Here is a 72,089-nt window from a genome sequence, read left to right as displayed (position 1 = left end):
CCGACCCCCCCCCCTCGTCCTCATCGCCTGGTCCGGCCATAACAAATATCAAGCGAGACGCCGTGGGGTGCACTGGGAGGGAGAGACGGTGCGAACAGGCCTCTCCCGCCTCCCCAGTGGAGGCTTCCCAGCTGCACCCTCAGCGCTCCAGGCGCCCGGAAAAGAGTTCTTCCACTGTGGCCATGCTGCAACGTCTCGCCTGGCAGGGTGGAGCCCGTCCGCTCATTTGACCCCGCGATCGCCAGTAGCTACCGAACTCTCAAAATGGCGGTCGACCTGCCAAGAGCGGGCCCAGCATAAAGAAATGGCCCGGTCACTGGTTGACTCCACCACCGTAGTCCTCCACGACCTTGAAGATTCTAGAGGAGCCGCGGGAGTCTCCGACCCCCGATGGATAATGACTGCCATGATCACCCGTGGAGTGACGAAACTGTATTCGCGGGACGTCGGCGCCAGCCTCACTTTGAATTACTAGAATCCTGCAGACCTCACTTCCGGTAAAAGCACAGTGTGACCCGGTAGGAAAAATTGTTGCACCCTCTCCCCTTTTTGACTGATAGTTCAAACCACCGATCCTTTCCTTTGCCCTTTTAACGGAACTTTGGACTGCCTCCCCCTCTTTTACATTTTCTAGAGAAAACAAAACATTAACCACTACATTAGCATAGCAGTTGACACCAGAACTGTTTTCAAATTGAAAACCAACAACATCTTCAACAGAATCCTTTTTGTTTCTGCTGTGACCCTGCTACAGCACAGGCATTGTCCCCAGCAGTAATTCTGCAATGCCGGTAAGAATAGCTGTGGTGCCTACTGGACTCACTCACCCCCGCGGCGCCCCACGCCGTTATGTGCTGGGCGGCAACTTGCTAGACATCACTTTAGTGCCATCTAGATTTCAGCGCGTTCTGCTGCCTTGGAACTATTCGCACAACAGACCGCTACTGACAAGAATATTTCATTATTGGTGCTGTCAATTTCAATAAATCTATTGTATAATTCAAAAGAAATTGCCACGGTCTCTTCGTTGTTTAAATGTTTTTACTGTTTTTGTTTTGTTGTATATATTTATATGTTATTAAAGTTTTATATTCCTACTACTTTGTTGGAGTGCTATATATTTTTAATGTGAGACATAATTGTAAAAACTTTGATGTACAAAGAGTCATTCCTGGAATCTTCCGCTTCAGGCTCGATCCCCTCCCCAATCACAATACAGGATAGTTTTCAGATAGTAGGAACACGTGTGGTGTGACGGATCTCATCGGGTGTGGGCCTTGATCTACTATAACTCCTTTGAAGAGGGGTGATTCTTTACAGCTGAGGCCATAAACTACATCTGCAGGGCTAGCTGATAGCCTGGACAATCGGACACAGAGGAAGAGGAGTGTCAGAGGGTGCGGTAGTGAATAGGGCGAAAGGGAGGTGTCGGGCGGGCACAGAGTGTGATTCTCAGGGAAGAGCAGCGCAGATGGGGGGAGGTTTATTGCCCATGCATAAGACAGAGAGCGGGGGTGACCAGTGCCTGGGGAAGATGCTTGCGAGGGTGAGGAGCCATGCTACGAATCGACAGCGTGCAGAGAGTGGGTCTGGTCAAGACATCTAAAATGGCTGCCGTGCACGACAAAAGTGTGGCATTTCAAAAAAGGCAAGATGGCGCAGACAATGTTTTTCAACACTTCCTCATTTCCTTTGAATCGAACGTTAACAGACGTTGGGGCATATTACCAAAGTTAAGCGATATTTATCGCTAACGATGCTTACCAACGAATTTTTTACCGCTAAGCATCGTCAGAAATTATCAAAGATAAACCTTGCTATTATCAAGGTTTATCACAAATGCGATAATAAACGGCCGCAATGCATGAATATCGCTAAAAACTCAGCGATATTCATACATTACCGAGCTAATGCTCTTAGCCATGCTATCCACCTCCCATTGGATAACATGGCTAAGAACTGCTCAGGGCAGGTGTTACTTTTTGGAGATATTCGCGCTTAGCGCGAATATCTCCAAAAGTTGGTAATAGGAGATAGATATCTTGCATGTTGTAATGCAAGTTATTGTGGTATATGGAACTCATACCATAATCTCTCAGGAAAGCAGAAACTGATCCTTTTGGGACCGCCTAAAAAGGCCTAGGGGGTGAGGAGTACTCTACTTTGCCCCCTTTTCACGTTCCGAACTATTTTATTTTACTCTCTTCTGTAATTACACAAAATAGCACCGATAAGATGCATCGGAGACACACAGTGAGAGAAAGGAGGCCGGAGATGAAGAAGAGATGTCAAATACACATTGGAGATAATATAGTGGCAGAAGGGAAGTAAATATGAGTAAACTTACCATGTAACATAAAAATGTTGCACTCTATACTATAAGTCTCATTTTATACTACAATCACTTCGCTACAACCTCATAAATTAAAAATAAAAATGAATAATGTCTCAAACAATTTTTGATTTCTAAATATAAATTTATTCTTCAGAATTTTCTAAATTTGAAAGAACTAGTAACATGTCCTCATCAGCAATGTCCTCATGAAAAGTCTGCAATAATGATTCTTGTAACTCTATCGTCTCCAAACACTCGATACATTCGCCATCAAGAGATTGATCAAAAAAATCATTCAAGTCATCTCCTCCTTCTGACAATATTTCATTATTGGTGCTGTCAATTTCAATCAATGTAGTGGAATCATTCAAGTCATCTCCTCGTGACAATATTTCATTATTGGTGCTCTCAATTTCAATCAATGTAGTGGAATCATTCAAGTCATCTCCTCCTTGTGACAATATTTCATTATTGGTGCTGTCCATTTCAATCAATCTAATGGAATCATACAAGTCATCTCCTCCTTGTGACAATATTTCATTATTGCTGCTCTCAATTTCAATCAACGTAGTGGAATCATTCAAGTCATCTCCTTGTGACAATATTTCATTCTTGGTGCTGTCCATTTCAATCAATCTAATGGAATCATACAAGTCATGTCCTCCTTGTGACAATGTTTCATTATTGGTGCTCTCAATTTCAATCAATGTAGTGGACAATTCAAAAGAAATTGCCACGGTCTCTTCATTGTGAGCCATTTTATTTTGAAATTGCTTGCTGTAAATTGCAGAAAAAAATAATCACTTTCATTTATCGTTTTTAGTAATACATAATATAAAACTAACTTTATCAAGTATTTAGTATAACAGAAGGACTGCAAATAAATAACAGAAAACATTTTTCAAATTATCTTCAAGTGTACAACATAGTTCCCCTTACAAATTAACAACTCACCTTTTCAAAAGTAGGAAAAGTGTTAGTACTGTGTAAATCAAACACCAGAAATTCACCACCAAAAATTCCTCACAAATGTACCTCAGACAGTAGTATCACAAAATGGCTGTGGTTTCCTCTCATTTGACATATATACATAACCAATTAACTTTCATCACACACAAATACAAAACCAAAGTACTTTAATTGGTTCTAAATTTCAACACTTTCAAATGTGTTTTCCCCATGCAATTTTCCATAGGACATTTACATACGTCTACAGCCTGAATGGCTGAACGGAATTACACCAAACTTGGCAAAATGGTACATCAAACCTAAGAGGTCAGGAAGGATCTACTATGCCCCCTTATGGTCATTTCCCCCTTCGCTTTGGCCTCCTCTTGTCTCTCAATCCTACCGAGAGACAAGATGGCGGCCGCTACGGACTGTTTGGAATGTTGACAGACGCCGGAGAACCAATCAGCTTCGCAAAGCTCCGTAACGCGAAAAGTACGCGAAGCGGAGCGCTGTTACAGATATATATCTTTTTTTGAACGTTAATTTCTCAAAATCCACTGGAGCACATATATTGAGACCTAGCAAAGGCACATCGGGCTACCAGTCCCTAATATTTTACCAAGTTTCGTGCAAATCCATTCAGCCGTTCGATTATTATTATTATTTTTTTTTTTTGCCCCGCGGGGCCCTTTTAAAACCTCCACATCAAACTTAGGGGGTCAGCGAGGATCTACTATTCCCCCTTATGGTCATTTGCCCCTTCGCTTTCGCCTCCTCTTGTCTCTCGATCCTACCGAGAGACAAGATGGCGGCCGCTACGGACTATTTGGAATGTTGACAGACGCCGGAGAACCAATCAGCTTCGCTTCACAAAGCTCCGTTGCGCGAAAAGTCCGCGTCCTGGGCCGCTGCCCAGTCCGCTGTTACAGATATATATCTTTTTTTAAACGTTAATTTCTCAAAATCCACTGCAGCACATATATTGAGACCTACAAAAGGCACATCGGGCTACCAGTCCCTACAATTTTGCCAAGTTTCGTGCAAATCCATTCAGCCGTTCGGGCTAAAAGTGAGGCCAACCGCCCTATGGAAATTAACATGGGAAAAATGCGTTTTGGGACCCCCCTTTTTTTCTCGGCCCCCCCTTGACGAACCCCCCCAAAATTTTCAGGGGCTGCTCAGAAACAAAATGTGCCATTTTCCTGAAAATTTCAGCCAATTCCGTCCACAAACGCCAAAGTTATTAGACATAGAATTTTCAAAAAACCCATAGAGAAAAAATCCTAACTATATATACCTACTGGCGACCGCCAGTAGGTAATATATATATATATATATATATATATATATATATATATATATATATATATATATATATATATATATATATATATATATATATATATATTCACTGAAAAAACCATAGGTTATAGACCATATATAGTTAGGGATTAGCATTTAAAAAACCTTATTTTACTCACACAAAACCATTGAAATTCCATATATAGTTAGTTGTACTAACTATATATCACGCACCCGCAATCCACTGCTGATGATGTCACATATTACATCATTCATGACATGGTCAGTGACATCACTGATGACATCACTGATGACATCTCAAATGACATCACTGATGACATCACTGATGACATCATCCAGTGACTGTGTGTTTCTGTAAAGTTTAAATATGTTTTACATATGGAAGAATGAGTAGATGTAGAAGTGTCTGGATGAAGGATTTAGTAGGTGCGTGACTGACTGTATGAGTGAGTGATTAAATGTGTCTCACTGAGTGCATGGGTTAGTGACTAAACTGTCTTAATTTGTGCATCATTATGTCTGTTGTTCTGTAAACTGCTGCATGTGTTGATCAGTAGCTATATGAGTAACTATATAGGTTATTGATTGGTTGCCCAAGCATTTGTATGGGAGACTGAGTGTGTGTGTGAGTGGCTGGGAAGTGTATGACTCTGTGCATAGATGTATGGGTTCAAAAGTGCATGTTGGAAACAGCTGTATGGGCGGTTGACTGTGTGCATGACTGTATTGGTGAGTGAATAGATATCTCAGTGCTACATGTCAAATTAAGTACATATGTAAAATACAGTACATGTGAGAGTTGACATATATAAATAACTGTGCATAAGAGCCAGTGAATGTGTGAGTGGCTGTATGGATCATTGTGAACTTGTATCCAGGATCGTATAAGTGAGTAAATATGTTTTAGTATTTGTTTGAATAAGTAAGTAAGGTGTGTTTAACTGTATAGTTAAGGAAACGGAGGTGTGATTGATTGTTTGCATGACTGTCTAGGTGTGTGTGTAACTTCATGGATGAGTGACAATCTGTGAGTCTGTGTTTACACTGAGTGTATCTAAGGTTATATTAGAGTCTGAAGAGGTTCATCGTATTATCACAACAGTGATGTCATCAGTAATGTCATTTGAGATGTCATCAGTGATGTCATCAGTGATGTCATTTGAGATGTCATCAGTGATGTCATCAGTGATGTCATTTGAGATGTCATCAGTGATGTCATCAGTGATGTCACTGACCATGTCATGAATGATGTAATATGTGACATCATCAGCAGTGGATTGCGGGTGCGTGATATATAGTTAGTACAACTAACTATATATGGAATTTCAATGGTTTTGTGTGAGTAAAATAAGGTTTTTTAAATGCTAATCCCTAACTATATATGGTCTATAACCTATGGTTTTTTCAGTGAATTTTTAAGGTTTTGTAAATGCTAATTCCTAACTATATATGGTCTATAACCTATGGTTTTTTCAGTGAATTTCATTGGTTTTTTAATAGCTAATATCAAAACCTTTACAATGTATTATTCTTTAAAAAGAAAAATATTTTTTACATGTTTTTTATACAATTTTTTTTGTATTTTTTTTGTTTCGCTCCCAGTACGCGTACCGGTTAGCTTCCCGTTAGCTCAATCCGGAGGCGCGACCCGGTACGCGAACTGGTAAACGTTCCTTTAGCGCACCTCTCGCGTTACAAAACAACATCGCGACGCTTCGCGTCAGCATGACGTTTCGCGTTCTCGCGTAATACGTCATATTACGTGCTACGTTCGCGTACCCGGAAGCGCAGCGGTACGCGAACCGGAAGCGATCCGCGGCGCGGCGCCGACCGCGTAATGTAAACATAGCAGGTCATGTGACTCGATAATAACACTTTTCATTGGTTCATTTCACTTTTGGTTTCCTAATGATGTAATACAAGGTCATGTGATCTAAAATGGACACTTTTCATTGGTTTAGAACTTTTGTTTTTCCCAAATGATGAAAACCCCTCCTTCTTTCATCACTCTGACTTTCATCTTGGTGAGAGAAAGACCCTTTATTGAGACTTTGTGATGGCTTCATTAGTAGCTTCAGCTGGTGCTAGCCCACCACCTCCACCAAATCCAAGAAAGAGAGGACCACCTGCAGAAGTAATTCTGCAAGAAGAGGAAGAACAGGAAGAGGAGGAAGAGGAGGAAGAGCATGAGTTTTTGCCAGAGGAGCCCAGGAGGTACAATCGACAGGAGAATTATATCTGGCAATTCTACAGAATTCCTGAGGGGCAAAAGAAAGTGAATGCTCGTTACGTGTTTTGCCGCATATGCGGTGACAGATTGTCAAGGGGCACTGATAAAAAATATAGTTATGGCAATCATACTATGCATCGGCATATGAGTAGGTGGCACCCAAATAATTATAGTGCTGCCCAGCTACGTGACCAACAACAAAATCCCCTCCAAATGGCAAGAAGATCGGTGGTTCCAGAGGTGTCGGGACCAGAGGCGAGGGAGGTGATTGCAAACATCCAAATGTTGTTTGGGCACGTAAAACAAGTGTGCGTGGAATGTGGCGCTTTCATCTGCTACAGAGAAAGTAGCATCACTTTGATTTTGCGAGCAATTCAAAATCATATTAATGTTTGCACAAGACGCACCAAAAAATAAATTCTTTTTTTTTTTTTGCTCCTGTTGAGCCCTTTATAATGGATCGTTTTTGTTTCCCCCCCCCCCCCAAAAAAACCAAAAAATTTTTAAAAACGTTCAGAAAATACAAAAAAAGTAAAAAAATGTTCAAAAAATACTAAAAAAAATATAAAACAACAAAAACATTAAAAAAAAAGTTCTTTTCAGAACTAACTCCCCATTATAAAAAAATTGGTAGAATATTTGGAACTCTGCCAACCTGTATTTCTCTTAGTTCGCTCCCGGAGCGCTACCCGGTACGCGTACCGGAAGCTAACCAAAAAAATATTTTTTAAAAAAGAACAGTAACTATAAGGGAAGGAAATACACAGTTATGTTAAAAGAAAGACAGCTCTAGGGAGTAAACTAAGGATACTGTTACCTACAATCCACTGTTGATGATGTCACATATTACATCATTCATGACATGGTCAGTAACATCAACAGCAGTGGATTGTAGGTAACAGTATCGTTAGTTTACTCCCTATAGCTGTCTTTCTTTTAACATAACTGTCTATTTCCTTCCCTTATAGTTACTGTTCTTTTTAAAAAAACATTTTTTTGATCAGTCATAAACAGTGACATTAATAGAAACAGAGAGAGTGAACAAGAGTGAAGAACTATGGTCCTCCTCAGCCACCCTCAGAAAACCAAGGGGGTCAAGATACATCTACCGTGCCCCCTTCTACCTATTCTGAACATTATTTGCCCTCCATCTTGTATCTTGATTCGAACGAAACACAAAATGGTGGACTGCCATAACGCTGCTGGTTTGCGAACCGGGCAACTTCCCAGGAAGCGGTCCCAAAAAAAAAAAAGTTGGGAAAGTAATTCACAGACACTAAGAGTAATAGAGATGGAGTGAGTGAACAAGACTGAGGAACTATGAGAACAGAGGGACTGAGAAAAAGAGTGGAAGGAGTTGAGTAAATAGGTAATAGAGAAAGGAATGAGGAAAGTAGCAAAGGCAGGAAACTGAGGATTAAAGAAGTGAAGCAGTGGATCTAATAGTAGGTGAATGTGATAGAAATGTAACGAAAAGAGTACAACTATTTACCTTGTAATTGCCGTTAAATTAATCACATTTTATTTCTATACTTTCAATCTGTGAAAGAGAGAACCAACATTTGAAAAAAATTAAAATATGTATTTAAAAATTACAAAAGACAAGGGAAAATATTGAAGGACAAATAGTTTTTCAACAACTTTGACACTGACAGAAGCTTCTGCTTCTCCAGGTCCTCTACACAATGCTAAAGATATACATTTTAAACTAACAGTATCTTGATGCAGATGAAGTGAGGCCTATCTTAAAACATGGTGCATCTTTTGCATTGCTCTTGTTTCAGAAAAGTGTCGCTTCAGTATGCCAATAACATGTCTCCTATCCAGAGATTTGTTTGAGGTGAGGCCTACTCAGAGTTCAAGATGAGATTTACACTTGTTGAAGTGTACAGAGGAGATAATATCTGTGAAAGTCTACTAATGAAGTGAGTCATGTCCACTGCACTCTTCAACAAAGTAGAAACCTCCTATGTTTCCCTGGACAGACCTAAACTTGATCTGCACAATGTGATTCGTAATGATAGGAAACTCAGGTGATGTAATTGAAATATGTGCAATTTATTTTGCTCATTTCACAATCACATCACTTGTGTTTCCTTTGCTTAGGTATCTCATTGTGCAGATGTAGTCCAGCATATGAAAGAATACGTAGAAGTGCAGCACTGCATACAATAAATTTAACACTTACAGAAAACTCACCTTCTCCATGCCTCCTACACAGTTCTACATATACATCATAAATGCAAACAGTACAGAATTAATTATACATGTTAAATGGTTTATTTTTGCTGTTCTCAGAATGTATCAAAATTCACTAAAAACAGTGACTTGAAGGTATTCATCATGTAACAGCGGGGAAAAAAAAACACAATCAAAATGATTGTGTTTAAAAAACCCATACAACATCAGAAAATAAAATTCAGAACTCCTTAAAGTTAACTTACTTTCCATGACGTCCAAGGATGTCCTATGAACAGCTTACACTCTTTTGTGCTGTTATTACTTTCAGCCCGCCACTTTCTGAAAGAAAACCTCCATCGTTTTTAAAAACACGTTACATGCAATAAATGACTTCTTGCTCTCTACCACTATTTTCCACAAGGCCAAATCTAGTCAGAGATATTTATAACTCTTGGATTTCTTGTAAGCCAATCCCATCATTTGGCATTTCCGCAACTTTCAGAATTAAAATGTTGAAGATCATTTTCACAATCCTGGAATAGTAATATCTTCCCCTTCTTGGTCAGTCATGTTCTACATTTCCTATGACACTGATACTGCTTAATATGAAGCAGACTTACACTACCTCTATGAGTACTACAATTATTTAATTCTCTACATCACTTTTAATCACAAAGCAATGTAAAACAGTAGACAGCATTGCAGACTTACATTCCCTCTACTCCATGTTTTGATTGGCTGCTTCAATTAGCTTATGAAAAGAAACAGTTTTTCTGAACTCATTTAAAGTGCACATACATCTCCATGATGTCCAATCCTTTGATTAGAAGTTATGTCTCTGAACTACACTTATCCTCAAGGCCAAATTGTGTAGGAGCCATTAGAACTTCTTGAAATTCCACAGATCATATCCCGAGATTATTTTCCTAAAATTTTGGTTTTAAAAACACCAGGTAAGAGTTTTTAAGGTCATACGGCAATTTTTTTTTGAAAATTAAAACAGAATCATTGCAGAATGACCAGCCATTTCTAGACTTTAAATAAGCTGTGTAATGTCCTGATGATATTGAAGGGCCGTCATGATATATAATTGCTGTAGTTACAAAAGTCCTTCCTGATATTGACAACTGCGAAGCTACAAAATTTTTTATTAAAGTTGTCAATTTTGTTCCATCAGGCCTACATCGTTGGAACATTAAAATGACGTACTGGCCATATGTTCGTATAAATAATGTGGACATCATTTCAGATTTACATTGGCTACACTCCATGCTGTGATTAGCAGCTTTTACTAGCTTATTAAAGGAGACTGATTTACTGTCTGGCAAAGTTAAATATATAAATCTTTCTGAGTCTACACTAGTAGTACTTGATACCATACAGTTCTCGCAGTCATGCTGCCATTGATAAGAAAGCCCAAACAGCTGATCTACATCTACACCTTCAGCATGTAATACATCAAGCATATACATTAAAAACTCCTGACAATCTTGCTGAATATTTTGAGAGAATTGTGTTTGCCCTGAACATCTGTCTAACAGATTTCGAATTTCAGACACACTTTCTATTTTTGTTCTATCTGTGCTACATTTCTCTAACACAGAATTCAACAAACTGCAAAATCTTTGATCAGAATTGACCACAATCTCTTCTTTTACATTTTTTAGAGAAAACAAAACATTAATTACTACATTAGCATAGCAGTTGACACCAGAACTGTTTTCAAACTGAAAACCAACAACATCTTCAACAGAATCCTCTTTGTTTCTGCTTGTAATTTTAGGTTCATTCACTTTTTGTCTTTTTGCTACAACCTCCCCAGTATTGTTCTCATTTCTTCGTTTCCGGCCTACCAGACGTTTCTCAAACAAAGGAAACTGAGGCAAATGTGGCGCATACTCTCTTCTTAACCTATTGTATTCCTTAACACAATCTAGATCTGCACAAATGTTTCTGACATCACACTCAATCAAGTACAATCCCGATAAAGTTCTAACTCGTGACAATGCCACATATGCCATACCCTCCTTGAACACAGAACTGCCAATATTCACCAATGCAGTGTCTACACTTAAACCTTGCGATTTATGAATTGTCACCGCATATGCCAAGCAAACAGGGAACTGCTTACGGCGAACATATAAGTCTTTTACAAGCAAAAATCTAGCAGAACAACGAGCAATTAGCTGTACTTCCTCAATGCCATCAAATTTAATTTTTAAAAATTCAATTCCATCTCTATTTCTGTATTTCACAAAATCAACAACATTACCCATTGATCCATTTACCAGACCTCTTTCAACATGTAAATTCCTTCTTAAAATTATACGGCAGTTCAAGCACACATTCAGAGTCTTTTCAAAACCTGCAGTTTTAGATATAGTCTTCTCTAATGAATCCAATTTTGATTTCAGATTCTCAGACAAAATAATTGTTGATCCCATATGCTCTACTCTATCAATAGCTTCCACTTTCACAATCTCTTGCTTTTCTAAATGCAACATTTTGTTGTTAAATTTGGCACATTCTGCAAGAGTTGGCATCAAACATATTCCAGATTTCTTATCAGTAATTTTCTGAAAAATATTCTCAGGCACAACATCTTGTTCTGGATATAAATTTGACAGTAATCGTGCATGTAAAGCTTCTTTCCCATGCTCGGTCACTTTTCCAATTCTAACATCTTGTAGAATAGTCTTGTAAACTTCATCCTTTGCCTGACGCATATTTTCATGCAGTTCAGCATAATTGAAGTTTAACCATATATTGACGTTGCCAATGCTGCCTAGGCACTTCCTGGTATCTTCATGCGTGAGCATTTTGAACACAGGTTGCCCTTTCACTGGTGTCAGCTGCAGAAGATCTCCGAAAACAATGATGTGTTTGCCACCAAATAACACATCATACTCTGTTTTGAGAACTTCTTGCATCCTCAAATGCACAAAGGCAAGCATGACATTGGAAACCATGCTTATTCGTCAATGATAAGAAGTTTCATTTTCCTCAAGATTCTTGAAACTTCAAAACAAGCATCTCCAGATAGCTTGTGATATTCTAATTTGTTGTCATGCTCCACTGGCAGCATCAGTAAACGATGTAAAGTAATCCCTTTAATATTATGTGCTGCCAGTCCAGTTGGAGCAGTGACAACACAAGACAGCGATGACTCTGTCCTTTCCTGCAAATAGCATGAAATTGCTTTAATGAGGAAACTTTTTCCAGTTCCCGCTTCTCCACTCACGTACAGTCGGACAGGCTTCAACGACGTACATGAGCACTCTTTCTTATCATGACTTAATCCATGATCAATTTGCATGGTAACTTCGTCATATATTTTCCTCTGCTCAACGTTGAGTTGCCTTTCCAACTCTTCTAAGTTAACCGCATCCTCTTGAGCATGTGCCATGGCTCTTTCCACCTCATTCATAGCAGTGGCAGCTTCATTTTCAATAAGAGGTCCTCCTAGTGGATCCTGACTCAATGAAGCAGAACTCTGACTGTCCTGAGAACTGTCTCTGGCAATCTCGGCTGCAATCGTTGCTTCCTGCTCAATTTCCGCATTCAACATTTCTACATATTTGGGAAAAGCAGGACATTCTATGGTCTCCTTGGCGGCATTGAAAGAGTCTTCATAACAGAGGAAATCTCCAAGCAGTTCCTCTTCTGCACGCCAAGGCTTGAAAAGTTGCAAAAGTGCTAAATAGAAAAACTCCTTTTTTTCAGGAGATTCGCCACTCAATTTTCGATGGTTTATCAAGTGGCATTTTCTTTGCTTGACCAGACATCCCTCACTTCCTATTACAGCATACACTCCTTTCTCAGTATCTTCTTTGATGTTCCTCTTGAACATGTAATTTTGCAGAACCTCATACAGACAAACATTCTCTAGGTGACTGCTTCGATTTGGATAATATGTATCCAACATGTTTGTCTTCAAAATGTCGGTACTGTTTGGCTCCTTTTCCGCCAAATACTCAATTTCCCGCACAGGTTTGAGAACTCGATTACGCGTTGCAGCAAGACCAAGACTCGCCCAAACGATACTCCTGGACTTGGCATAGAGACTTGCTGAAGACAACCGGTCAGAACATTCGTACGCTCCGATTTCTCGATGCGACAACATCTTCAGACTGAAACTGTACAACTTCTTGCTGAGGCTCTTTTCATGGGAAATGTCCTCCCACATATCCTTCAATTCTGTCTTCTCTTTTTTGGTGATGTAAGACGTCACATACCGAGCCACAGCCATACAGTTATCAGCCACAAACTGTATATCCATGTTAGCATTCCACATGGACAAAATCACCGGGTTGTAGTCGTTGATGTACTTGGACTCTTCGTTCCTCTTCAAATTGTAAGTGTTTTTAGGTGATTTCTTCATCACATTATGTCGCAGCGAAGACATCAAACTGTTTACTCTTCCTTTAGAAATCACCGGTCGTGGAAAGCCGAAACGACATTTGGTGTAGAACTTGTCTTTCTTTCGGAATTTACGACGGCAGTACTTTCCACATCGATGGCTTTGGAAACGCAGAACTTTTTCTCTTAGGCTTTTCTTCTCCTTTGCGTTTGGAACAGCACACGTAGAATACTGTTGGATGAAACTCATCACTGAGTCTTCTGGATCCGTTCCAAATTTAGGTGCATCCTTGATCCACAGCAACATATGTATATGAGGAGCACCTCTTGCTTGGTACTCCTTTCTCCAGAAGAAATCCAACACCTCTCCAAGAGGTGGATTCTTCTTATTCATGATGAAAGACATCATAGCTTCAAATCTATGATTGAAGTACCTACATACATTGACTGGATCCAAAGAGCACAGTTCTCCGGGTGTCTTGAATTCGATGTTTTCTACGTTAGCATTTGCCTCTCGTAGAAATTCAAGTAAGTCTTCCCAGCCATACTCGGCACAGCTCAGAGTGAGGAACCATGTGGGAGTACCTAAGTTCCTCAGCATACATTTTAAATCACCATGACGACGGTACCAGTACTCATTAGTACCACGCTGACACGCCATGAGATTAATCAGGTGAGAATCCAAAATACTATCTTGGACATTCACTTTATCCATAAAATCACTTGCCGAGATGTTTTGCATGTGTATACCACTTTTCAAGATGTGGTTCACTGCATATGACAGTCCAGACAGATCGCTTTCAAACAGGAGATGAAACAAATAAGGAATGCATTGTCGAAACCTAGCATCTCCTGCATACAATCGCAAAGTCCGGTATTCAGAAGCAGGAATTTGATGAGGTCGCTCATCATATCTTCCTCCCTGACCTGTTGGAAAAAGCTGTGGGAAACACCGAGCTTCCAAACTTTCCTCCCAAACACTAATGGGACTCCCTTTGGCTTGTTTCATTTGAAACAACTCAATAGCATTCCCCATGACTTCCTTTGAATGCAAAGGATGAACACTATAATGTTCATATATTTCCTCACTAGTAGAGGGTTCTACTTTCTCAATTTGACCAGCACACAAATCGCTATCCTCTTCCTCACTTACTTCCTCTTCTGCAACATATACATTCTTATAGTATTTATTATTTTTTTTCAAATACAATGTTGCCTTTTTAACTTTCCTAACATCTACTAAATCTTGCCATATTTTCTTATTCTTTGTCGGAACCCCATTAACTAAGATAACCAGAGGTTCCTCTTCCACTTTTTCTACTCCAATTGTGTTAATGTTTTTCTTCAAATCTAGAGGCAAATAAACAACTCTTCCCTTTAATCCTCTCTGTAAATCTGATGGAGGCAATTTCCCTGTCTTTGGCTCCATTCTTACAATAGCCTGAAAGGGATGGATACTTTGAATCAAAATAGATTCATAAGTATTTAAATCCTTCAATTCAGAAGGAATCTCAACCAATTCCAGATTATTATGAACTGCTCTAGCAGGCATCTGGTTTTGTTTTAATTTGTTACAACAATAAGTACACACACGTTGATCCAATCCCAAATCAAAACAATTTTCTACCATCAAGTATGTTGCAAAATCCTTCCATTCACTATTATTTTCCCTTTCACTTTTTGCATATAAATCCACTAACTTAGTCTGATTCTTATAATAAGTGCGTCGACAACACACACAAGTGAAATTAGGCCTCTCACTTGATTTCATGTCAAACGTCGCAATTTCCCTCTGGAAATTATCTGTACTGGAAACATGTACAGTATCTTCCAAATGACCCTCTATTTCTTGCTCAATTTCAACATTCTCCTCTTTACTTCCAAAGTAACAAAACTCAATTTCTTCACATATATTCCTCACATCTATTTCAGAACCATGCAAAAGAGCAGCGCATAATTGTTTCAGCATAATTGCTGGACTCTTAGCATAATACAACAGTCTAACTAACTTCCTCACTTTGTTATGATGCACTGCTAGCATCCTGAAATGATGAAAAACACTCTGGCATACTCTCCTGGAAAGACAAGCCAGTGAATGACCATGCAAACCTGTCACTTCTCTCACTCTGCAAGGATCTAATTCTTGCAACAACCTCATTTTCTGCTTCAAACTTTTCTTGTTAAATGACCGTACAAAATCACAAAGCAAATTGATGGAATCCTGTCGCACACTGCAAATACTACTACACTTCCAGGTGTACACAGGACCCTTAGCACGTCTTCCTAAAACCTCATTACCTAACAACTCTTCTGCCTCTGTTGTCACAAGTTTTTCTTTTTCAACTGGACAACCATCTTTCACTTCATAAGCACGACCACTGATGTCAACTGCATGCACCAAATCATTATCCTGGAAATAACTCTCTTCATTAAAAAATGCCTCACAGCTTGAACTATGTATCCATTCTCCAGAAAAAACTTCACAAAAATTACTACGATTAACTATTCTCTTCCATCTACTATTTCTTTTGAAATCAAAAATTGCCTTGTTTAGCTTCCTAATTCTATTGATTATCAAAATAAATAACTTACGTTTAATTTCAAAAGCCTGATCAATAACTTTCTCAACTTTTTTTTTTCTCCTATAAAAAACTAATTTCTGTTGACCTTTCTTAATATTTTTTAACAAATTGCCAATTATCCTGTTACGGAACATTCGTTTACGAATCTCCGTAAACTGTTGTTTCCTTCTACTATCATGCACAGATTTATCTCTTGCTCTAGCAGTAACATTTTCATTTGTCCTTTTCTTTCCATTTGATTTACTTGTGTTGTTATGGATTGAAACATTTTCTGTACTAATATTTTTTTTATTAGAAATATTTCTTATGAAATATTTAGAGCTCTTACCCGGTGCTTTCTTCATCGCTTGAGAAATCTTTTTGTTAGAGGACTGCTGCATTTTTTTTTCTCCTGCTGTCTTTGACGTTTTGCAGCCTTCATCTCTCTTATTTTTGTAGGCATAGTTGAATCTGAGGAAAAATATAATAAAAATGTTATTAAACATTATTATCAAACAGTAAATCAGTAATAGTGATCAAAAACATAACACACTACTTGACATTTTAAATAGAAGATTTTTTAGTCCTTGCAAATTTACAATACAGAAATAGCAGAAAAGAAATGAGATTTATATTTATGTTACCTATGCTATTTTATATGTGAATCTGATCTAATTTTATGAGCATATTTTAATATTTTATTGAAGACACTACACATAACCTGTTTTTGAAGGTGTCTTTATTTTTAAATTAAACGGTTTACCTTTTTACTTTTTATTGATTATAAATTTTAAAAATAAATGTTTATAATTCCAAAGGCTCAAGCAGGTCAGCTTCCCATCCTATATCATATAATTCGGACAAATCTGCATCCTCATCACGCTCTTCTTCATCCTCAGGATTTAAATCATCCAATGGATCAACATCCACTGATGTTTCAATTACAAGTTCAATGATGAGGTCAAAATCAACTGATTGCAGATTGTCGCTCATGTTGAGGTTGTCTTTATCTTTAAAGAAAGACAACAACAATGAGATGTTGCAGAGTAAGAGACAAATCTCACAGATTATAATAGTAAAATTATTTAACAAGAGTAACATTTTGCAGCTATTATTTAGCCATGTCCAGCGATGCTGAGCAGGTGAAGCCTATGTCTAATTTTTCACTGAACAGGACTCATCTGTTCTTAACCTTGGATAAGCCTCAACGACTCTGTGTCCCCTGCACATACTCAAATGTTAAAGTGCAGATTTATATTAAATGGCACATCCCCAGGCATGCACCAGTTAATGTGCACCACTGCTTTACCACCCATGGTGTGCCGCATTTACAATCAGATAGGAGAAAGCTGCTTCAAAACCCTGCGCCTGCTTGAAGCTGGCATAGGTCTTGACGCAGCATTGTATAGATGGGGCACCCCTGATCCTTGCTGGAGCTGCATCGCACTTACGATACAACTCCAGCAATGCGCCACCTTTACAGCACAGATGCGTCACGCATCTGTGCCTTTTTTGCCCCATGCTGCGCCGCATTGTAAATGCAGCACACCATGGGTGGCGGAACAGTGGCGCAGGATGACTGTCACATCCCTGGGGATGCGCCACTCATCATAAATCTATCCCTAAGCTTCTTATCTTGTTACAGATGAACTGCCATATGTATCATCAAAATATTTTACATATTATAAATAGCAAATTTTAAGGAATAAATAGCGATTCTTTACTATTCCTAATTTGCAATGAGCAAATTGCTAATTGCAAATTACCCATTCATTTCCATAGGCTAGGAGGCTCATAGGAATTAATGTTGCAAGTTGTGATTAGCAATTAGCTCATCACAAAATAGGATTTTTTTCAAGCGTGCAGGGGTATCTCAAGAACACCCTGCTGCACCCCTGAAAAAGAAATTTGGGAGCACATGGCACACCTACATGCCCTAATGGCATGTATGGGCGTCATATGGGACCTTTTTTTTTTTTTAAAAAAAATGCTTTTTGAAAAGAATTCGCAAATTACCACAAACTACAAGTTGGTGGTAGTTTCCAAATCCTTAATATCATTTTTTACATATTTTTTTTTGATACATTGCATTTAAGGAATCACAAATTTTGAATTATTGACATTTTAAGTAATTTCCACATGTGCACTGTTTTCTAAATATAATTTGAAAATCGTTTTTGGGGAAAAGTAATGGTTTGCAAATTTATGACAAGGACATAATGGTGTATGCTTCTCTATAAGGCATTTCAGTATCTCTAATGTCATTTTTCCCATATTACATTATAAGACCTTTCCCCATGAAGCACATTCCTTGTAAATATGCTCCCACCAGTGCATTGCAAATTTAGATTTTGACTGTTTCAGACACATAGCCATGTTGAAAGTGACCCAAAAAAATTGCAAACGTTTTAAAAAAAAACATTCATGTGTCTTAATGACATTTTAAGTCATTTCCCCATGGACAATGTTTTCTAAGTGGCACAAAAGAGGTATACACCTATCATAAATCTGTCCCTAGAATTATAAATGATTAAATCAGGATGACAATAAGATGTGGCCTATCCAGAGGTTTGTTTAAGGTGAGGCCTACTCAGGATTGCAGATTAAAGTTATGCTTGATGAAGAATACAGAGGAGATAATTTATTGTAAAGGCCTACCAATGAAGTAAGTGATTTCTACTTCATTGCACCAGTCATCATAAATGTATCCATAAGCTTCTTATCTTGTTAGACATCAACCGCCATATGTATCATATAACTATTTTGCATTTCCAAAAAAGCGAATTTTAAGGAATAAATAGCGATTCTTTACCATTCCAAATTTACGATGAGAAAATTGCTAATTGCAAATTACCCATTCATTTCCATGGGCTAGGAGGCTCATATAAATGAAGGTGCAATTTGCGATTAACAATTTGCTCATCACAAATTAGGAATTTATTCCAAAAGTGCAGGGGTGTCTCAAGAACACCCTGCTGCAACCCTGAAAAAGAAATTTGGGGGCATATGGCGAACATAATTTTTAACAACATTCCTTTACCTCAAAAACGATTTTCAAATCATAACTTCAAAACACTACACATGGGAAAATTACTTAAATTGTCCTTAAGACACATAAAAGCGTATTTTGATTGGCTTTCCTGCATGGTAGGGTCACTTTTAACATGGCTATGTAACATAAACATTCAAAATCAAAATTTTCAATGTACAGGTGGGAGCATATTTACAAGCAATTTGCGCCACAAAGAAAGGTCTGACATTAAAATGGGAAAAATAACATCAGGGACAGTCAATTGCCTTATAAAGAACCATACACCATTATGTCCTTCTCATGAATTTAAAAACAATTCCTTTTTCCCAAAAACGATTTTCAGATCATAATTTCAAAAAACTGCACATGAGAAAATGACTTAAAATGTCATTGAAACACATGAAAGCGTTTTTTTATTGGCTTTCCTGCATGGTTGGTTCACTTTTATCATGGCTATGTAACACAAACATTGATAATTAAAATTTTCATGCACATGTAAGAGCATATTTACAAGCAATTTGCGCCACAGAGAAAGGTCTTACACTAAAATGAGAAAAATAACATCAAGGACAGTCAATTGCCTTATAAATAACCATACACCATTATATCCTTGTCATGAATTTAAAAACAATTCCTTTTCCACAAAAACGATTTTCAAATCATAATTTCTAAACACTGCACATCAGAAAATGACTTAAAATGTCATTAAAACACATGAAAGCATTTTTTGATTGGCTTTCCAGCATGGTTGCGTCACTTTTAACATGGCTATATAACAAAAACATTCAAAATCAAAAATTTCCATGCACATGTGAGAGCATATTTACTAGCAAATTGCGCCACATAAATCATAATTTTCTCCTTAAAGCACACTATTCTCTATCTAAAGTAAAGAAATATTTTCTCACCTTAGCAAATACTTTGAGTTTGAAAACAGTCTAAGAAACACACCAATTTGTCTTCAGCAGAGCAAAAGGTATGCACTCCAGAGTCTGCAGCTATCAAAAGCACAGAAATGGTGTAATTCTTCACACATATTTCTCATGTCACCCAATCAAAACTCTTCCCTCACTTTTTTTCAAATGAAAACCCTTCCCCCTCTGCCCTTTCTGCCTATTTTCCATAGCAACCACCTCTTGGAGAAACTCTGGTGTTTGCAAATTCACACAACAATGTTGCAATTGAACTCTGAACTCTCAGTGCACCTGCATATCCAGTGCTTTCTTTCATTTAATGATTTTTTATTGACCACTCAAAATACATCTTTCAAACAACACATCTGTACACCCTAACTTTCTGTTTTCATCAATTAAAATCCACCAATCACTGTTACTACTTCATGAACACAGAAACTCCACAGTTTTTTTCATTTCAAACTCACATTTTTTCAACTGCCATTTCATTGCCACACTTCATCTGACTGCAGGAGAACCTTCTCTCACCATGTTTTCTGTCTGGATTGTTGGTCATAGTTATATTCACTGGGCTCAAAGGTACGTTGAAAGCAGGAATTTACCTAACCTCAATTTACAAGATGTGGAAATTAAGTGGTTTGGCCACAGAGGATTAAAATGTCACCAATTGATACCATTGGTGAAAACCTTTATGCATTTGCCAAAACCTGACCTGTTAATTGTGCACTGTGGAGGTAATGACTTGGGCACTTTGACTGGTGTAGGTCTGGAAATGCTTTTAAAGGACACCTTTGAGCAATTGATGGCACTTTTTCCTCAGACTGCCTTGGTATATTCAAATATATGCCAAAGACAGAAATGGAGGTGGTCAAACCAATTTTGTCCACAAATTGAGAAGTCGAGGAAGCATGTAAACAAATCTGTTTCAGCTTACATGAGAGACCATGGAATGGGCTCCCTGTACAACAATAACTTGCGTTATTACATGCAGATATCTACAGAGGAGATGGAGTTCACTTCTCAGATGAGGGCAACAGAGTTTTCACTCTGAATTTAAAAATGTGCATTGGTACCTACTTATAAGTACCAAAATGTACTATAAACCCAAAAGCTCTTCTCAGAGCTACCCTACATCTAATTACTCACAATTATTATTTTACTCTAACTTTTTTCACTAATTTTCAACAAAGTACACTCCCTGGTGCGCTACCCGGTACGCGTACCGGGAGCTAACCTCGCGAAATTTTTTAAAAAAATGTTTTTTTTTCGCACATATGGGCCTCCTCAGCCACCCTCACAAAACCTAGGGGGTCAAGATAAGTCTACCGTGCCCCCTTCTACCTATTCTGAACATTATTTGCCCTCCATCTTGTATCATAATTCGACCGAAACACAAAATGGTGGACTCCCGTTACGCTTAAGGTTCGCGTACCAGGGCGCTCACCGGTTCGCGTACCGGGTCGCTTCCTGGGAAGCGCACCATCAAAAAAGGTGGGAAAGTAGTTCACACAAAAGCCACTTGAGACAATTTCACCAAATATAGATTAGCTCATACTACATACCAATCCCTACCATTTTCACAAATTTGATTGGAATTCCATTTAGCCATTTAGCCTGTAGACCTCTCTAAATACCGTGAGGTAAATTACTTCACAAAACACATCTGAAGTGTTGGAATTGACAACCAATTAAAATGTTACTTTCATTTTCTACTTTTTTTACCTGACATTTGATTGGTTATGTACCCGAATATATATAAAGGAAGAGAAGGAAACACAGCCATTTTGACTACTACTTCCTGGTGTACATTTCATTTGGATTTTCATTAATAACTTCAACTTCTTTTTAAAGGTAAGTTGTTATTTTTAAAACTGAAGTATATTGTGCACTTTAAGTTAATATGGCAAACTTTTTCTGTTAGTTATATACTATCCCTCTGTAGTACTTATAAATTTAGATACACTTTTTTATATTCCTACTTCCACTCTGATACTATACACTGCCCAAAGATAAATTCTCTGATAAAAACTGCCTATCTAAAATTAATCCCAACAGTGCCCTACCTCTACTAATATATATTTTTTTTATGCAAATTTCAGGAAAAATGGAAAGTGAACAAAGCATTTCATTTGAAATTGTCCTTCCAGAGTCCAACACAGAAATCATTGATCCAAATGAGATTGAATTTATGGATGAAACATGGGACCAAGAACTACTGCAATGTGTGCAAGCAGTAGATAACCTCCTTGCAAATGAGGACATTTTACAACCTCAGAGACTACAATCTATATTCCATGATTATGAAATTTCTGACAATGAAATGTTAGAAAGTTTAATAAATTATGAAACACAATAAAAAAAGTTTAAAAAAAAAAATAATAATCAACAAAACCAACAATCAATTAACATACAGCATTTGAAAAGTCTATCATTCATTTTTTATTGTGATACGCTCCCCAGTACGCTTCCCGGTTCGCGTACCGGGCGCTAACCACGAAAAAAAACAAAATTTTTTTTATTTTTTTTTGCTTAGCGGGGCCCCTTTAAAGCCTCCACATCAAACCTAGGGGGTCAGGGAGTATCTACTATGCCCCCTTAAGGTCATTTGCCCCTTCGCTTTTGACCTCCTCTTGTCTCTCGATCCTACCGAGAGACAAGATGGCGGCCGCTCCGGACTGTTTAGAATGTTGACAGACACCGGAGAGCCAATCAACTTCGCTACGCGAAGTTCCGTTACGCGTCAAGTACGCGTACCGGGGCGCTGCCTGGTCCGCGCTTACAGATATATATCTTTTTTTGAACGTTATTTTCTCAAAATCCACTGCAGCACATATATTGAGACCTACAAAAGGCACATCGGGCTACCAGTCCCTACAATTTTGCCAAGTTTCGTGCAAATCCATTCAGCCGTTCGGGCTAAAAGTGAGGCTAACCGCCCTATGGAAAACTCAATGTTAAAAACACGTTTTGGGACCCCCCTTTTTTCTCGGCCCCCCCTGGACCAACTCCCCCCAAATTTCCAGTGGCTGCTCAGAAACAAAATGTTCCATTTTCCAGAAAATTTCAGCCAATTCCGTCCACAAACGCCAAAGTTATTAGACATAGAATTTTCAAAAATCCCATAGGGAAAAAATCCTAACTATATATACCTACTGGCGACCGCCAGTAGGTAATATATGTAAATATATACCCAGTGGACTAAAGGAAATAAAAAGAGTCCACGCTCTTCTGGGTAGTGTTGCTCCTATTTCTCCTGTTGCTCTCTCAATGCTGGGGCCCGGTGGGCTGAGGGGTGTTAGAGCTGTGCGCACTTGTGTTGCTCCTGTAAACCCCTAATGCTCTCTTAATACTAGAGGTGGCTTGGAGGTCCCCAGGGGTTTACTCCTACGGCCCTTTCACCATCACTTGAGATATTCTGGGGTTTTTGTGGTTCTTTGCGGCGTCCAAACCTCTGTGGCCCCTCAGAAGGACCTCTTGTGGGCTACCTAGTGGACTGCCAAATGGCCCGCTTGAATGGCTACCTCGGACTTGAACGGTCCCGCTGGCAGCCAACTGGCCTGCCTGCCGATTGGCCGTTGCCAATGCATGTGCTGATGCTGAATGCCCTAATGCTGAGTCCCTTGCATGAAGGTACCTTGGGCGCTCCGTTCTTCACCCGTAGCTCGCGGGTTCTTGGTACTTTGGCAAAGCTGACCATGGGTTCCCGGGCTCCCTGGCTGCCAGAGAACTCCGATTGCCTGTAGCTGGGGCGGAGGCTGGAGCCCGAATCTCACTCACTCCTCCGTGAGCTGGCTCAACACGGCTCGCCACTCCGCTCCAGGTGGCCTGCTTGCTTTGTTGGTTTCTTGCTTTCTTGCTTTCTTGCCCCTAGTGAAGGGGGCAAGGGGTGTAGCTTTGACCCCAGGTGCAGTGAGGAATGAGAGTGGGCGGGCTGCAGACTGCGGGTGGGGGAGGTGGCGGTGTGGAAGCCGGTGGGGCAAGCGAGGGAGCAGAGGAGCTGGGAGGAGCAGGAAAACCACACCAACCTGCTTGGCTGCGTCCTGCGTCCTGCTCACCTCCGCCTCCGCTCGACCACTCGACCCCCGACAGCTCGACACTGGCCCGACCCTTGAATTCGTCCCCCGTGCCGATTCTCGGCTCGGCTCGGCTCCAGCCCGCGCCAGTCCGCTCCGGGTCTTGCTACTCCAGCTACTCGCGGATCGCTACGCGATTCCTCCTCCTCCTTGCACATGCGCCAACAAAGATCAACCCCATTTGCCGGCTATTGGGTACAAGATCCTGCTATGAGACAGAAAGAATACTGAGAACAGATACATCTCAAGCAGGGGTTTTCAGTGTTAGTAGGCAACTGTTTTATGTATGTTTAATAAGAAAATAGGAAGGCTTGAAATGTTAGATAAATATATACTTGAAGTATACGGGCTTTTGTATTTGCACTTTACTTACTACATATGGAATTCACTGTCAACTATGAACTATTAATATTATATTAGTCCGGTATTGTAGTGAAGAAAGTGTGGATTTTTCATATATATCTTGTATCGTGACTATTTTAAAATCTTATATTCAATGAATGAATGAAATGAAAAGAGCATTTGTAGAGCGCAATAGCTACCCGCAGGAGTCCTAGCACTACGAACAACACTCGCAGGTGGGACAGGTGAAAATTATTCAGTTTTGTTGAAGAGGAAGTTTTTTAAGTGTTTGCGGAACAGAAGTAGGTTGGGCTTTGATCGCAGATGGAAGGAGAGGGAGTTCCAGAGTTTGGCCGAGTTATAAGAGAATAACCGGCCTCCACATCTGGATCGCTTGATCCTAGGAACTGTGGCGAGGAGAGAGGATGCTGATCTGAGCTGTTTGGTGGGGTGGTAAGGGGTGATCAGAGAATGGTTGATGACAGCCCCTGTTTTCCAAAATGCTCGGTGGGCAATGTAGAGGGTCTCAAAGTCGATTCTTTACCTGACTGGAAGCCAGTGAAGGCTTTTTAGGCCAGGTTTAGCTGGAAGACGGCGGGGGATCTGAAGCAGTGTTCGGGCAGCGCAATTTTGTATGATCTGTAGCTTTCGCAGGGTGGTTTGGGGGGCTCCTAGGCAAGGGGCGTTTCCGAAATCAAGACGGGACAAGATTAGACCTTGAACCATAATCTGTCTTACCCGGAAAGGTAGGAGGGGTAGAATCTTCTGGAGAAGCCTGAGTAGCCCAAAGCACGTGGCTGATAGTTTGTCTGCTTGACAGTTGAAGTTGAGGGATTTATTCAGCCAGATGCCAATGCTCATTATAGTGTCTTTTGGTATGGGTGGAGAGCCAAGGCAGTTGATAATGGAGTTGGGGGGGTTGCCTAGGAGAATTAGCTCCGTTTTGTCTCCGTTTAATTTAAGACATGAGGAAGTCATCCATTTGGTGACTTCTTCTAAACAGTTCCTCAGGTTGTAATGTGCTGTGTTTGTGTCTGACTGATTGAGAGCCACCACTAGCTGAGTATCGTCGGCATATGTGATGATTTTTATCCCGAACGGACGAACTATCTCACCTAATGGGCTCATGTATATATTAAACAGCGTAGGGCTCAAGGAAGAGCCCTGCGGCACACCACAGCCAAGAGGCTTGCTGGGGGAAGTGGTGTTGCCCTCGAAAACCTGGAACGAACGGTCAGTGAGGAATTATTCGAACCAGGCGATTGCTTTCCCCGAGACTCCTAAACTGGTAAGTCGGTGTAATAGGATTTTGTAGTTTACGGTGCCGAAGGCGGCGCTTAGGTCAAGGAGAATCAATCAATCATAGCATTTGTAAAACGCACTACATACCCGTGAGGGTCTCAAGGCGCTGGGTGGGGAACGCTGCTACTGTTCGAAGAGCCAGGTTTTGAGGAGTCTCCTGAAGGTTAGGAGGTCTTCGGTCTGCCGTAGGCGGATGGGGAGGATGTTCCATATCTTGGCGGCGAGGTGGAAGAATTATCTGCCACCGGCGGTCACTCTTCAGATGCAGGGGACGGTGGCGAGGGCGTGGTCTGCAGAGCAGAGCTGGCAGGTTGGGGTGTAGAGGCTGAGTCGGCTGTTGAGGTACGCTGGTCTGGTGTCGTGGAGTGCCTTGTATGCGTGGATGAGGAGCTTGAAGGTTGTCCTCTTGTTGATGGGGAACCAGTGCAGGTCTCTCAGGTGGGGTGTGATGTGGCGGCAGCGTGGGATGTTGAGGATCAGGCTTGCGGAGGCGTTCTGGATGCGTTGGAGCCGTTTCAGGAGTTTGGCCGGGGCGCCTGCGTAGACTGCATTGCCGTAGTCCAGTCTACTGCTTACGAGGGCCTGGGTGACCTTCCTTCTAGTTGTGGTGGGGATCCACTTGAAGATCCTGCGAAGCATGCGGAGGGTGTTGAAGCAGGAGGAGGAGACAGCGTTGACCTGCTTTGTTATGGAGAGTGTGGAGTCGAGGATGACCCCCAGGTTTCGTGCGTGGTCGGTGGGTGTAGGGGGTGCTCATAGTGCCGTCGGCCACCAGGAGTCATCCAAGCCTCAGGGGGTGGGACCGAGGATGAGGACCTCCATCTTGTCTGAGTTCAGCTTCAGACGGCTGTTCCTCATCCCATCGGCGATGGCCTTCATTCCTTCGTGGAGGTTGGGTTTGGCGGTGTGGGCGTTCTTGGTGAGCTAGAGGATCAGCTGGGTGTCGTCAGCGTAGGAGATGATGTTTAGGTCGTGTTGTCGGGCAACATGGGCGAGTGGTGCCATGTATAAGTTGAACAACGTTGGGCTGAGGGATGATCCTTGGAGTACGCCGGAGATGATCTCGGTGGCTGTGGAGGGGAAGGGGGGGAGGCGGATGCTCTGGGTTCTCCTGGTGAGGAAGGAGGTGGTCCAGTCCAGGGCCTTTTCTTGGATTCCGGCATTGTGTAGCTGTGTTTTTAGCGTGCGGTGGCAGACTGTGTCAAAAGCGGCTGACCGGTCCAGGAGGATGAGGGCTGCGTTTTCTCCGTTGTCGAGCAGAATCCTGGTGTCGTTGGTAGCGGCGATGAGGGCAGTTTCAGTGCTGTGGTTGCTACGGAATCCGAATTGGGACGGGTCCAGGATGCGGTTCTCTTCGATAAAGCTGGCCAGTTGTTTGTTGACGGCCTTTTCTATTACCTTTGCTGGGAACCGGAGCAGGGAGATGGGTCGGAAGTTCTTTAGGTCCTTGGGATCCGCCTTGGGTTTCTTGAGTAAGGCGTTGATCTCTGCGTGTTTTCAGCTCATCGGAAAGGTCGCTGTCTTGAAGGAGATGTTGATGGTTTTCCAGAGTTGGGGTGCGATGGTGCTGCTGGCTTTGTTGAAGATGTTGTGGGGCAGGGGTCTTCTGGGAATCCAGAATGGACAGTGGTCAATCTTGATGGTGTAGTCGTCGTTGATGTTGGTCCATGCGAGCAGGCGGTTTGTGCGGGTGGTGGCCGTGGGGACGGGGTGCCGGTGGTTGCTGGGGTGATGACGACATCAAAGCTGTCATGGATGTCTGCGATCTTGCGATAGAAGAAGGTGGACAGTGAGTTGCACAGGTCTTGAGACGGTAGGATGTTGTTGGTGTTGGAGCTGGGGTTGGAGAGTTCCTTCACGATGCTGAATAGCTCTTTGCTGCTGTGTGCGTTGTTGTCTATGCGGTCTCTGAAGGTGGTCCTTTTGGCGAATCTGATGAGTTGATGTCGGTGGGTGGCGTTCCTGTTGGCTGTGTAACTTTCCGGTGTTCTTTCGGGGGTCCAGTTTTTTTCCAGTTTTCGGCAGGTTCGCTTTGAGGCCTGGAGGTCTTTGGTGAACCAGCTGGCTCTCTTGCTGGTCTGGGTGTTGCGGGGTTTCTTGAGTGGGACGAGGGTGTTGGCGCAGTCGTTGATCCACTGCCTGAGTTTGCAGGCAGCGGTGTCGGGGTCAGTGGGGTCTGCGGGTGGGCTTTGGGCGAGGGCGTGGGTTAGCTGGTCCTCGGTGATCTTGCCCCAGCTGCGGCGAGGTATCGGCTGGGTGTGGTGGTGGGTGGTGGGTTTCCGAAAGGTTTATTAGAGTTGTAAAGCATGAAGTTTAATTTATGAATGCCAGAAATGTTATCTTAACATTGGTAACCTACAATGAGATTTGATGTAACTCCTCAATATTTTTTTTAATTTAAAATGTTGCAATTTCATATAAATATACGTGAACAAGGGCTTTAGGGCTTGAAACGCGTTGTGTTGGGTCTAAAATAAAAAGAAGATTTTTGCCTTAAAACTGCGGGTTCTGTGCCTCCTTCTTCGCCGTACAGCCGTCGGCGGGATTCGGAAGTGGCAGGAGTGGTTCGGATATATATATATATATATATATTCACTGAAAAAACCATAGGTTATAGACCATATATAGTTAGGAATTAGCATTTACAAAACCTTGAAAATTCACTGAAAAAACCATAGGTTATAGACCATATATAGTTAGGAATTAGCATTTAAAAAACCTTATTTTACTCACACAAAACCATTGAAATTCCATATATAGTTAGTTGCACTAACTATATATTGCGCACCCGCAATCCACTGCTGATCATGTCACATATTACATCATTCATGACATGGTCAGTGACATCACTGATGACATCACTGATGACATCTCAAATGACATCACTGATGACATCATCCAGTGACTGTGTGTTTCTGTAAAGTTTAAATATGTTTTAGATATTGAAGAATGAGTAGATGTATAACTGTCTGGACGAAGGATTTAGTAGGTGCATGACTGAATGTATGAGTGAGTGATTAAATGTGTCTCACTGAGTGCATGGGTTAGTGACTAAACTGTCTTAATTTGTGCATCATTATGTCTGTTGTTCTGTAAACTACTGCATGTGTTGATCAGTAGCTATATGATTAACTATATGGGTTATTGATTGATTGTCCAAGTATTTGTATGGGAGACTGAGTGTGTGTGTGGCTGGCTGGGAGGTGTGTGACTCTGTGCAGATCAATGTGTACTTGTATCAATGATTGTATAAGAAAGTAAGTATGTGTTACTATATGTTTGAAAATGTAAGGTGCTCTATGTTTAACTGTATAGACAAGAAAATGGAAGTGTGATTGATTCTTTACAGGACTGACTAGGTGTGTGAGTAACTCCATGGATGAGTGGCAGAGTGTGAGTGTCTGTATAGGTGTATGAGTGCATATGATAGTGTTGTAAAGATGAGTGATTGTATGTATGAATGATTGTATGGGTGAATGAGTGAATGTGTGTGTAGACGTAGGAATCAGTGAGTACGTATGTAGTAACTAGTATTGGTGTGTCAATGGTTTCAAAAATTATACTCTGTATTTAACACTGGGTGAAACAGAGGTTATATTAAAATGTGAGGAGATGCATTGTATTGTCACATGAATGATATCATCAGTGATGTGGTCATTGATGTCAAATGAGATGTCATCAGTGATGTCATCAGTGATGTCATTTGAGATGTCATCAGTGATGTCATCAGTGATGTCACTGACCATGTCATGAATGATGTAATATGTGACATGATCAGCAGTGGATTGCGGGTGCGCAATATATAGTTAGTGCAACTAACTATATATGGAATTTCAATGGTTTTGTGTGAGTAAAATAAGGTTTTTTAAATGCTAATTCCTAACTATATATGGTCTATAACCTATGGTTTTTTCAGTGAATTTTCAAGGTTTTGTAAATGCTAATTCCTAACTATATATGGTCTATAACCTATGGTTTTTTCAGTGAATTTCAATGGTTTTTTAATAGCAAATATCATAAGCTGTCGAATGTCAAGTACGTGGTAAGTGAAAACATTTTCGTGTTTATGCACACTGATCTGCTTTGAATGGTGCCCCCCCCCTCATTTCTATTAGGAGTACTCTCTCTTTGCAGATAGTGAAAGGTAGTTAACGCAGGCCTTTGCCCCCGTTGTAATCCGTCGTGCCTGCTTCTCTCTCCATTTGATTGATTGTTATCCAAGTATTTACTGTTTTAGAATTAGTTCTCTTTGGTTCATTCTCTATTTACAAACAAACACAGAGTCGCAATACTCTGTTTAGTCTTTGCAGATAACGAAAAATCGTGTAAAAAAAAAGAAAAGGAATCGAGCAAAATCAGTAGGCCACTAATGGGATCTCTTTTTGACCTCGCTAAAATAGAAACATTAGGAACAACCCCTCATGACAAATACAAAACTAGTGAGATGAACTGAACTCCACACAATGATGGCTGCAAAACAGCTCGGCTCCGCCACCCACCCCGCCCAAAATAACGATAAAGAGCGGCTCCCATGATTGGTTGCGGAATGGCCACAACGGAGCTACGAAATGGTGCTGCTCTCATGCTAACCCCAGCTTCGGTCTGAAACATCCAGAAACACTGTAGACTACCAATTCGATCAGTTCCGGTAGCGCCCCAATGTAACCCGGTAGAGAAGAAACTAGCCCTCCCCTCTTTGACTGATGGTTCTTGTTGCCTGTCCCTTCTGTTGTCATTTAACAGAACTATTTAGCCTGCTGAAAGGGGTTGTGTTTCGACCGCTGGTTGGTGGAGACATTTTGACTATATTCTGGACCTGCGTTGTCGCGTAATGCGTCATATGACGCGCCGCGTTAGCGCATCCGGAAGTCATCCGGGGCGCGCAGCGCGTAACGTAAGCATAACAAGTCATGTGACTTGTTAATAAAACTTTTCATTGGTTCATTTTACTTTTCTTATTCTAATGATGAAAGCCTTGGTCATATCACCTAAAAATTACGCTTTTAATTACTTCCGAACATTATTTTCTCTTAAATATATGTTATAATGTTCCAGGCTAATGTACTTTCCCGGAAATTTTACAACTGTCCTGCAAGTAAAATATATTCTTTTTTCGAGAAAAAGAGCGTTTCTTCGTCCCATGACGGAGCCGTTGAGCAAAAGAGGGTCGACCTGCTGTCTTAGTCGCCGATACGCCTGAATATGAGATTCTTATCGATCACTTTATGTTGCAGGAATAGAAAACACAACAGCCCTTGACCATTTATCTTTACTGCGTTCCTTCGTATTATACCTTTTACCCTTCATGTAATTGGTCTGCTTTATTTCACTTGCCTTTTAATGATTCTAAAACAGTGACTATTATTAAAAACTTTACCAATGTATACACTACTACCATGTTTTCTTTTAAAAACCTTTATTGTGAAAATTTCATTATACAAATACGAGCCTATAACCACGTGGGCCTGCCACGGAGCAAACTGTAATCGTATATGATGAATAGACATTTACACTGTAGAGGAACGTAACGGGCGGGCCATTAGGTTGCAAAAACTAAGGTGTCTAACAGTTACGGAATCGGTGGACATACATTTTATAATTAAAATACGACAGGGCCAGTTACAATAAAATTATCTAGATATACATTTGCGGGCAAGTACCATGGGTGACGTTAATTCGAATTTTCAACAGTACAGTAATCAATAACACATCAGAACTTAATATCAATAGGGATGTCGAAATATTCAATCAATTCTCGTCCCCGCCCGCCATGTGCTTCAAAACTGCATACGTATCTCGTGATATCAAGGTTGTGCAACCAGTACACAACAAGGAGTTACGAGTCCCATTTATTCCGGCGCCATTTTGGGCGAGGACGGGCAGGTCCAGGATATAGTCAAAATGTCTCTACCAACCATCGACTATGATGATGTTCATATGCTGTATTTATTAGAGTAACACTCATCTGCCCACATGAAATTAATTTACCACAATCTAAACATGTCATTTTAATCTTTCCAAAGTTCTTCTAAATATTTGGGACCGTTTCCCTTGCCTCTGAAGCTCTCAGTGCCACTTCTTTAATGAATGTACTAGCAGGTCAGGGGTTCTCCTCCAAATCTCTCTTTTATGCAGCACTATAATTAATTGGTGCCACCTCTCCATATGACGATGCATGGTATAGTTACCACAACTATATTTTTTTTCGGTTCCTCTGGAGAGTTCATCGTGGCAGATGAAGCGTGTAACATACCGGGCATTTACCTTTTTTTGCATGTACAGGAAAGGAAAAAAAAATCGAGCGTCCGAGTTCTAAGGTGTCCCAGGGCCATTTTAGTGGACCAGGCCCAAATCCAAAGAACAGCCATCTCACAGGCTAATGGGGCGACCCACGCCGAGTTTCAGCATTGTAGGATGACCACACAAGTACAGCAACTTGCTAGACATCACCTCGGTGCCATCCGGATCTCGGCGCCCCACTGCAGATGAAGTGCCTCTCAACTATGAAACCACCACGGTGACATCCGGATCTTGGTGCGTTGTGCTGCCTTCGGCCTATTCGCACATCGGTCCGCTACTGACGCCATCGCACAGGCTAATGGGGTGACCCACGCCGAGTTTCAGCATTGTAGGATGACCACACCAACTTGCTAGACATCACCTCGGTGCCATCCGAATCTTGGCATCTCAACGCCTAGTGGTATCTTCCATACAGAAAATATTGTTACGCTGCCTTTGGCCCCATTCGCACATCAGTCCGCAACTTAGACATCACCTCGATGCCATCCGGATCTTGGCATCTCAGCGCCTTGTGGTGTCAGTCAGAAAATATTGTTGCGCTGCCTTTGGCCCCATTCGCACATCAGTCCGCTACTGACACCATCTCACAGGCCAATAGGGCGCCCCACGCCGACTTTTACCATTGTACGATGGCCACACCAGTGGCACAACTTGCTAGACATCACCTCGGTGCCATCCGAATCTTGGCATCTCAACGCCTAGTGGTATCTTCCATACAGAAAATCTTGTTACGCTACCTTTGGCCCCATTCGCACATCGGTCCGCAACTTAGACATCACCTCGGTGCCATCCGGATCTTGGCATCTCAGCGCCTTGTGGTGTATTCTCTTCAGAAAATATTGTTGAGCTGCCTTTGGCCCCATTCGCACATCGGTCCGCAACTTACACATCACCTCGGTGCCATCCGGATCTTGGCATCTCAGCGCCTTGTGGTGTCTTCTACTCCGAAAATATAGTAGAAAATATTGTTGCGCTGCCTTTGGCCCCATTCACACATCAGTCCGCTACTGACACCATCTCACAGGCCAACAGGGCGCCCCACGCCGACTTTTACCATTGTACGATGGCCACACCAGTGCCACAACTTGCTAGACACCACCTCGGTGCCATCCGGATCTTGGCATCTCAGCGCCTTGTGGTGTCTTCAAATCAGAAAATATTGTTGCGCTGCCTTTGGCCCCATTCGCACATCGGTCCGCTACTGACGCCATCTCACAGGCCAACGGGGCGCCCCACGCCGACTTTCAGCATTGTAGGATGGCCACACCAGTGCGGCAACTTACTAGACACCACCTCGGTGCCATCCGGATCTTGGCGCGTTGTGCTGCCTTCGGCCTATTCGCACATCGGTCCGCTACTGACGCAAACTCACAGGCCAACGGGGCGCCCCACGCCGACTTTCAGCATTGTAGGATGGCCACACCAGTGCGGCAACTTACTAGACACCACCTCGGTGCCATCCGGATCTTCGCGCGTTGTGCTGCCTTCGGCCTATTCGCACATCGGTCCGCTACTGACGCAAACTCACAGGCCAACGGGGCGCCCCACGCCGACTTTCAGCATTGTTGGATGGCCACACCAGTGCGGCAACTTACTAGACACCACCTCGGTGCCATCCGGATCTTGGCGCGTTGTGCTGCCTTCGGCCTATTCGCACATCGGTCCGCTACTGACGCAAACTCACAGGCCAACGGGGCGCCCCACGCCGACTTTCAGCATTGTTGGATAGCCACACCAGTGCGGCAACTTACTAGACACCACCTCGGTGCCATCCGGATCTTGGCGCGTTGTGCTGCCTTCGGCCTATTCGCACATCGGTCCGCTACTGACGCAAACTCACAGGCCAACGGGGCGCCCCACGCCGACTTTCAGCATTGTAGGATGGCCACACCAGTGCTGCAACTTGCTGGACACCACCTCGGTGCCATCCGGATCTTGGCGCGTTGTGTTGCCTTCGGCCTATTCGCACATCGGTCAGCTACTGACGCCGCCTCACGTGCCAACGTATTTTCTCCGCATTTTACACCCTATGCCGCATAACAGGTCATGTGACTTGTTTATAAAACTTTTCATTGGTTCATTTTACTTTTGGTTTCCTAATGATGGAAGGCATGATCATGTGACCTAAAAACAACACTTTTCATAGGATGAAAACTTTTTTTTTTTCCCAAACGATGAAAGCCCCACCTTGTTTCTGGATGTTTCAGACTGAAGCTGGCGTCAGCATGAAAGCACCACCATCTCGTGGCTCCGTCGTGGTCATTCCGCGAGCAATCATGGCAGCCGCTCCCCACCAGAAGCCTGCAGGAGTCGGAGCCCCCAAAACTTTTGATGAATTCTCAAGGCGGAGGGGACGCTTTCGAGAATGGGGTCCAAGACCTAGCAGACAAGCGTCCGATTTCCAAGGTGTCCCAGGGCCATTTCAGTGGACCAGGCCCAAAAAGGAAACAGCCTGCCGCCATTTTGAGAGTCCTGTGACAGCCGCCTATCGCTGCACCGCAAGAGTGGGCGCAACTCAGCTGAATTGCGGCTTTTGACACAGTGGACCAAAAACGGACGGAATGGCAACTGAAACGGTAAAGGGGCGCCCCACTACAACAGATGACACTCCACCTGGAGAGGCCCGTTCACGCCGCCTCCCCCGGGGCGCTCCACGCCGTTATTCGGAGCAGCATTGTAGGATACCAAAACCAGTGCGGCAACTTACTGGACATCACCTTGGTGCCATCGTTCTGCTGCCTTGGAACTATTCGCGCAACAGTTTGCTACTGATGACCCACCCCCCGCGACGCCCCATGCCGTTATTTGCTGGGTGGCAACTTACTAGACATCACTTTCGTGTCATCTAGATTTCGGCGCGTTCTGCTGCCTTGGAACTATTCGCACAACAGTTTGCTACTGATGACCCACCCCCCGCGACGCCCCACGCCGGAAATCTGGACGTTGTGCTGCGTTGGGACTATTCGCACAGCCGACCGCTACTTCGTTGTTTTTCCCTAAAAATGTTTATATGTTATTACTATTTTTGTTTTCTTGTATATATTTATAAATTATTAAAGTTTTATAATCTTACTACTTTGTCGGAGTGCTATATATTTTTAATGTGACACATAATTGTAAAAACTTTGATGTACAAACAGTCATCCCTGGAATCTTCCGCTTCAGGCTCGGTCCCCTCCCCAATCACAATACAGGATGGTTTTCAGATAATAGCAACGCTTCTGCTGTGACGGATCTCATCGAGTGTGGGCCTTGATCTACTATAACTCCTTTGAAGAGGGGTGATTCTTTACAGCTGTGGCCATAAACTACATCTGCAGGGCTAGCTGATACCCTAGGACCAGCCTGGACAATCGGACACAGAGGAAAAGGAGTGTCAGAGGGTGCGGTAGTGAATAGGGCGAAAGGGAGGTGTCGGGCAGGCACTGGGTGTGATTCTCAGGGAACAGCAGCGCAGATGGGGGAGGTTTATTACCCATGCATAAGACAGAGAGCGGGGGTGACCACTGCCTGGGGGAGATGCTTGCGAGGGTGGGGAGCCATGCTAAGGATCGACAGCGTGCACAGAGTGGGTCTGGTCAAGGCATCTAAAATGGCTGCCGTGCACGACAAAAGTGTGGCATTTGAAAAAAGACAAGATGGCGCAGACAATGTTTTTCAACACTTCCTGATTTCCTTCGAATCGAACGTTAACAGACGTTGGGGCATATTACCAAAGTTAAGCGATATTTATCCCTAACGATGCTTAGCAACGATTTTTTTACCGTCAGAAATTATCGCAGATAAACCTTGCTATTATCAAGGTTTATCGGAAATACGATAAAAAACGACCGCAATGCATTAACATCGCTGAAAACTCAGCGATATTCATGCATTACCGAGCTAATGCTCTTAGCCATGTTATCCACCTCCCATTGGATAACATGGCTAAGAACTGCTCAGGGCAGGTGGTAGCTTTTGGAGATATTCGCCCTTATCTCGAATATTTCCAAAAGTTGATAATAGGAGATAGCGATGTTAGCGACTGTTTCCAGTCGCTAACATCTTGGCATGCCCACTTTGCATGTCATTAGTGATAAATATCACTCACATGCAAAGTGGGGCCCAAGATGGTCGCTATCTTCTACTAGCCGTCGCTAACTGGTGTTAGCAACAGCTAGGTAATACACATATAATTTTATCTCCGCGAAGCGGAGCGCTGTTACAGATATATATCTTGTTTCTGAACGTTAATTTCTCAAAATGCACTGAAGCACATATATTGAGACCTAGCAAAGGCACATCGGGCTACCAGTCCCTACAATTTTGCCAAGTTTCGTGCAAATCCATTCAGCTGTTCGATCCTACCGAGAGACAAGATGGCGGCCGCTACGGACTGTTTGGAATGTTTACAGACACCGGAGAGCCAATCAGCTTCGCTTCGCAAAGCTCCGTAACGCGAAAAGTACGCGAAGCGGTGCGCTGTTACAGATATATACCTTTTTTTGAACGTTAATTTCTCAAAATCCACTGGAGCACATATATTGAGATCTAGCAAAGGCACATCGGGCTACCAGTCCCTACAATTTTGCCAAGTTTCGTGCAAATCCATTCAGCTGTTCGATTATTATTATTTTTATTTTTTTTTGCCCCGCGGGGCCCTTTTAAAACCTCCACATCAAACCTAGGGGGTGAGCGACAATGTACTATGCCCCCTTATGGTCATTTGCCCCTTCGCTTTGGCCTCCTCTTGTCTCTCGATCCTACCGAGAGACAAGATGGCGGCCGCTACGGACTGTTTGGAATGTTGACAGACGCCGGAGAACCAATCAGCTTCGCTTCACAAAGCTCCGTTGCGCGAAAAGTACGCGTAGCGGAGCGCTGCCCAGTCCGCTGTTACAGATATATACCTTTTTTTGAACATTAATTTCTCAAAATCCACTGAAGCACATATATTGAGATCTAGCAAAGGCACATCGGGCTACCAGTCCCTACAATTTTGCCAAGTTTCGTGCAAATCCATTCAGCTGTTCGATTATTATTATGTTTATTTTTTTTTGCCCCGCGGGGCCCTTTTAAAACCTCCACATCAAACCTAGGGGGTGAGCGACAATGTACTATGCCCCCTTATGGTCATTTGCCCCTTCGCTTTGGCCTCCTCTTGTCTCTCGATCCTACCGAGAGACAAGATGGCGGCCGCTACGGACTGTTTGGAATGTTGACAGACGCCGGAGAACCAATCAGCTTCGCTTCACAAAGCTCCGTTGCGCGAAAAGTACGCGTAGCGGAGCGCTGCCCAGTCCGCTGCTACAGATATATATCTTTTTTTGAACATTAATTTCTCAAAATCCACTGAAGCACATATATTGAGACCTACAAAAGGCACATCGGGCTACCAGTCCCTACAATTTTGCCAAGTTTCGTGCAAATCCATTCAGCCGTTCGGGCTAAAAGTGAGGCCAACCGCCCTATGGAAATTAACATGGGAAAAATGCGTTTTGGGACCCCCCTTTTTTCTCGGCCCCCCCTTGACGAACCCCCCCAAAATTTTCAGGGGCTGCTCAGAAACAAAATGTGCCATTTTCCTGAAAATTTCAGCCAATTCCGTCCACAAACGCCAAAGTTATTAGACATAGAATTTTCAAAAAACCCATAGAGAAAAAATCCTAACTATATATACCTACTGGCGACCGCCAGTAGGTAATATATATATATATATATATATATATATATATATATATATATATATATATATATATATATATATATATTCACTGAAAAAACCATAGGTTATAGACCATATATAGTTAGGAATTAGCATTTACAAAACCTTATTTTACTCACACAAAACCATTGAAATTCGCATATATAGTTAATTGTACTAACTATATATCGCGCACCCGCAATCCACTGCTGATCATGTCACATATTACATCATTCATGACATGGTCAGTGACATCACTGATGACATCACTGATGACATCTCAAATGACATCACTGATGACATCACTGATGACAACATACAGTGACTGTATGTTCCTGTAAAGTTAAAATATGTCTTGCATATTGAAGAATGAGTGGATGTATAAGTGTCTAGATGAAGGATTTAGTAGGTGCATGACTGACTGTATGAGTGAGTGATTAAATGTGTCTCACTGAGTGCATGGGTTAGTGACTAAACTGTCTTAATGTGTGCATCATTATGTCTGTTGTTCTGTAAACTGCTGCATGTGTTGATCAGTAGCTATATGAGTAACTATATGGGTTATCGATTGGTTGTCCAAGTATTTGTATGGGAGACTGAGTGTGTGTGTGGGTGGCTGGGAGGTGTATGACTCTGTGCATAGATGTGTGAGCAGTTGATTCACTAGATGTATGGGTTCAAAAGTGCATGTGGAAACAGCTGTATGGGCGGTTGACTGTGTGCATGAGTGTATTGATGAGTGAATGGATACCTGAGTGCTACATGTCAAAGTAAGTACATATGTAAAACACAGTACATGTGAGAGTTGACATATATAAATAACTGTGCATAGGAGCCAGTGAATGTGTGAGTGGCTGTATGGATCATTGTGAACTTGTATCAGGGATTGTATAAGAGAGTAAATATGTGTTAGTATATGTTTGAATAAGTAAGGTGTGTATAACTGTATAGTTGAGGAAATAGAGGTGTGATTGATTCTTTGCATGACTGACTAGGTGTGTGAGTAACTCCATGGATGAGTGACAGTCTGTGAGTGTCTGTTTACACTGAGTGTATCTAAGGTTATATTAGAGTCTGAAGAGGTTCATCGTATTATCACATGAATGATGTCATCAGTGATGTGATCAGTAATGTCAAATGAGATGTCATCAGTGATGTCATCAGTGATGTCATTTGAGATGTCATCAGTGATGTCATCAGTGATGTCATCAGTGATGTCATTTGAGATGTCATCAGTGATGTCATCAGTGATGTCGTTTGTGATGTCATCAGTGATGTCATCAGTGATGTCATTTGAGATGTCATCAGTGATGTCATCAGTGATGTCACTGACCATGTCATGAATGATGTAATATGTGACATGATCAGCAGTGGATTGCGGGTGCGCGATATATAGTTAGTACAATTAACTATATATGCGAATTTCAATGGTTTTGTGTGAGTAAAATAAGGTTTTGTAAATGCTAATTCCTAACTATATATGGTCTATAACCTATGGTTTTTTCAGTGAATTTTCAAGGTTTTGTAAATGCTAATTCCTAACTATATATGGTCTATAACCTATGGTTTTTTCAGTGAATTTCAATGGTTTTTAATAGCAAATATCAAAAGCTTTAAAATGTATTCTTCTTTAATTCGAAAAATATATTTTATATGTTTTAATACAAATTTTTTATGTATTTTTTTTAATTATTTTTTTTTGTTTCGCTCCCGGTCCGCGAACCGGGTCGCTTCCCGTTAGCTCAAATTGGTGCCGCGACCCGGTCAACGTTCCATTTGCGCAACTGCTGCGTTAGAAAACAACATCGTGACGCGTCGCGTAATCGCGACGTATGGCGTTCTCGCGTAATGCGTCTTATGACGCGCCGCGTTAGCGCACCCGGAAGTGCTTCGGAGCGCGAACCGAAGCGCGAAGAGCAGCGCCCCGGAAGCGATCCGGGGCGCGGCGCGCAGCGCGTAACGTAAGCGTAACAGGTCATATAACTTGTTATCAAAAGTTTTCATTGGTTCATTTCACTTTTGGTTTCCTAATGATGTAAGGCTAGGTCATGTGACCTAAAAATAACACTTTTCATTGGTTTAGAATTATTTTTTTTCCCAAATGATGAAAACCCCTCCTTGTTTCCTCACTCTGACTTTCAACTTTATGAGAGGAAGACCATTTTTCATTACTTAGAAATGGCAAGTCTTGTAGCTGCAGCTGGTGCACCTCCACCACCACCACCACCTCCTAGGAAGAGAGGACCACCTCCTCAGATTATCATTCAACAAGAGGAGGAAGAAGAGGAACAGACGCAAGGGGAGAGGCATTTTTTGCCTGAGGAACCAAGAATTTCTCATATAAAGGAAGATTTTCTATGGCAATTTTATTCATTTCCCCAGGGCCAAAAGAAAGTGAATGCCCGCTATGTAACTTGCCTTATCTGCAAGAAAGATCTGTCCAGAGGGACAGATAAAAAATATAGCTATGGCAATTACACCATGCATCGCCATATGCAGAGGTGGCACCCTAATAATTATAGGAATGCACAATTACGTGACCTACAGGATAACCCCCCTCCTCTACCCAGAACATCAAATGTAGAGGCAGTGACGGGACCAGAGGCGAGGGAGACGGTCCCAAATATACAAAGTTTGGGAGTATCAAGCAAGTCTGCGTTTATTGTGGCCAATTGATATGCTACAGGGAAAGTAGCATCACTCTCATCAACAGAGCTATCGACAATCATGATTGTCCAAAACGCCCCAGAAAATAAATTATCTTTTTTTTTGTTGCTCCTGTTGAGCCCTTTATAATGAATCATTTTCGTTTCTCCCCCCCCCCAAAAAAAACAAAAATAATATAAAATCGTTCAAAAAATACAAAAAAAGTAAAAAAATGTTCAGAAAAATAATAAAAAAATATATAAAACAACAAAAATAGTAAAAAAAAAGTTCTTTTCAGAACTACCTCCCCTTTATAAAAAATTGCTAGAATGTTTAGCACTCTGGCAACCTCTATTTCTTTTGATTCGCTTCCCGGTTCGCGGGCCGGTACGCGAACCGGATGCGAACCAAAAAATTTTTAAAAAGAAGAGTAAGTATAAGGGAAGGAAACCGAGAGTAATGTTAAAAGAAAGACAGCTAGAGGGAGTAACACAGAGATACTGTTTAATAGATCTATTTACCGAAGAAAAGATGGAAGAGGGTGTAATTGTGAAAAACAAAATAGATAAGGAAGTGAAAGAAAAAAAGGAGAGTAGAAGAATAATAAACAAGAGTTTCTTAGAGAATGTGAGTGAATGTTCAAAATAAGAAGAAAAATAGTAAAGGATGTGAAATGAGAGGTAGGGATAGAACCGGACTAAAAGAACAATCATGAGGGAAAGTGTTAAGAAAACAGTGAGCAAAAGTAAATAGGAATAAAACAAGATGTATGATAGTGACTAAGGTTAAAACATGTGGAATAACAGAGAGAAAAAACAGAAAGCAGAAAAGAAGAAGTGACAGAAAAGGAATGATTGAAACAGCAAAGAAATGTAAATAACATAGGGGCATATTATCAACACAAGCGATAAAATTATCGCTGCTTTTATCGGCAGAAATCTGACGCTAAAGCCGCTTTTGCAGCAGAAAACTGCCGCTAAAGCCCCTTTTGTGGCAGTTTTCTGCCGATAAAAGCAGCGATAATTTTATCGCCTGTGTTGATAATATGCCCCTTAGTGTGCTTGAACTACAGGGAGAAAGCATAATGAACAAGTAGTGAAAGAGTGATCAGTCAGAGACAGTGAGAGTAATAGAGACGGAGTGAGTGAACAGGAGTGACGAACTATGAGAACAGAGGGACTGAGAAAAAGAGTGGAAGGAGTAGAGTAAATAAGTAATAGAGAAAGGAATGAGGGAATTAGCAAAGGCAGGAAACTGAGGGTTAAAGAAATGAAGCAGTGGAACTAATAGAAGTTAAATGTGATAGAAATGTAACGAAAAGAGTACAAAGCGCTTACCTTATAATTGTCGTTAACTTAGTCACTTGTTATTTTTATACTTTCAATCTGTGAAAGAAACAACAAAAATTTGAAAAATATTAAAACATGTATTTAAAAATTAGAAAACACAAGGGAAAAGATTGACAATCATCCAATTTTACAAAGAAATAAAGTTAGAGATAAACATGCAGAAAAAAAAGAGAAAGAAACGGTGATAGACAGTCAGAGACAAAAAAAATTGAAATTGAGTAAATTACTAAGAGAAAAAAAAGAAGATACTTTCAGGGACAGAAAAGAAGGATAGAAGAGAAAACTAAAGTGAAGTTGTGAAAGCTACTAAAAGAAACTGAGTAAGGTAAACTATATAAGGAAAGGGTGAATAAGGAAAAGAGAGTGAGGGAGAGAGGAGACAGAGGAAGTGAAGGAAAGAGTGTCAGATACAGACTGAGTGAGGCATCTACACAATGTGATTCATAATGTTAGGAAACACAGGTAATGTAATTGAAAAACGATAAATTTTTTTTGTTTATTCCACAATCACATCACTTGTGTTTCCTTTGCTTAGGTATCTCATTGTGCAGATGTAGTCTAGCATATGAAAGACTACGCAGAAGGTAACCACTGTATGCAACAACTTTGACACTTACAGAAGCCTCTGCTTCTCCATGCCCCCTACACAGTCCTAAATATATACATTTTAAACTAACAGTATCTTGTTGCAGATGAAGTGAGGCCTATCTTGCAACACGGTGCATCTTTTGCACTGCTGCTGTGTCACAAAAGTGACACAACGGCAGCGCAAAAGAGGTGCACGGCCATCATAAAACTGCCTCTAACATTTTAAATGATTGTTTCAGGATGCCGATAAGGTGTGGCCTATCCAGAGATTTGTTTGAGGTGAGGTCTACTCAGAGTTACAGATTAAATTTAGGCTTGTTGAAGAGTACAGAGGAGATAATACATGTGCAAGCCTACCAACGAAGTGAGTCATGTCCACTACACTCTTGAACAAAGACCAGACCTCCTCTGTCTCCCTGGACAGGCCTAAACCTCATCTGCACAATGTGATTCGTAATGTTAGGAAACACAGGTGATATAATTGAAAAACGTGCAAATATTTTTGCTCATTTAACAATCACATCACCTGTATTTCCTCAGCTTAGGTATCTCATTGTACAGATGTAGTCTAGCATATCCAAGAGTACACAGAAGGTGAGGACTGTATGCAACAGAGCAATGTGCATTACTCACCTCCCTTGACACTTACAGAAGCCTCAGTTTCTCCATGCCTCCTACACAGTTCTAAATGTATATCATAAATACAAAAAGTACAGAATTAATTATACATGTTAAATGGTTTATTTTTGCTGTTCTCAGAATATATCAAATTTCACTAAAAACAGTGACTTGAAGGTATTCATCATATAACAGAGGGGAAAAAAAACACAATCAAAATGATTGTGTTTAAAAAACCCATATAACATAGCCAATCAGAAATCAGAACTCCTCAAAAGTAACTTACTTTCCATGATGTCGAAGGATGTCCTATGAACAGCTTATACTCTGTTGTGCTGTTATTATTTTCAGCCCGCCACTTTCTGAAAGAAAAGCTCAATCGTTTTGACAAATATGTTACATACAATAAATGAATTCTTGCTCTCTACCGCACTTCTCCTCAAGGCCAAATCGTGTAAGAGCCATTTATAAGTCTTGGAATTCTTCTAAGCAAATCCCGTCATTTTCTTTTTCCGCAACTTTCAGAAAGAAAACGTTCAAGATCACTTTCACAATCCTGTACTAGTAATATCTCACCCTTCTTGCTCACTCATGTTCCACATTTCCTATGACACTGATACTACTTACTATGAAGCAGACTTACACTACCTCTATGACTACTACAATTATTTAATTCTCTACATCACTTTTAATCACAAAGCAATTTAAAACAGTACATACAATTATATCAACTCCTAAAATCATTATAGGCCAGTTACCTACCCTAAATTCTTTCTTCTGAAAACAGAAAGTAAGAATATTTTTAAATAAAAAGGCAACATTGTTTCATAGTGCAATGTGAATTATTTCCGGAACATCAGCTTTTTTTACATTTTGAATAAGATGTGTAATAAATGGATGTTGGCAAAGGACCATCATGTCATATAATAGCTGCAGTTAGAAATGTTCTTCCTAAAATCAACGACTGTGTAGCCATAACATTTGTAATTAAAGTTGAAAACTTATTTTCATCAGGTTTATATAGTTGGAATTTTTAAATGACATTATAACCAAAAGTTTGTTCAAAATATGTCGACAGCATTGCAGACTTATATTACCTCTACTCCATGTTTTGATTGGCTGCTTAGCTTATTAAAAGAAACAGTTTTTCAGAACTCATTCAAAGTGCAGTTATTTTTCCATGACGTCAAGTGTTATGGTAAGAACACCGTTTGCTTTGGGAAATACTCTGTTGTCCTTTAACTAATCCGTGCCCACCACTTTCTGTAAGAAAACCCTCTTTTTTTTCAGGAACTACTTAAAACTCAAAAATAACTTTTCACTCTGTACTACACTTATCCTCAAGGCCAAATAGTGTAGGAGCCATTAGAACCTCTTGAAATTCCTCAGAGCAAATCCCGAGATTCTTTCCCTAACATTTTGGTTGTAAAAACACCAGGTAAGAATTTTTAAGGTCAAAAGGCAATTTTTTTTTAAAGTTAAAACAGAATCATTACAGAATGACCAGCTGTTTCTAGATTTCAAATAAGCTGTGTAATGTCCTGATGTTGTTGAAGGACCGTCATGATATATAATTGCTGCAGTTACAAAAGTCCTTCCTGATATTGACAACTGCGAAGCCACAAAAATTTTAATTAAAGTTGTCAATTTCGTTCCATCAGGTCTACATCATTGTGGTTAAGTTTATAGGTATATATATATATATATATATATATCCAACAAGTGCAACCTCCCAGGCTCCAACCGTAGCGACCCAGGAAATCACGCAGATCCAATACAGCTTTTTGTACAGGCACAAATTTATTTACGAGCTGAACCAAACAATCTGACGCGTTTCGGGCATCCGCCCTTGCTCACAGACAGTCAGTGTTGGAAATGGCCACATTTAAATACCCTGTGCATCACAGTGAAAGTGCATTTTTTTCGTTTTTTTGCTCAGTACCACGTGATTACTGAAAGAGAGGACAAACTACCAATACTGCATCTTGTAGTCTGTTTTCCGATCATTTGCAAATTTGTAAACCGGAAATAAGGTACAGTTCATGGTTAAAATCCAAACATAATGCGACAATGAAAAAATATATATATATAGTTCATAAAAATAATGGAAAAGAAATCAATGCGTGAAATGCTTGTATTCCATTATATCAAATATTAACAGTCAATGCCCCAGCATATAGATCGATATCACAGTGCAAAAATACGCCATATAGTGTATAGTGCATAGTTTAAAATCCATATCTATATAGATGCAATCAAATAGCAATTGTTTGTGCAAAATACGCAATATTGTAAACATCTCGTATTGCATCTATTCCTAATATGTGCAAATCCACGCTGTTTGTAAACATATGACTCATAGCAGCATATTAATAGGGCAAGGACTCCATAATATAGAAAGCCACAAATTACTAATGTCGCAAATCCGGAATATATTTTAGGGAAAACATCAAATGCCTATTGTCTATGTCCTCAAAAAACTAGTGTTGCTCAAAAATAATAATAATCTAAAATGATATGATTGCAAACCACCATGAATCACTATCAATATCAGGAAAAAGATTTAAGTGCATAAACCAAACAAGGAGATTTTTAAATTAATCATATGTGGGGATGGGCAGCAGCCCACCAAGACTCTATTGTCAAAGCAATTTTATGAACGGGCCAGTACAAGACTTAATTACAGAAACACATATAGATCCTCTGTATTATTAAGTCCATTAGGGGATCTGCTATCCAGCTCAAGAATATAATGAGATTCCATTCTTCTTAGCATCTTATCCCTATCTCCGCCCCTTCTTGGTTTTTCTATTGCAGAGATAACATAATAAAACAGGCACTCCAAATTATTGTTATGAACAGCCCTGAAGTGCCTGGCCACCGGGTAAGCTGAGTCATTATTTACGATGGCTCGTAAGTGCTGAAGAATTCTAACATGCACCAGCTGTCGTGTACTCCCGACATATCTCAACGCGCATGTGCAAGTTAGAACATAGATAGCAAATTCCGTTTTGCAATTGTATTGACCCATGATCTGAATTGGGTCAGGACTAAACGGCGTATAATACTGCTGTGAACTTTTACCAAATTTGCAGGCCCTGCAGGAGGTGCAGCGTTTAAAACCTGATCTGGATTTCATCCATTCCTGTTTCTTCCTGAGTTCTGGGAAGTCATGGCAGATATGGGACTTAAGTGAGGGGCCCTTCCTGAAGGTCACAACAGGCACTTCTGAGAGTTGAGGTTTGAGCACTGGATCAGTTTTAAGAACTGGCCATCTCTTGGTTATAATAGATCTTATTTGTCTGGCCTGCCTGCTGTATGAGGTTATGAACCTGGGAGTCGTGGTATTTTCATCCATAGTTTCCGAAGGCTCCCCAGTGTTTTTTGTCTCCATTAAAGGAGCACGGGATCTGCATTCGGTTTTTTTCACTGCTGCTTTTATCACTGATTCACGATAACCTCTTTCCCGAAACCTGTTCAGTGCTTCATAAGTACAGATTTTAAGATCAGATTCTGTGCTACAAATTCTCTTAATTCTTAGGAGCTCGCCCAAAGGGATATTATCAACCACATGTCGTGGATGCGCACTGCTGGCATGAAGAATACTGTTGCCAGCAGTGCTTTTCCGGTGTAGTTTTGTGGCTAGCTGTCCATTATGGATGAAAACTTTCACATCTAAAAAGTCAGCTTCACCGTCACTGATTGAACTCGTGAATTTAAGATTTTCGTTGTTGATATTGATGGAATTAATAAACATTTCTGCACTGTCATGATCTCCCTGCCATAACACAAAAACGTCATCAATATAACGGAGCCAAAGCAAAACATGATCAGAAAAAACTTTGGCGTGTTGCCGCCTGAGGACCTGCTCCTCCCACCAGCCCACGTGTAAACACGCGTAGCTGGGAGAGAAACAGGCCCCCATGGCAACTCCACGCTTCTGCAAATACAAGTCACTCCCAAATAAAAAGAAATTATTATTAAGACACCAAGATGTTAGTTCAATCAGTACTTTGTTATGTTGGTAACAGTTCATGGACCTTTTGCCGAGAAAGAAGTCCAATACCTTCAACCCAGAACTGTGCTCTATGCTCGTATAGAGCGATTCAATATCCAAAGTAATCATGAGCATTCCGTTATTCCATGGGGTGTTTTGTATCTTAGCAAGAAAATCCCCTGTGTCTCTCACATATGTAGGTAGGTCCTGGACTAAGTCTTGCAGGAAGTAGTCTATGTATTCTGTGACATGTTCTGCCACACCTGCAATTGCCGAAATAATTGGTCCACCAGGTACCGGTCTTATCAACTTGTGGATCTTTGGGAGTAGAGGAAGTTTAGGCAAAACAGGAAATTCAACATGGAGGAATTCAAATTCCTGCAATGAAATCATGCCCTCCCTTTTATACTTGAATAACAGTTTTTTTAGGACATCCTTAGAGGCATCAAAGTGTCTCATACTGGTAATGGAGTAGCATGCATCGTCACTTAGCTGTCTTTTAGCTTCCTCGATATAGGCATCCTGGGGCCATATAACCACATTGCCCCCCTTGTCAGCAGTGGTTACAATAATTTTGTGGGAAAGCGAAAATGATGGGACCCCCTCAAAAAGGTTAAGTATAGGCCAGGGAACAGAGGGGAAAAGATAAACAGTAAGAGAAAAAGGTTCCCTCCTAGGCCTCAGTTATTCCAGATCTGTATATATCAAATTCTTCATATAAAAGTGACAAAATTGCACCAACCACATTTTTTTCTCATTTTTTTCAAAAATATATATCATTTATTATCTTTATACTTTGAAGTATTAGCATTGCTTTCACAGATACGATACAAAATTCATTATTTGAGAACACCACATGAAGCTAAATCACAAAATCCATATAGCAAAAGTAAATTATTAACACAATATATACAACAAAAGAAGGAATCACTATTTACAACAACATTATACAAAAGATGGAAAGAATTATTTTCGTTAAAAAAGAAAGAAAAAACAATTCATGTGTCCCAAAAGGTTCTCACCCACACAAACAACTAACACACTCATACATACACATTCACAAAAAGCTCCAATTGTGAAAAGGTAGGTGGGTACTAGTAAACAGGGAGCCCCCTGTTACTAGGACAGTCTCAACCAAATTTTTGAGACCCGCACTCTGGTAGTCGACGCGCGTTTCGGCGGCTCTAGGCCACCTTCCTCAGGACCTTTCCCCAGATGAACAGCAACCCAGTGAGACCAAAGGGGACCTAAAAAATATAATAACAGTGGTTGTAGGCGCTGCCACCAAACAAGATTGCAAAAACCCACAGACTATTAGCAAGATAAAAACAGATTGTTGACACCAATCCCAACTTAGTGACGCACCACTGTCAACCTCCACATAGGAATACATTTAATGTCGATCTTACAATAAGATGATACAATAAATCATGAGGGTCTCGTCATATCCTAATGCCCATATATCAGGACTTTTTATCAAGAATTCCACACTAGTCAAAAATAGCAAAGAAGAGACAATAGACACTCACACCATAAGATCTTGGTGTGTGTTCAAATCTTGATGTATATTCAAATGAGTGGCTGAATCACAGGTATAAGGGTTTTCTTTCTATTCATTCCCTATAACAGTAAGAGAATTATTATTAAGAGTCATAGTCTAATGGTCACTATGCATGTGACTCATGTGTGCTCCAGCCCAGAGCCATACCTTACCTCATTATCCAAACATGGGTGTCTCTCCAGTAATACCCAAACGATAAGTACCCGATGTCACACAATTATGTCGCTTGATCCGTGGTTTTATTGAGATGGACTGAACCATAAAGAAAAAGAAAAGGCAAAAAGTGGACCGTTGGTGGTCTCTATATAGTATCAAACAACAGAGAAGCCATAGATTACATGTGTCTAGTCAAATGGTACCCACCTATAGATAATAAGCATGATTGCTTACATGTTATGTCAGGAAATTCCTTAATTTATAAGACAAGAGCGTGTCTTTCCGTTTCCGACTTGAATGCCCACAATGGAGGATTCTCTAAACAAAGAGTAAGATGGAGACCTTTAGTAAGTGTACAGTCTCTTTCTAAGTACATATATCGACTATATTACTTTAAAATGCAATAACTCCTCCCTAACGTGAGTAACCAGGTTTCTATTACAAGACTCCGTTTTGCCTGCTAACGCAATATCCGTTATGTATTGTGAAAAGCCTATGGACAGAGTAAGAGTCTCAAGACTGTCACAAAAACAGGATATCGTTTCTCAGGGTGTGAGTACCCAACATAAGTAAAACACGCGAAAGGTGTAATATCATTTCTCATGGTCAGGGAACCTGACATAGCTAAAACACGCGGAAGATGTAGTAACCGCCTACTCTAACTATACTTAAAGCATGTAGATCAGCATGACATTCGTGTTTAAACAAAGTTCTACATGTACACATAATCCAAGAGGCCCTTGCCACATATGTACGAGAATTCAGAAAAAACCCCGACCGAAGTGCTGTAATACCACGAGGCGTAGCCCCCGTACAGTCCATAAGCATATTGACTAAAAGCGTAAAAATATAAAGGGTCAAAGCTAGCTTTCCAGCAGACGGAAGGCTCGGACAAAAACATGAGTTCTGAGCATGTTCCTACCATAAAACACATAACCCAAAGAATCCTTACCGCAAATGTGCACAAAGTGTACCGTCAAACAGGAACACCACGGTCAACGGCGACATCGGACAGAGCCCTGATGCAACCCGGACGTATTAGTAGAGGAAAGGTGAATTATCGCGATATCCCAGGGAGTGGGCCGATCATGGAAACAGAGGCTGGACTTGATCTATTCACTCTCCAATGTGTCGACATGTGATGTGAACATAGTGTAATTATAAACCACAAAGGCGAACTCCTATGTATCAACAAACTCAGCGTCCACAACAGAAAACCCTTTGTAAATAATTCATGGAAACAGAAATTGAAGTAAATTCAATTCCTCGCCGTTATGCGGACACGTGGTGTAGACAATGCACAATGGTCAAATAAGAAAGGCGGACTCCTGCACACGAAAAAACCTGGGACTACGCGATAGCACAAAAACCTGCGCCATATTGGAAGGTTGTCGTACTGCCCAGGGGATGCAATAAAGTTGCAAAAAATCGGTAAGATTGCAAATAATCATATAGTGTCAGAGTCTAAATTCCTTAGCTATAATTCGACGTCCAAAATAGTAAAAAGTGAATAAGTCATCAAAGCTGGGTCAATTTCTTAATCATTATACGGGCACATCTACCTACATAAACTGTAAGTGGGGGTCCACAATGGGACAACCTTGCGCCATATTGGGACAGTGTCATGCTTCACAAGAAGTAAGACGAAGTTACAGAGGCCGGTAAGTTTACGATCAAGGTCCCCTACTCTCATGATAAAGATTTCCTCGCTGCAAAGCCCAGAAGAACTGTATCTAGAATGGTACCACCATGTTGTTTATGATTATCCTTCTTGTCATAAAATGCAGAAGGAACCACACTCCAGACAGGTCACTGTCACTAGTTATGAGCCCATATAGATAGACTATGGACTCCAGTAACGTTGGGAAATCACCAAGGCTGACAAAATATAGAGGTTGGATTCACTGTAACTCGTGCTATATATATAGACACAAATATATTACCGAGTGATATACCAAGAGATTTCCTCATTGAGGCCGTGTCTTACGCAATCTAATTGGTATATCCAAAAGGTTTCCCTTTTCTTGCGTGTAATGTCTACCATTTGACCTAATTTAGGTTGCACTTTTTCCAAAATGCACCATTTGATCTCTTGTTCATCATGATTCATTTCGAGGAAATGCTCCACCAAGGGCGCTGATGTTCTCTTTGTTCTGATCGCCGATTTGTGCTCACTGAAACGTATCCGAAATTCTCGGCCGGTTTCACCCACATAGGCAAGTCCGCAGCTGCAGAATAAGATGTATACGATATTTTTACTGCGGCAGTTGGTCAAATGACGCAGCTTGACACTCTTGTTGTTATATTCTACAGTTTCTGAGACAATAGCAGCCTCGCATGCGTGGCAGGAGCCACACCTGTGGTTGCCCAATATAATGGGAAGCCCCGGAATAGGACAAAGGCCTACTGTTGGGGGTCTTTTGATTTGACGGGTATGTACCAACATATCCCGCAAATTCTGATTTCTCCTATATGCCAGAAGGGGCAAAGGCAAAGCTGGTTCTTGATCGTCCACATTCAAGATTTTCCAGTTTTTATTTATGATATTCCTAATCTTGAAGTTTAAAGTGGAATGATTTAACACACAGGTGATGCGGTTATGTTCTGGTCGTTTCGATCCCTGAAGTAGGGCCATTCTGTCGTAGTATTTTGCCCTCTTAAAAGCATGTCGTACAAGACGATGTGGGTAGCCTCGTTTCAACAGTCTGTCCTTCAATTCGTCTCCATGCTTATGATATGTTGCCAAATCAGTACAATTACGGCGAATCCGCAAAAATTCGCCAAAAGGGATAGATTCTCTTTGACAGTTTGGATGAAAACTATCAAATTTGAGAATGGTGTTCTTTGCGGTTGGTTTCCTGAACAAACAGACCTTCAATTCACCAGTTGTCCCTTCGATGCTGATATCTAAGAAATCTACCCTACGATTATTGTAGTTCACAGTAAATTTCAAATTTGCGTCGCTGGCATTAAGCCAAAGAACAAAAGATTCTAACATCTCAACCGGCCCTCTCCAAATAAAAAAAATATCGTCTATAAAACGCCTCCACCCTGAGAAACGATATCCTGTTTTTGTGACAGTCTTGAGACTCTTACTCTGTCCATAGGCTTTTCACAATACATAACGGATATTGCGTTAGCAGGCAAAACGGAGTCTTGTAATAGAAACCTGGTTACTCACGTTAGGGAGGAGTTATTGCATTTTAAAGTAATATAGTCGATATATGTACTTAGAAAGAGACTGCACACTTACTAAAGGTCTCCATCTTACTCTTTGTTTATAGAATCCTCCATTGTGGGCATTCAAGTCGGAAACGGAAAGACACGCTCTTGTCTTATAAATTAAGGAATTTCCTGACATAACATGTAAGCAATCATGCTTATTATCTATAGGTGGGTACCATTTGACTAGACACATGTAATCTATGGCTTCTCTGTTGTTTGATACTATATAGAGACCACCAACGGTCCACTTTTTGCCTTTTCTTTTTCTTTATGGTTCAGTCCATCTCAATAAAACCACGGATCAAGCGACATAATTGTGTGACATCGGGTACTTATCGTTTGGGTATTACTGGAGAGACACCCATGTTTGGATAATGAGGTAAGGTATGGCTCTGGGCTGGAGCACACATGAGTCATATGCATAGTGACCATTATACTATGACTCTTAATAATAATTCTCTTACTGTTATAGGGAATGAATAGAAAGAAAACCCTTATACCTGTGATTCAGCCACTCATTTGAATATACATCAAGATTTGAACACACACCAAGATCTTATGGTGTGAGTGTCTATTGTCTCTTCTTTGCTATTTTTGACTAGTGTGGAATTCTTGATAAAAAGTCCTGATATATGGGCATTAGGATATGACGAGACCCTCATGATTTATTGTATCATTTTATTGTAAGATCGACATTAAATGTATTCCTATGTGGAGGTTGACAGTGGTGCGTCACTAAGTTGGGATTGGTGTCAACAATCTGTTTTTATCTTGCTAATAGTCTGTGGGTTTTTGCAATCTTGTTTGGTGGCAGCGCCTACAACCACTGTTATTATATTTTTTAGGTCCCCTTTGGTCTCACTGGGTTGCTGTTCATCTGGGGAAAGGTCCTGAGGAAGGTGGCCTAGAGCCGCCGAAACGCGCGTCGACTACCAGAGTGCGGGTCTCAAAAATTTGGTTGAGACTGTCCTAGTAACAGGGGGCTCCCTGTTTACTAGTACCCAGCTACCTTTTCACAATTGGAGCTTTTTGTGAATGTGTATGTATGAGTGTGTTAGTTCTTTGTGTGGGTGAGAACCTTTTGGGACACATGAATTGTTTTTTCTTTCTTTTTTAACGAAAATAATTCTTTCCATCTTTTGTATAATGTTGTTGTAAATAGTGATTCCTTCTTTTGTTGTATATATTGTGTTAATAATTTACTTTTGCTATATGGATTTTGTGATTTAGCTTCATGTGGTGTTCTCAAATAATGAATTTTGTATCGTATCTGTGAAAGCAATGCTAATACTTCAAAGTATAAAGATAATAAATGATATATATTTTTGAAAAAAATGAGAAAAAAATGTGGTTGGTGCAATTTTGTCACTTTTATATGAAGAATTTGATATATACAGATCTGGAATAACTGAGGCCTAGGAGGGAACCTTTTTCTCTTACTGTTTATCTTTTCCCCTCGGTTCCCTGGCCTATACTTAACCTTTTTGAGGGGGTCCCATCATTTTCGCTTTCTAGCATTCGCGGTTTTTTAACCGTGGGATTCGGGTTACCCGTGATTTATCATGACTCTCTCTTGTGAGAGCCTTTTTATATTTAATAAATACCTGGATTGTTGACACCTTCTCACTGGTGGCGGTGCGTTGTCTCCCTTTGCACGTAGTTGGTCTAATTGTTTAATCACCTTTTCTAATTAGAGTAATTTTGCACATATTATTGATACTCTTTCAGATTTGTTCATCTTTGTGGTCAGACATTGTACTAGAATGGACACCTTTGGATTTTCAGATGATGACTTCAATTCCCTGATGGGTAGGGTCACAGGAGATACGGGCCCTCCCCCCGCTCACCAATTAGATAATAGTGAGTGGCAAAATTTACTCAACATGCGTAAGAAACTCAAGCGGATAGAATCCCACGCTTTTTACATGTTTGAGTATCTTAAGGTTGGAGTAATCCCCTCAGGATTGCGAGTTCGCAATGCACCTGCCCTTTTCGTTGAGATCAGAAAATTCCTGGAGCGGTGGTCACTCATCTCGAACCGCTGCTCCAGGGACTGGATGATGCTCATCATCGAAACGGCCAAAGATGTAGCATCTGCCCTCCAGAGAGATATTGATGCATTGGAGGCAAAACTCAATGCCTCTACAGCTGTTGAGGAAGCGAAGAACTGTCTGGATAGAATTCAATCTGAAATGAAAGACTTTGATACCTACCTTACTAATAAGAAGACTGAGAAACTACGTAAAGATGTGAGGTGGTTTACAAAAGAGAAAATATATCCCTACCTCAACCCGACTCATTAACAACAGACCACATCTGGTAACTACGATTCAAACTCGGATAGTTACCAACATAGGAGATATACTAATTTCTCAGACTCTGGTTCCTCTGGGTCTGATGGAGATAACTATCAAGACTCAAACTCAGGCCAATACAATTCTAGACCATTTAGGGGGAGAATGAACCAACGACCTTTTCATGCACGTGGTTTTTTACCCCGGGGCCCATATCGAGGAAGGAATGTCCGATGGCAGGATCAGGGGGCACAACATCAGATGAGCCCTCAACCTCCTCAACAATATGTCAGGACCCGAAACCAGCAGTACTGGTGGTAGATGGCATCCTTGAGAGTACCAACCCCAGTGGGGAGAGTCTACCCATCTATAACCTATCAACACACAATCTTGCACCTAATGACCTTAAAATACTCAGTAAAGGCTTGTCATTCGTGCCTAGCGTGTGTTTGAATAAGTTTAAACTACATGAGGATTTATTCGCTTTCTTCCGCAAAGTTAGGCTAAATAGATACTTTTCAGACAGACCGACCAACAGTGTAGATGACAATCTATCTAATTGTAAACCATCATCCACATTTACTCCCACGTTGGATATGGTGGGAGCTGAGGTTCGTATTTTTGAACAAAGTGTCCTTCGGGACATTGAACGTATCATCAAGAACCCGCAAAAACCCAAACTTAACTTATCACAATTGGAACTAACATCATTAAATAAATTGAAGGCAGACCCCTCTATTGTCATTAAACCTTGTGACAAAGGTGGAGGCGTTACAGTGTTTGACAAAACCTTGTACGACCAGAAAATGATGGAGATGCTGGCAGTAACAGACCATTATCGACCGGCACAAAGAAGGGAAATAGACAGATTGAATGTACGTATACAAGAGATAACTCAGGAGGCATTCAGGGAAGGATTCATTTGTGAGGATGAACTCGCTTTTCTGAATAAATCTTGTCCGATTATCTCGGCCCTGTATGGCCTACCAAAGACCCACAAATCTGAGAGTGACCCCCCCATGCGACCAATAATATCTACCATCGGTTCATGTACGGAGCCCCTGTCCAAATATGTGGACACCTTTTTGTGTCCACTCACACAGAAATATTCATCATATATCCGGGATACGGGCGACATCATTAAAAAAATCAAAGGTTTGCCATTTGATCCAGAGATTGACATCCTCGTGACGCTCGACATTGAGGCACTTTATACCAACATACCTCAGTGTCGAGCGTTACAGGCGGTGTCATCTCTTCTGGAGAGATACCCTAACAACCGCCCAGACATGTTCATTTTACAGTGTCTTGAAATTGTTCTTATGAACAACTTTTTTGAATACAATGGCTCACTTTTTAAACAGATTAAAGGCACCTCGATGGGAGCATCTTGTGCCCCTAGTGTAGCCAACGCGTTTATGGGTGAGTGGGAATTATGCAATATTTTCAACGAGTTGGCACCCTTCTTCGAAAATGTCTCCGGATGGAGGCGTTTTATAGACGATATTTTTTTTATTTGGAGAGGGCCGGTTGAGATGTTAGAATCTTTTGTTCTTTGGCTTAATGCCAGCGACGCAAATTTGAAATTTACTGTGAACTACAATAATCGTAGGGTAGATTTCTTAGATATCAGCATCGAAGGGACAACTGGTGAATTGAAGGTCTGTTTGTTCAGGAAACCAACCGCAAAGAACACCATTCTCAAATTTGATAGTTTTCATCCAAACTGTCAAAGAGAATCTATCCCTTTTGGCGAATTTTTGCGGATTCGCCGTAATTGTACTGATTTGGCAACATATCATAAGCATGGAGACGAATTGAAGGACAGACTGTTGAAACGAGGCTACCCACATCGTCTTGTACGACATGCTTTTAAGAGGGCAAAATACTACGACAGAATGGCCCTACTTCAGGGATCGAAACGACCAGAACATAACCGCATCACCTGTGTGGTAAATCATTCCACTTTAAACTTCAAGATTAGGAATATCATAAATAAAAACTGGAAAATCTTGAATGTGGACGATCAAGAACCAGCTTTGCCTTTGCCCCTTCTGGCATATAGGAGAAATCAGAATTTGCGGGATATGTTGGTACATACCCGTCAAATCAAAAGACCCCCAACAGTAGGCCTTTGTCCTATTCCGGGGCTTCCCATTATATTGGGCAACCACAGGTGTGGCTCCTGCCACGCATGCGAGGCTGCTATTGTCTCAGAAACTGTAGAATATAACAACAAGAGTGTCAAGCTGCGTCATTTGACCAACTGCCGCAGTAAAAATATCGTATACATCTTATTCTGCAGCTGCGGACTTGCCTATGTGGGTGAAACCGGCCGAGAATTTCGGATACGTTTCAGTGAGCACAAATCGGCGATCAGAACAAAGAGAACATCAGCGCCCTTGGTGGAGCATTTCCTCGAAATGAATCATGATGAACAAGAGATCAAATGGTGCATTTTGGAAAAAGTGCAACCTAAATTAGGTCAAATGGTAGACATTACACGCAAGAAAAGGGAAACCTTTTGGATATACCAATTAGATTGCGTAAGACACGGCCTCAATGAGGAAATCTCTTGGTATATCACTCGGTAATATATTTGTGTCGATATATATAGCACGAGTTACAGTGAATCCAACCTCTATATTTTGTCAGCCTTGGTGATTTCCCAACGTTACTGGAGTCCATAGTCTATCTATATGGGCTCATAACTAGTGACAGTGACCTGTCTGGAGTGTGGTTCCTTCTGCATTTTATGACAAGAAGGATAATCATAAACAACATGGTGGTACCATTCTAGATACAGTTCTTCTGGGCTTTGCAGCGAGGAAATCTTTATCATGAGAGTAGGGGACCTTGATCGTAAACTTACCGGCCTCTGTAACTTCGTCTTACTTCTTGTGAAGCATGACACTGTCCCAATATGGCGCAAGGTTGTCCCATTGTGGACCCCCACTTACAGTTTATGTAGGTAGATGTGCCCGTATAATGATTAAGAAATTGACCCAGCTTTGATGACTTATTCACTTTTTACTATTTTGGACGTCGAATTATAGCTAAGGAATTTAGACTCTGACACTATATGATTATTTGCAATCTTACCGATTTTTTGCAACTTTATTGCATCCCCTGGGCAGTACGACAACCTTCCAATATGGCGCAGGTTTTTGTGCTATCGCGTAGTCCCAGGTTTTTTCGTGTGCAGGAGTCCGCCTTTCTTATTTGACCATTGTGCATTGTCTACACCACGTGTCCGCATAACGGCGAGGAATTGAATTTACTTCAATTTCTGTTTCCATGAATTATTTAAAAAGGGTTTTCTGTTGTGGACGCTGAGTTTGTTGATACATAGGAGTTCGCCTTTGTGGTTTATAATTACACTATGTTCACATCACATGTCGACACATTGGAGAGTGAATAGATCAAGTCCAGCGTCTGTTTCCATGATCGGCCCACTCCCTGGGATATCGCGATAATTCACCTTTCCTCTACTAATACGTCCAGGTTGCATCAGGGCTCTGTCCGATGTCGCCGTTGACCGTGGTGTTCCTGTTTGACGGTACACTTTGTGCACATTTGCGGTAAGGATTCTTTGGGTTATGTGTTTTATGGTAGGAACATGCTCAGAACTCATGTTTTTGTCCGAGCCTTCCGTCTGCTGGAAAGCTAGCTTTGACCCTTTATATTTTTACGCTTTTAGTCAATATGCTTATGGACTGTACGGGGGCTACGCCTCGTGGTATTACAGCACTTCGGTCGGGGTTTTTTCTGAATTCTCGTACATATGTGGCAAGGGCCTCTTGGATTATGTGTACATGTAGAACTTTGTTTAAACACGAATGTCATGCTGATCTACATGCTTTAAGTATAGTTAGAGTAGGCGGTTACTACATCTTCCGCGTGTTTTAGCTATGTCAGGTTCCCTGACCATGAGAAATGATATTACACCTTTCCCGTGTTTTACTTATGTTGGGTACTCACACCCTGAGAAACGATATCCTGTTTTTGTGACAGTCTTGAGACTCTTACTCTGTCCATAGGCTTTTCACAATACATAACGGATATTGCGTTCGCAGGCAAAACGGAGTCTTGTAATAGAAACCTGGTTACTCACGTTAGGGAGGAGTTATTGCATTTTAAAGTAATATAGTCGATATATGTACTTAGAAAGAGACTGCACACTTACTAAAGGTCTCCATCTTACTCTTTGTTTAGAGAATCCTCCATTGTGGGCATTCAAGTCGGAAACGGAAAGACACGCTCTTGTCTTATAAATTAAGGAATTTCCTGACATAACATGTAAGCAATCATGCTTATTATCTATAGGTGGGTACCATTTGACTAGACACATGTAATCTATGGCTTCTCTGTTGTTTGATACTATATAGAGACCACCAACGGTCCACTTTTTGCCTTTTCTTTTTCTTTATGGTTCAGTCCATCTCAATAAAACCACGGATCAAGCGACATAATTGTGTGACATCGGGTACTTATCGTTTGGGTATTACTGGAGAGACACCCATGTTTGGATAATGAGGTAAGGTATGGCTCTGGGCTGGAGCACACATGAGTCACATGCATAGTGACCATTAGACTATGACTCTTAATAATAATTCTCTTACTGTTATAGGGAATGAATAGAAAGAAAACCCTTATACCTGTGATTCAGCCACTCATTTGAATATACATCAAGATTTGAACACACACCAAGATCTTATGGTGTGAGTGTCTATTGTCTCTTCTTTGCTATTTTTGACTAGTGTGGAATTCTTGATAAAAAGTCCTGATATATGGGCATTAGGATATGACGAGACCCTCATGATTTATTGTATCATCTTATTGTAAGATCGACATTAAATGTATTCCTATGTGGAGGTTGACAGTGGTGCGTCACTAAGTTGGGATTGGTGTCAACAATCTGTTTTTATCTTGCTAATAGTCTGTGGGTTTTTGCAATCTTGTTTGGTGGCAGCGCCTACAACCACTGTTATTATATTTTTTAGGTCCCCTTTGGTCTCACTGGGTTGCTGTTCATCTGGGGAAAGGTCCTGAGGAAGGTGGCCTAGAGCCGCCGAAACGCGCGTCGACTACCAGAGTGCGGGTCTCAAAAATTTGGTTGAGACTGTCCTAGTAACAGGGGGCTCCCTGTTTACTAGTACCCAGCTACCTTTTCACAATTGGAGCTTTTTGTGAATGTGTATGTATGAGTGTGTTAGTTCTTTGTGTGGGTGAGAACCTTTTGGGACACATGAATTGTTTTTTCTTTCTTTTTTAACGAAAATAATTCTTTCCATCTTTTGTATAATGTTGTTGTAAATAGTGATTCCTTCTTTTGTTGTATATATTGTGTTAATAATTTACTTTTGCTATATGGATTTTGTGATTTAGCTTCATGTGGTGTTCTCAAATAATGAATTTTGTATCGTATCTGTGAAAGCAATGCTAATACTTCAAAGTATAAAGATAATAAATGATATATATTTTTGAAAAAAATGAGAAAAAAATGTGGTTGGTGCAATTTTGTCACTTTTATATGAAGAATTTGATATATACAGATCTGGAATAACTGAGGCCTAGGAGGGAACCTTTTTCTCTTACTACAATAATTTTGTGGTCATTCCCCAGTCTTTTAACCAACGAGTGATAATAAATTTCCGTTTGCTTTTGTACCGCTTTTTATGTTTGATCTGATGATGCAGATGCTTCAAGTCTTCCACTACCACGTCCTGGAAGACATCAATAGAGTCTCTGGGCATGGTAGGATTAAATTTTGACGCAGGTTTAAAGGGGCTGATCTTAGCTCCTATCTGGGAAATGGATGCTGCTCTTAACTCATCCTGTGTAGATGCACAGTCGTTGATTGGTGCATCAACCGATAGATGATTATGGAGTGTTAGTAACGTTTTCGTATCTCTCGCCGGAAGTGTGGGCACATTTGGGAGAGTGCTTGTGGCAATTCCAACTCCTTGTGATGTTTTATTACTCAGACCCTCCTTAATGTCGAAGAATTTTTTGAGTTTGAGTTTTCTGATATACATGTATACATCCACACGTGTCTTGGCATAGTTAAAGTCAGTTGTTGGACAGTATGAAAGTCCAAGACTTAGTAGTTGTTTTTCAGCCAAGGTTAAATCAATGGTGGATAGATTGATTATCGTATTGTCACTTACTTGTTTTTGCGCCAGTATTGCCGCTTTGGTTTTTTGGGCGACTTTGTGCTTTTTCCGGTGCTCGCCCTGCCTTTTGTTGTTTCTGGTGCGTTTTGCTGCTTCTGCTGCGCCTTTGTCTGTTGCTTGGTCCAGTAGGTTATATATATTACCTACTGGCGGTCGCCAGTAGGTAGTTATAGTTAGGACCTAGCTACCATAGGAAATCCGCAACATTCTATTGGAATAACTTTGGCGCCGGTTGAGGTATTTGCGTGTAATTGTCCAAAATTTAGGCCAGCTCCGCTCCGCTCCTTACCTGAAAGTTTCGGGGGGATTCGTGAAATGGGGGCCGAGAGAAAAGGGGGGTCCCAAAACGTGTTTTCCCCATGTTAATTTCCATAGGACGAATAGACAAGGCTACAGCCGGAAGCGCTGAACGGAATTACACCAAACTTTGCAAAATTGTAGGGGCTGGTACGCAGAAATGCCTTTTCTATATTTGGTGAAAATTGCTCCAGTGGTTTTTACGAAAATTAGGTTAAAAAACACATATATATCTATAGGCGCGCTACCAGCGCTTACCGGTACGCGTACCGGGGAGCGCCCCCGGTGCGCTACGGGAGTGCGCGAGCGGAAAGCTAATTGGCTCTCGGATGTCTGTCAACATTCTAAACAGTCCGGAGAGTCCGCCATCTTGTGTCTCCCTTCTTGAAAATGGGAATGATGATAGAATCAGGCCAGGTCCTGGGAAAGCCCAGCTCACTACTTGCTTCCATGGCTCTCTTCAATATTGGGGACCATAAGGCGACTGAGTATTTGAACAAATCAATTGGAACCCCATCAATTCCTGGGGCTTTTCCTCCCCTACTCTGCTCTATGGCGGTGGACATTTCGCCAATTGAAATTCCCAAATTTACTTTTTGGAAAGTCCGTGAAGCTCCTTATCTATGCCCACCATATCAACTAGCTTAGTGGTCTCCCCTGGATTATAAACTTCCGAAAAGAAGTCAATCCAGGAAGTTTCGCTAATGGCGACCTCTATCCTAGCATTATTTGATGTATTAAAAAAAGGTGCATTTACTGCACGCCAAAATTGGGCACTATCCTTAGATTGTGCAGCAGAAACCAAATTAGTCCATGCCGCCTGTTTGATGTTTTTCTTGCAATTCTTTCGGGATAAACGATACATTTTTCTGCAAGTAGCCACCTCAACCGGATCCCTGTTCTTTTTATGTAATGCAGCCTTGAGATGGAAATGTGCCTTAGAACAGGGAGCGTCAAACCAGGAATTGGTCATAGGCCTAGAATTAGAATCTTTCCCCTTTCGGGACAGGCTGTCTCGAATATTTCGTGAGATGTTCTCAAAAGCTGCCATGATTTCCTCATGAGAGGCCTCAACATCTAAGCACCTCTCGATTGAGGCACGGGATTCCCTGACAATCTTATTGTGCATGGCCTCCGCATCGATATGACACCATTTGATAACATATCCATTTTGTCTGGGCATTTCACAGAATTTTAACCATGACAGTCTTTCAATCAGTGTATTATGCTGGGCCTGTGGTAATTTGATGACAAAAGATAGGGGAAGATGATCGCTAAACCCTACAGGGTGAGTAGAGTAGCCTGTGGACCAAGAGGCGTGACTTTCAGAGGCAATGATATAATCTATGATGGTACCATGCCCTCTCCCCACGAAAGTTGCACTGAAATCAACACAGGGGGAGCACAGTCTGTTTACAAAATCTAAGTTAAAGGATGCCAACAATTCGTTCAATGATTCGCCCCCATCCAAGTGAGAGAAGTGTGAGGATGAAACATCCGCTCCTGCCCCAATAAGACCACAGCCCCCCCCACTAAATCACACAGATTATGGTTAAAATCCCCCCCGCAAACAATAATACAATCCCTCCCTTTTGGGGTGATGGCCCCGTGTAAGTCCTTACTCAGTAAAGAAACCAAGTCTGCAACTAAACATTTATTCAGGTTGTTGTAAATATTAATCAAAATGATATCAACCTTAGCGGCCAACCAAATTAATAGAATCTGATAACAGGTTCCCACTTTGACTACCTTAATATTCACAACACCCAGCAGATTCGAAATAAATATACAAAGCCCCCCGCTGTTCCTCCCCCGTTTAGATGGTAGAGCAGCAGCATGAAAAGTGCTATACCCATTTATGTGAACAGGCTCAGTGGTCCAGGTTTCTTGAAAACACAAAAATCCAAATGAACTAACAAACTCAACCCAAGAAGAATCCAAGACCCTATCCCTAATACCTGCAATATTCCAAAATAGGAAGATATAATTAGCGGCTGTAACACTATTGCTACGACCGGTAGGAAGCTCACAAGGCTGCCTAACTGTACTAGCATCAAAAGCTTCCGGGATGACTAGGCCAGGATTGCGAGTGATGACTTCAGTACGGGTAACCGGAGCTTCTGGGATGGCAGAGCCCATTTTACCAGTGGTGACTAAATCAGTTTCATCGCACCGCCTTGAAACAATGACTGGGGCAATTCCATGGCGCAGCCCAGCTAGAATATCTGGGCTGCTGTCGGTGGGTGCAGGAGATGAAAGACTTGTCGAACGGAATGGTACTGAGAGTTTACAGCTCAGTCAGTCCACACCCTCCAGGTCACGCAAACTATCAAATCGATTATGGAGGGGAATTTGAAACTGATCAAATGACCATGGATCAGGTGGAACACTTGGAGTGTTTAAATACTGGTTCCAAGGATCCGAATAGGCCTGATGGGCAGAATGAGCAAGATTTAGAGTCGGCGGGGCAAATGGAGGTCTAAGAGCGTGATGGTTGCCCTCAGGGTGATAGCGTTGTCTACTCATTCGATTAACCTGCGGGTGCCTAAATGATCTGACTAGGCTCTCCACATTGGGATCCCATGATCTTGACTTCACCCCTGGGCTTAACAAATTTCTGGGATAGTAATAAGGCAGATCTCTTGGGGTAATCGAACTACTGCCTGTAAGGGAGGACCAGTTCAAAATAAAGCTAAACACCCTTTTGTCTTTAAAACTGATTATAATAATATCCCCTGTAATGCTTTTTGGGCTGGGACCCATCCAAGCAAGTTGTCGAACCATAAGTATATCACCATTTAAGTGTAAGGGTAAAGGCCGGTTCTGTTTTAGCCAATGAATGGCTTTATTTTTAAGTTGGGCTTGGTCTTCTCTCTTGCCTACTTCTAAAACTGGGACACCCGTTAAGATTACCACAAAAGGGGCTGCTTCAGGGGGCAGATTGACTCTATGTCTTTTAGGAATATGAGGCTTAACAATATTATCTGCAGCTAGGGGTTGGGGTAAAGGACAGCTAGATGTCACACACCCCGTTACTTCCTTATCCTGCCTATTAGTATCGTGTCCAGGAGATGTAGTAACCTGTGACGCGATACTTCTAGGTTGTTTGGAATGATTGTGCTGGATCCGGGGCACAGGAGCCAGGGGGACAATGCTGGAAACAGGGGCAGAAAGTGCCCCAGTTGAACCCTTAGTACACTTGTGGGACTCCTTAATGACTTTCTCTAGCTCATCCAACTGCACAGTTATCCTCTTGAGCCTCTCCGCCAAGGGCAATATAAACGATCTGATCATTTTCTCGATACTCCCCAATAAATCTAGTCCCTGCTGATCTGAGGCAAGAATAGTGTTAACAGGCGGAGAAAGAGAACCTAAAGGTAAGTGGTCAGGTTTCTTAGTACAGGGAGAGGACGTGGCTTTTTTCCTAGTTGTGCCATGTCCCTTCCTTCGCCTTTTCTTAGGCGGAGGACCATGACTGCGATGAACGTCCGCATCTACTGGCCGTTTATTGGTCTTGGGAGATGGCTCAGTCGCTAATGGCACGGTATCTGTCAAAAGTTCCACCTCATCTAGACAACTAACCAGCGAGGCGGAAAGATTGATAACAGAATTGGGAACAGCCAAAGAATCAGGGGAGGTAACCCTCTCCTGGAATAGTAGGGGAATTCTAGAATCAATCAGGGGCTCTGGGCTCTTGGGACCTTCAGCTCTATCAGTTAACAGAGGCAAACCTGGGAGAGTGGGGCCCTCTGAAGATCTTTTATTCTTAATGTGTTCAATCGAGCGACGCCTATTAGCACGTCGCTCCGCTAAGGCTAGGTCCCTATCGACCGTAGAGGCCGACCTAATGACAAAGTTATCTAACGTGCCTTGTTTGGCTCCCCCTCAACAACCTGATTAGGAGTGGATGAAGACATTTCAATAATATATAACAAGATCAAACAAGAAAGTACTGATAGTAAGAAATACTGTTAACCATACAAAAATGCAAAAAAGAAGTATTGGCAGTAATGGAGGTGGGTATAGAAGAAACAAGCAAAGGGGCACCAGGTACGAGTGTTCTTTGCTTACAAAACTGCAGGAGAAAGTAAGACGCCCAGCCCGGCCTCTTCTGGCCTCTTCTGGCCTGCCCTTTGCCCGGACTTCGCCCCGGGCACTCCCGCACGCTCACGCGCAGTGGGAATCTCAAATACTTATATACGTTGGGCCATTGAAGTATGGGTGAGGCAGGGCGGTCAGGGAGAGCTGGCCAGGTGTGGCGGCCTCGGGGTTGCCGGGGCTCCTGGGATATTGAGTCCCGGTCCCGGCGCTCGCAGCCCTGCAGCCCTGCAGCCCTGTCAATCACCCAGAATAGCTCCCAAAGTCCGGTGATAGCAGCAGTGACGATGCGGGACCCGCGAAGCGGGTTCCGCGAGAAGTGAAGGTTTTCCTGATGCAAGGTAACAGCAAAAGTCTCTGTTGGCGTCCCACGAACCAAACGGCAGGCAGAGCTTTAAACGAAATAAGGGTGGGGGGGGCGGTCAGGGAGAGCGGGCCAGGTGTGGCGGCCTCGGGGTTGCCGGGGCTCCAGGGATATTGAGTCCCGGTCCCGGCGCTCGCAGCCCTGTCAATCACCCAGAATAGCTCCCAAAGTCCGGTGATAGCAGCAGTGACGATGCGGGACCCGCGAAGCGGGTTCCACGCGAAGTGAAGGTTTTCCTGATGCAAGGTAACAGCAAAAGTCTCTGTTGGCGTCCCACGAACCAAACGGCAGGCAGAGCTTTAAAAGAAATAAGGGTGGGGGGGCGGTCAGCGAGAGCGGGCCAGGTGTGGCGGCCTCGGGGTTGCCGGGGCTCCTGGGATATTGAGTCCCGGTCCCGGCGCTCGCAGCCCTGCAGCCCTGTCAATCACCCAGAATAGCTCCCAAAGTCCGGTGATAGCAGCAGTGACGATGCGGGACCCGCGAAGCGGGTTCCGCGAGAAGTGAAGGTTCTCCTGATGCAAGGTAACAGCAAAAGTCTCTGTTGGCATCCCACGAACCAAACGGCAGGCAGAGCTTTAAACGAAATAAGGGTGGGCGGGGCGGTCAGGGAGAGCGGGCCAGGTGTGGCGGCCTCGGGGTTGCCGGGGCTCCTGGGATATTGAGTCCCGGTCCCGGCGCTCGCAGCCCTGCAGCCCTGTCAATCACCCAGAATAGCTCCCAAAGTCCGGTGATAGCAGCAGTGACGATGCGGGACCCGCAAAGCGTGAGGGACTGCCTGGTTTATTACAAAAATAATGAGTCACGCAAGCTGTGCGGAACTAATTAATTTTGGATGGCTTTACATTGTGTGAGAGCACAGATTCACTTTAGAGAGTAAAATTGCAATGCACTTTCTTTTTCCCATTGTTTTGTTATCAGTTCACCAGTAATGAAACAGTCAATAATAATAGCAGTTACAGAGTTGAAAAGAGTTGTTTCTATCATACATTAAAGATTTTATTTCCTTAACTTCCCTGGTCCTGATGAGGTCTTGAACTGTTAGGCTGAACTTGTCAACATGTTTTCGAAGGAGTCCAATGATGAGAGAAAAGTGGAAGATTAATTTAAGTATAGGAGGATTAGTAGAACACAGATCATGCTTTTCCCTTTAAACGGGACTACCTTCAGGTGATTTTAGCATTGCAAATTCTTGGACAATCACCATACTCTAATTGAAAATATCGGAAGCTACAAGGAAGTAATGCAACACAATGTAATTTGGTCATTATTTGTATAATCTTTATTGTATTGTTGGTTGAGTAGAGATTTGAAGATTTGATCTGGTGATGCATATAGTAATACAGACTCTGTATGTGATACTTTTGTTAATGATTTAAATGTGATTTAAAGAACACATATCCACTGATTATGTATATGGCCAATGTTGATAAACAAATCCAATTGGTCCCGTTTTCCCGCTGTATATAGTTTGTGTTATTAAGGCCCTGGAAAAAAGGAGTTATGTGGGAAAACCCTCCATGATTAGTGGATGCTGGAAGATCCCGTTGGGCGTCGCAGATGGTCATTGCTGGAGCTTTGCATCACTGCGAGCTGTCATTGCTGTAGCACAAAGAGCCAATCTTGTGTCTCTAGTGGCCCCTTTAACATGAAGTGCTGGGTTCACTGGAGCTTCGCATTGATGGTCACAGAGTCTGGGCATGAACAGGTCCATTCGTGGTTTTCGAAGAGCCCTTTCTTCACAGGAGAGTGCAGTCTAATGCCAGGACTTGGGGAGTCACCTCTTGGGGATCAAGAACTCAACCGAGCAGAGGCCAGCAGTGCTCAGATAACCCCAGTTGCAGGTCCATTACAAACTAATGGAGTAACCTAACACAAACCAAAAGACCTGGGTATACTTCGGCACATACAACAATATAGTCCTGCTGGCAGAACTTTGAAGGAGAATATACAATATTAATTACGTATTACAGTCAACACAAATTGATCCTGTAGCGAGAGAGAAAAAACAACCATGCATAGAATGTTGCAAAAATAAATTCAATTTATATTTTAAGAAATTGAAAATGCATACATGTATTGAACATTATCACATTTGCTCCATAGAGTGCATAAGAAAGTGTTCATAAAAGTGCTTGTATGTGAAGTGACAGAAGAGAAAAGATTAATGAATATCAACAATACAATACAACAATGGCTAAAGCGGCTAAAACCGGCCAATGCGATATGCCTGTTTGAAAACACCTTCTTTTACTCAAGATAAATCCATAAGTAAGGATAGGTGGCAGATAAATTAAAACACACTATCCATAAGAATCTGAATATTCAATCCAGGCTTAGAAACAAAAGCGACGTTTTGACCCGACTACTGCGTGATGTAATTTTAACCTTCCATGCAAGTCTTTATCAGGACAAAATCAAAGGAAAGTGGTCATCCTTTAGCATTGCATAAACAAGACTGGATATGGAATCTGCAATTAGTTCAAGCATACATGGGCCCAAAGCTCCTAGTCCAAAAAGTAAATATAAACATAGAATCTAGCTTCACTTTGGTAAAACAATTAATTAATCAAAAAAGGAAGGAGTGGTGATAGTTTTGTAGAGATCATCATGCTTGTCTAAATTATTGCCTTGTACTGACCAACTCAATTAAGAGGGCGAGTAATAAGAGCCCCAAAATAAATGAATTGCAAAAGGTCTTTCAGAGATGCACAACACTGTTTCTCTTGGCCGAGTATCGCCACTCCTGCCTTTTTTCATTAACATGGCAGTCCTTAGAGCATCACTGCTGGCCTCAAGCAGCATGACAAAACTCTGGGAAACAAGGTAGACCTTCTGAAGTCCACAGGTCCAGGAGTGCATTGAAGAGGTAGTTCAGGAGTTCCAATATTCATATCGGGTGCCAGCATTTGAAATGTGTGAGACATCCTGGGTACCCCCACATCAAGTCCAGGAAAGTTCTTCCCTTCACCTGTTAAGTCTCCAAGTAGTCTGGGGTGAGAAAAACTGGTGTCAGGTCCCTTTGTGTGTGTGCTGGAGGCAGCCCTTTGAAGTGTAAGTGGGACATGCCCCACCCATCCTGGTAGGATGGCTACCTGCTAACACCATGTCCTCCTTTGTCTCACTGTCTGGAACGAATACACAAAGGCCAACTTCCAAGCTGCTCATAGTCATGCGACCCGGAAAACAGCCAGTGAGCACCGAATGGTTGGGAAAAGAAAATGCGAACTTTCTAAAAGTGGTATTTTCAGAATTGCAACTTAAAATCTTAGACAAAAAGCTCTGAGAGGCAACATAAACACACTATAAAGTACTAAAGGCACAAATGCCAGATATGCACACATGAGACGAGAGGATGTCTTTATACGTTAGATCCTTCATTTCAAATGATATATTGGAAAGCCAATACAGCCAACGCGTTTCGCCCTTATCTGGGCTTCTTCAGGGCATCCAAGAAGGACAACTCCTTGGCATAAGTGTTCAGTTCCAGTACAAGTGATCTCTAAGGAGACCCAAAAGTTGTATTCGAAGATTGTTTTCTGCAATCCAGTGTTTACAAAGTCTATATGAAAACTGCATTTCTCCAATTAAGAACTGTTTGTCGAGAGTATTACACAAACACTCAAATGATGCGGAAGTGTCATCCACATCTTAGACCGGACCCGTATCTGGTTCCGGCATCCTTCATAGATTAAATGTACCAATCAGATGTCAGCCAGTTGTACTAGCTTTTAGGGAGAGAGCACAAGCACTTTAATACTGCTTATCGGTGGTAAAGTGCACAGACTCCTAATGCCAACAAAAACTAAATTTAGAAAACAAAATGCATGAAGGTAAAACGTTTGGGGGAGACCACACCAAGGATTACAGGTCTAGCATTGTCTAAAAATGCAAAATAACCAGAGCAAACAACTGAGCTGCAGTTTATAAAGATTTTTTATTGGCAACAGACCATGCAGAAATTTGTATGGTCAAATCTAATGAATGAAAAATGAGCATGAAGGAAACTAATGTATTTGTGAAATGTGCATAGGATATGGAGCTTAGGAATAGAGGTTGTTGCACTTGGCTCTTTTTGCAGGGTCATCCCTGAACTTTTTGCCTTCCTCCTTTATTGTTTCTGACCTGTTCTTGTTAGTTTTAGGACTCTGGGCACTTTACTACTGCTGATGGGTGCGAAAGTACATATGCTCTTTGTGTAAATTGTTATGGTAAATGGTTGTCCATAATTGGTACATTTGTCTTACTAGTAAAGTCCCTAGGAAAGTGCTCTATGTGTGCCAGGGCTGATAATGCAAATGCCACTAGTGAGCCTGCAGCACTAATTGTGCCACCCACATAAGTAGCCCTAAAAAGAGATCTCAGGCCTGCCACGGCAGTGCCTGCACGCAGTTTGTTAACTGCCTTGTTGTCGTGACAAGTGCACCCACTTGCCAGGCCTTACCCTTCCCTTTTTTATGCACATCACCCACCCCTATACAAGGCTCAAGGTACCCCCTAGGAGGGTGCAGTGTATGCGAAAGGTCGGACATATACTGAGGTGTGTACCATGTCCTGACAGTGAAATACTGCCAATTTTGTTTTTCACTGTTGCAAGGCCATCTTGCCCATAGGACAGAACGTGGAATGCTGTGTCACATGTTTCCAGCATATCTTCCCATCAGCATAAGATGGAGAGATGGAGTTTAGTGTGCCTGAACTCAGAATTTAATAACACATTTTTTTGTGAAGATGTTTTTTAAATTGTGTGTTTAGAAACCACACTTTTAGAAGTGGCTGGTTTCTTGTCCTAACCATCCTGTGTTCCGCTGCCTCGTTGTGTATTTTGTGTCTGGGTTTGGATGTGACAGGGTCTGGGAGGTGTCCTGACACCAGGGGGGAGTAGGTGAGACAGTAACAGGCTTGCCTGCATTTGGTGTGGTGGGAGTAGTAGCCCCCTGGATGTGAAGAGGACTGTGCTGCTGCCACAAAAGGATGGCTCCACCTCCTCCAGGTGGACCTGGAGGAGGTGGACCCGTCTGAGGTCCACCTCCTCCAGGTGGGTCTCAGACGCTCCTCCAGAGCGTCTGAGGCCCAGACCCTCACTATCAAAGGAAGAGAGTGTGCACTGGCCGGAAGACACCCAGAATTGGTTTGTACCAGGCTCAGAGCCCCCTGAACACAAAGACTTCGAAGGCATTTAGGGGTATAAATGTGAGAGCTGAAACCACTGAACTCTAGACTGAAAAAGGATTGAAACTACTTCGTGATCAAGAGGAACCTCTGCCAAAGAAGAACAGCTGAAGAGACTGAAGAGAAGTACTGCCCTTGCTGTGTGTTCTGGGGCTGGCCTGCAGTTTGCTGATTTGACTAAGGAGAGGACAAGGGACTTTGCTGTGTCCCCCTGCTTGTAAGGACTTTGCTGTGTGCTGTGTCCTGAAGTAACTTGTCTCCAAAGGCCTGAGGAAAGCTGGTCACCTGTTGTGGAAACTCAGGAACATCAAAGTTTCCAACAGTGTCTCAGCAACGCTTGGTGCGTGTGCTTTTGCATGCCTGAGACTGCTGTGTGGTCTGTGGTGCTGTTTACGAGGAGCCCCATAACCGCATTGCCCACGCTGCGTGAAACATCATCCACGCTGCTGCATTGCTGTCTGTGTCCCAAGCTGCCTTTGAAACTGAGGCTGTGAGTAAGGATCGCAGCCACCGTACTGAGCCGCAATGTGCTAAAGGATTTCTTGAAGCTAAGAAAGCTGCAAGGTGAAAGGAATCGTGCTTGTTGTTCGCCAAGAGGAATCTACCCAAGATCGCCAATGAAGGAGAAGGCAGCGCCGTAACCCGTCTGGCTACAGTGTCGGCTAGCAATGGAGCTGCAACATCATCGGACCACCCAGCAGGACGTCCAACGAGTGGGGAGAGAGAGAGAGAGAAAGGCAGCGCACTCCCAGGTAAGGCTTGGACTCCGGTAGGGAGCGGCAAGCGTGTGTGGCCTGGGGAGGCGAACAGGAGGTGTACAGGAGTGCTCCGACCTCTCTCCTGCTTCACCGCGTTAGTCCCCGAGCAGCCAGTACCTGCCCAGCAGTACCGGGCCGCCTCTTTAAGTTTACGACCGTTGTCTCTGTTGTTGGGGCCTAGTGGTGGCCAAGCTGACCGCGCAGATTTGCTAATAGCATTATTCCATGCATTAAGAACTGCCTTATTCTTGCACTAAGAACCGCAATATACTTGCATTAAGAACTGCATTATTTTTGCATTAAGAACTACAATATTTCTTGCATTAAGAACTGCATTATTCTTGCATTACGAACTGCATTATTCTTGCGTTACAAACCGCATTAGCACTTGCATTAAGGACTGTCTTATTTCTACATTATGAACTACACTACAAACTGCATAGCATTGCATTAGGACTGCATTAGATCACTGTGAACTGCTCATTAATACCGCAAGAACCTACAAGTGATTGTTGGCCTAATAACCGGCAAAGTGAAATATTACGAAAATGCATATGTTGGATTTCTATTGTTTGGTCTCATCGTATTTCTTTTGATAAAGATACCGCTATTTTTATACAATCAGTGTAGTGTCCATTTGTAGTGTTATCATTGTGTTTCTGGGAGCGCGGATGTAAATACTTTAAACATTGTCTTGGAGATCAGCCTGACTGCTCGTTTCAAGCTACCAGAGGGTGAGCAGGGGTTATCTAAGAGTGTTTCCCTTCTTTCCCTGACTAGAAGAAATGGTCCCTATTTGGACTAAAGTACCTACCTCAGCCAACTAGAGACTCCCAGTTCTAACAGGGGTTATTTGTACACCTCTGAATTTGAGGTGACCTACACAACATGTGATTCAGAAAGCATTTTGCAAAATGTGTCCTTTCACACTAGCTTATATTTCGATGCAAACATAGGAAAGCAATACAATCGATAATAACAAATGTTCTACTATTGTCTATTCCTACACAGCCGGCCCGTGCAGGTAAGATCGGTGGGGTGGTGAGTCCGGATGGGGGGTGAATTTGTCAGACGACGAAGAGGGAAAGTTAATAATTTCATTAATTTTCCCTTGTGCTTTTCTGTCGAATCTACTCCCCAACCCAGCCCCACCACTCTTACCTGCACGGGCCATGACTGTTACTACACTTTTCGCAATATAAATAGAA

Source organism: Lissotriton helveticus, chromosome 6 (assembly GCF_964261635.1).
Source record: "Lissotriton helveticus chromosome 6, aLisHel1.1, whole genome shotgun sequence".
Taxonomy (NCBI): domain Eukaryota; kingdom Metazoa; phylum Chordata; class Amphibia; order Caudata; family Salamandridae; genus Lissotriton; species Lissotriton helveticus.
Note: the sequence above shows the minus strand (reverse complement) of the source record.